The 70,020-nt window shown below is 31.7% G+C and overlaps 9 protein-coding genes, 1 long non-coding RNA gene and 1 pseudogene across 40 annotated transcripts in view; 2 read left to right on the forward strand and 9 right to left on the reverse strand.

Moving 5' to 3' along the window:
• The first annotated feature begins 5,084 nt into the window (after positions 1–5,084).
• On the forward strand, positions 5,085–9,054 carry LOC25499518 (protein WVD2-like 4). 2 transcript variants are annotated; one of them, XM_024769381.2, is made up of 9 exons: positions 5,085–5,438; positions 5,886–6,093; positions 6,385–6,720; positions 6,828–6,886; positions 7,465–7,542; positions 7,638–7,716; positions 7,797–7,868; positions 8,109–8,216; positions 8,573–9,054. In XM_024769381.2, exons 2-9 carry the CDS (start codon positions 5,890–5,892, stop codon positions 8,900–8,902), a joined length of 1,266 nt encoding a protein of 421 aa, XP_024625149.1. In that variant the 5' UTR covers positions 5,085–5,438; positions 5,886–5,889; the 3' UTR covers positions 8,903–9,054. The 2 variants fall into 2 exon arrangements, with proteins under 2 accessions (XP_024625149.1, XP_013450255.1); XM_013594801.3 differs by having other exon boundaries at positions 5,086–5,438; positions 5,844–6,093.
• Positions 8,502–8,908, reverse strand: LOC112416224 (uncharacterized). The gene is made up of 2 exons (XR_003006513.2): positions 8,775–8,908; positions 8,502–8,639 (listed from the first exon to the last, which is right to left on the reverse strand). It is a non-coding gene; the product is annotated as an uncharacterized lncRNA (long non-coding RNA).
• A 2,732-nt stretch (positions 9,055–11,786) lies between the features above and the next one.
• LOC25499519 (fasciclin-like arabinogalactan protein 16) lies at positions 11,787–14,858 on the reverse strand. The gene is made up of 3 exons (XM_024769380.2): positions 13,256–14,858; positions 12,159–12,302; positions 11,787–12,062 (listed from the first exon to the last, which is right to left on the reverse strand). Exons 1-2 carry the CDS (start codon positions 14,541–14,543, stop codon positions 12,244–12,246), a joined length of 1,347 nt encoding a protein of 448 aa, XP_024625148.1. The 5' UTR covers positions 14,544–14,858; the 3' UTR covers positions 11,787–12,062; positions 12,159–12,243.
• A 4,240-nt stretch (positions 14,859–19,098) lies between these two features.
• Positions 19,099–22,201, reverse strand: LOC25499520 (E3 ubiquitin-protein ligase RHF2A). The gene is made up of 9 exons (XM_013594803.3): positions 22,033–22,201; positions 21,868–21,938; positions 20,935–21,069; positions 20,791–20,837; positions 20,606–20,668; positions 20,395–20,503; positions 20,002–20,300; positions 19,614–19,721; positions 19,099–19,527 (listed from the first exon to the last, which is right to left on the reverse strand). The coding sequence occupies exons 2-9, from the start codon at positions 21,916–21,918 to the stop codon at positions 19,425–19,427; spliced, it is 915 nt and encodes a 304-aa protein (XP_013450257.2). The 5' UTR covers positions 21,919–21,938; positions 22,033–22,201; the 3' UTR covers positions 19,099–19,424.
• Positions 22,202–22,979: 778 nt separating this feature from the next.
• LOC25499521 (ribosomal protein S19, mitochondrial) lies at positions 22,980–23,833 on the forward strand. Its single transcript, XM_013594804.3, has 2 exons — positions 22,980–23,142; positions 23,229–23,833. The coding sequence occupies exon 2, from the start codon at positions 23,234–23,236 to the stop codon at positions 23,615–23,617; it is 384 nt and encodes a 127-aa protein (XP_013450258.1). The 5' UTR covers positions 22,980–23,142; positions 23,229–23,233; the 3' UTR covers positions 23,618–23,833.
• Positions 23,834–26,174: 2,341 nt separating this feature from the next.
• LOC25499522 ((+)-neomenthol dehydrogenase-like) lies at positions 26,175–27,946 on the reverse strand (annotated as a pseudogene).
• Positions 27,947–41,383: 13,437 nt separating this feature from the next.
• Positions 41,384–41,935, reverse strand: LOC25499523 (uncharacterized). Its single transcript, XM_013594806.2, has one exon. The coding sequence runs from the start codon at positions 41,933–41,935 to the stop codon at positions 41,384–41,386; it is 552 nt and encodes a 183-aa protein (XP_013450260.1).
• Positions 41,936–46,284: 4,349 nt separating this feature from the next.
• LOC25499524 (bifunctional aspartate aminotransferase and glutamate/aspartate-prephenate aminotransferase) lies at positions 46,285–49,579 on the reverse strand. Its single transcript, XM_013594807.3, has 9 exons — positions 48,946–49,579; positions 48,279–48,372; positions 48,087–48,190; positions 47,741–47,989; positions 47,532–47,645; positions 47,298–47,381; positions 46,909–47,079; positions 46,684–46,797; positions 46,285–46,574 (listed from the first exon to the last, which is right to left on the reverse strand). The coding sequence occupies exons 1-9, from the start codon at positions 49,294–49,296 to the stop codon at positions 46,434–46,436; spliced, it is 1,422 nt and encodes a 473-aa protein (XP_013450261.1). The 5' UTR covers positions 49,297–49,579; the 3' UTR covers positions 46,285–46,433.
• A 1,589-nt stretch (positions 49,580–51,168) lies between these two features.
• Positions 51,169–52,110, reverse strand: LOC25499525 (uncharacterized). Its single transcript, XM_013594808.3, has 2 exons — positions 51,716–52,110; positions 51,169–51,629 (listed from the first exon to the last, which is right to left on the reverse strand). Exons 1-2 carry the CDS (start codon positions 51,936–51,938, stop codon positions 51,358–51,360), a joined length of 495 nt encoding a protein of 164 aa, XP_013450262.2. The 5' UTR covers positions 51,939–52,110; the 3' UTR covers positions 51,169–51,357.
• Positions 52,111–55,022: 2,912 nt separating this feature from the next.
• LOC25499528 (cell division cycle 20.2, cofactor of APC complex) lies at positions 55,023–61,968 on the reverse strand. Of its 28 annotated transcripts, XR_005642996.1 has the most exons (15): positions 61,620–61,968; positions 60,898–61,176; positions 60,504–60,773; positions 59,406–60,195; positions 59,043–59,126; positions 58,579–58,871; positions 58,242–58,487; positions 58,004–58,076; positions 57,761–57,831; positions 56,841–56,903; positions 56,594–56,649; positions 56,404–56,507; positions 56,188–56,318; positions 55,722–55,898; positions 55,265–55,495 (listed from the first exon to the last, which is right to left on the reverse strand). XR_005642996.1 is itself a non-coding variant. In XM_013594811.3 (4 exons), exons 1-4 carry the CDS (start codon positions 61,713–61,715, stop codon positions 59,467–59,469), a joined length of 1,374 nt encoding a protein of 457 aa, XP_013450265.1. In that variant the 5' UTR covers positions 61,716–61,968; the 3' UTR covers positions 59,175–59,466. The 28 variants fall into 28 exon arrangements, 1 of the variants encoding a protein (XP_013450265.1); XR_005642985.1 differs by lacking the exon at positions 57,761–57,831 and adding an exon at positions 55,023–55,181 and having other exon boundaries at positions 55,380–55,495; positions 56,594–56,903; XR_005642994.1 differs by lacking the exon at positions 57,761–57,831 and having other exon boundaries at positions 56,874–56,903.
• A 520-nt stretch (positions 61,969–62,488) lies between these two features.
• LOC25499529 (ABC transporter G family member 22) overlaps positions 62,489–70,020 on the reverse strand; it is an 8,336-nt gene continuing 804 nt past the window's right edge. Inside the window, exons 2-12 of one of the 3 annotated variants that reach the window (XM_013594813.3) lie at positions 67,244–67,314; positions 67,048–67,100; positions 66,831–66,879; positions 66,444–66,679; positions 66,201–66,356; positions 65,937–66,120; positions 65,151–65,459; positions 64,561–64,848; positions 64,094–64,378; positions 63,887–63,994; positions 62,489–63,132 (exon numbers count right to left, since the gene is read on the reverse strand). In XM_013594813.3, coding sequence (XP_013450267.1) covers positions 62,917–63,132; positions 63,887–63,994; positions 64,094–64,378; positions 64,561–64,848; positions 65,151–65,459; positions 65,937–66,120; positions 66,201–66,356; positions 66,444–66,643 — 1,746 coding nt within the window. In that variant the 5' untranslated portion in view covers positions 66,644–66,679; positions 66,831–66,879; positions 67,048–67,100; positions 67,244–67,314 and the 3' untranslated portion in view covers positions 62,489–62,916. The remainder of the gene's footprint in view (positions 63,133–63,886; positions 63,995–64,093; positions 64,379–64,560; positions 64,849–65,150; positions 65,460–65,936; positions 66,121–66,200; positions 66,357–66,443; positions 66,680–66,830; positions 66,880–67,047; positions 67,101–67,243; positions 67,315–70,020) is intronic. The other 2 variants (XM_024769420.2, XM_013594812.3) reach the window with 2 other exon arrangements.

Consider the following 70,020-nt stretch of genomic DNA (forward strand, 5'->3'; position numbering starts at 1 on the left):
CACAAGTGTTAAAATCTGCGCATCTTAATATGCACTGTGGAACTTAACTCACGCTGAAATTAATACTTGTGTGAGTTAACTCAGGCTAGAAATTAACACTTATGGGAGTTAACCCACGCTTTATTACTTAAATAGCGCATGGATAAATTGATAATTTCAGTTACGCAAGTGTTTTGTACTGGACGAAGAGCATGTGCCGTTCCTTGTTTTCTTTCCAATGTAGGTTAGTGTAAGAGGTGTTGGTATTTGCGGAAGTTGGTGAATCTTAGTTAGACTGCACTTGTTGTGTGTTCTTTTATTTATCAAATATATTATTCTTTGTTTGGATTTGTTGTTTTCTTCTTTTTTAAGTGTTCTTTGGATTTGATAATTGTTATTTTCAATGATATCAAACACTATTATATACAAAAAATTATTTTTCAAATTTTCTATGTTAACTAATGTATTTAATCTTTTTTTTTTTTTTTTTGGCCGGGGTTCGAACCCCTAAACCACATATTTTATACATTGTCCTTATCAACTGAGTTAGGCTCGCAAAGATAACTATTGTATTTAATCTATAATATATATTAGATGTATCAACTATTCAATAAAATCAAAAAGTTTATTTTTTATCAAGTATTTCTTAAGATGAATAAGTGGAATGACCAAGGTTTGAACTTCAACCCCGGCATATATAGGGTGTGTTTGGTAAAAAAAAAGCTATAAGCTAGCTGATAGCTGAAAAGCTAGCCTATAACTGATAGCTGAAAAGCTAGCTTATAGCTGAAAAGTTAGCTGATTAAAATTAAAAGTGTTTCGTAAAATTAGTTGTTGAAGTGGCTATAAATATAAAATGACATAAAAGGACATGCTTGTTTAATTTTTTTAATATCATATATATAATTTTTATTTCTTAACGCATTTATTTTTAAATATATTTCAAATTATTTTCATCTCCAAAATAATAAATGTATTTATGAATTCAATCGAATTTTTTTGTTTAACAATTTTTATTTTATTTTTATGAATTTTATTTAACTAAACTTGCTTCACTATTTATTATAATTTTTATATAAAATTATATATTATATGAATTATGAGCAAAGTAAAAAAAAAAAAAAAAAAAAAAAAAAGTGGACAAGAAAATTTAAAAAGCCGTACATGGTAAACGTGGTTAGTTTAAGAAGATAGTGGGTAATTTTTTTTATTATAATAAAATAAAATAAAATTAAGAAAAGGTTAAAATGGGAAGAAAGTATAAAAAGCTACAAGCTATAAGCTAAAAAGCTATTTGGATTAGCTTCTTAAAAAACGCTATAAGCTAATGAGAAAAGCTTTTTACCAAACACATCTCATTTTATCAAAACAAACTTATAAGCCAGTCCAACAAACTATAAGCTAGCTTTTTTCGGTTACCAAACACAGCCATAATGCATTGTCGTTACCAACTAAGCTAAGTTAAAAGGGACAAGAGAATATTTTTATATTTAATTAGGGTTAAAAAAGTTTTATTTCTTTTTTGAAGAAGGGTTGTTAAAGTTTTTTTTTAAATAATAATATTATTATTTTTTATTTTGTCAAAAAATACTCCCTATGTCCCAAATTGTATGACGTTTTGGGCATTTCACACATATTAAGAAATGTAATTAATATTGTGTGGGAAAGAGATATTATAAGTTGTTTTACAAAATTGTCCTCAATAAATGATATGGGAAAGATAAATGAAGGAATTGAAAGAAGAGAGAGTAATAAATAATTAAGGATATAATAGGAAAAGTAACATTAATTTTTCATTGGTATTGTAAAGCGACATACAATTTTGGACAAATATTTTTTCTGAAGCGACATACAATTTGCGACGGAGGGAGCAATAATTAGTAGCCTACAAATACAACAGGAGCAAATGAGGAAATAAGATGGGACCCAAAACGAAACGTAGAAAGCAATTTGGACCCTGTGATGTATCATTTCATGATCAGAGGGAGGGGATGATTCGTTCGTGGGATCATGGGACGCCGCACGTTATGACAGCTCACAAGCGGTTAGTACCTTTCATGGTTGTCTTGTCTTAACGTGCCACCAATCATGTTGCTTGTTCCTGCCACGTCATCCTAAACCAGACACCAGTATCATTCCCATGTTCTTAAACAGTGTTCTTTCTTGACCCATCCCATTTCCTCTATTTACTTTCCTACCCTTCTTCCCACATCACTAAAATTCAAGTATATTTTTCACATGAACCAACCCAAGGGCCAAGAGAGTGATTTCTTGTCCCACATATAATTAGATGTTGTACGTCCAGCCAAACAATAATTCATGAGATGTGGACAAACTCTTCTTTACTCAAAAAAAAATTACATTAGAATTATTATTTAAACACGATAAAAACTACATGGAGTTTAGTATGGGAAAGGAAACTTCTTTTCATGATGGGAAAGTTAAAGCAGCATCATAGATATATTATTTGTTTATTTGGGTTAATATTGTTTTTTGTCTTTATAAATATAAAAACTTTTCGTTTTAGTCCCTCTAAAATTTTCCTTCAACTTTTAGTCCCTATAAAATTTTCAATCACACTTTTGATTCCTATTTTTAAGTTAATTTTAGTATTTTTTAATGAAATTATATAGAAATGTGTAGAATATTGTAAAAATCTTTCCCAAAAGAAATTAGAATTTTTTAACAAAAACATAAATTTAATATAAATTTTTAACCATAAAATATATATAAATTCATGTTCAGTTAAAAAATTCTAAATTTTTTTGGGAGAGTTTCTTATAATATTATGAATTTTTCTGCAAAATTTTATTCAAAAATATGAATTCTACATATGAGTTTACTTTAAAGGAGGGACCAAAAGTGAAGATGAAAAATTTTAGAGGGACTAAAAGTTGAAGGAAAATTTTAGAGGGACTAAAACGAAAAGTTTGTATATTTATAGGGATCAAAAACATATTTAACCCTGTTTATTTTAACGGTCGGTTGAGATTTGTTACCTGTTAACTTTTTGACTGGTCTATCAAACAAAAAGTGTGATCCCACCTCATAATTAAATAACATTTTCTCATTTATTTGAAGTAGTGAGTTTTTTTTTGCAAAAAAGTTATGGACTTTTTACGCCCCCTCTCTGATTGAGAAATAATGAAAACCATGTTTACAATTTGCTTTCTGAAAAATGCATTGTTGTTGTATAACAACTGCACACTTCCAGTTTTCTCTTCATCATCAAAGCAACTTGTCCCATATCTTAATTGTAATTGAATAGTAGTGCAAACTTAATGTTTGAGTTGAGTGGATGGGTTGAGTTTGACAAGAAAATAAAGGGAGCAGATAGATCTGAAAAGCTAATTCAATGTGTTTTCATGAGAGAGGAAAATATTATATGAATGACAATTTTTTTCACAACTTGCTTACCGTCATCAATTTTTGTTCATAGGGGAGGAGCTTTGTCTTCATTTTTTTTTTTTGTGTGCAGGTAGAACTACAATTTAGAACATAAAAAGAAACTTTGTTCTTGACTTCATCTGGAGTTAATATGATCATCAAAGAAAGGTTGTGGTTGCTATGATTTTTCAGATTTGAACATCTTAAGAAAGGTTGTGGTTACTATGATTTTTCAAATTTGGACGTTTTCTTGTTATGGTTATCAAAATCTGAGCTTTAGAAAGAAAAATTGACGAAGATGAAGATTCCATTGAAGAACACATGAAGATGAATATCTAAAGTTTTAATAAAAAAAATAATTTAAGCTAATATGTTAACTTGGGGTTTCAATGAAAGAATTCCAATTAAAAATTATGTTATATCAAGTTGTCAATTTAATATTTTAATCTGGGTTTTAATGATATGTTTGTAATCTTTAAGAAGAAGAATTCACGTTTTAATGCTTAGGTCGTTGTTAGAAAATGGAGAGGTGCAGCAGTAATGTTAAACAACATTAAAAAACTAAACTTAGTTGTTTATTATTTTTGGACATAATAAGTTAAAATCGACGGCTGTCCTCAAAAAAGAGACTTTTTCATGGAGGAAAACAAGTCTCCTTTTCCAGATTAAATGGCACTTAAAAACTATGGCATGGTATATAACATCCTATATTTTTTTTTTTTTTTTTTAAGAAAATATTATTATTTTTTTGAAGAAGAACATCCTATATTTATAACATCTATTTTATTTCTTTTGCAAAATTAAATTTAGATAAATTGTACTCTGAAGCTCATCACGCGGGCTATAGAACTTAAAAATAGCTTACTACATAGATTGTCATATCGACAATGAAAGTTGGATCCACGATTTTGTAGATGAGTTAACTTTTTATCAAGTTAATTAACTTTCATTTATAATACATCTATCCTTTACTCTCACTGTATATCTTATTTACCATATACAAATTTAAAATAAAATAAAACAAAGGGGCACACTTTTGATGTTGAAACATCACTACTTCAAAAACATTGTCTTAAATTTACGGTTTTTTGGGTCCTTTTGGTACAACCTTAGGAATAGGAAGCTTACCTTCTTCTATTACTAAGGTAAATAACTTATATAAAAGCAAATATTGGTATAGAGGACTCTTCTAGAAGTTACTAGAATTTTACTCGTGTGTATGATAAAAAGAGCAATGTTATATAGAGCGAAAGAGAAAATCATGAACGCGTCACAAATAAAGATTAGTAATGCATTGTTTGGAGGAATACACTAAAGTGAATAAATAATGATGCAATCAAATGTCCGCTCATAACATATTTGATTGCGATTAATTTGTGACAAATAGCATTTTATATTATGACAATTTGATTGTACAAATCCTTTGATGGATATTAATTAGTCACCCCGTTTAATAACAAAAGAATATTTTGTACATATAGGATGATTTGGAAATTTCCTCTAAAAAGAAATGATTTGTACATATAACATGAGCATATAGGGATCAATGGATTAATTACCTAATTAAATGCATCTAAATAAATGTTTCTTGGAACATATATAAGCATAAAGACAGAGATTTTTTTAGCAGTCAACCAAACATGATAAGATAAAAAAAGAAAGATTACCAAATGAAGAAATAGGACAAATGTCACCTCTTGTTTCCCACTTTTGATTCACTTATGTACCATGTAATTTCACTTTTTTAACATGAAAAAGAAAAAGAAAAGTTTGCTTGTTGGTGACAGTTACAGATTTTAGAGAGTGGTGGAAAAATCATTGCAACAGTTACTATTTATCTTTCTATCTATCCCTCAAACCTCTCTCTTTCTCTTTTCTCGTATGTTTCCCAAGTAAAACTTGATGTCACCATCACCAACTACACCTTATTTGCTTCAACTATCACAATCCACCACTTAATAATTATAAGCCATATTCTACTCACTTTTCTGCACTACCAATTTTCACCATAATTCAATCTTTGAACTCATTTAGATCTTCCATATTAGTACTCAAGACAATAAGTTTTTTAGGTAAGCATTATGCATATTTTATATATCATTTCTAGTATCTGTGAGTTTTGAATTTCTACATTTATGTTTGGTTTACAGATGCCGTTTGTATTTCTTATATTGTGTGCTTTTTTTACTGTATAGTGCTTAATTTAGTGAATTATGTGTTTAGAAAACTTAGATCAAGTGAATCTTATTTATGTTCATGTCAAGCTTTTGAAGAGTGTGCCTATTCTATAGTAATTTGATTAATTTGTAAAGTTGATATGTAAAAGACTAAAAGAAAAGCTAGCATACATTTCAACAAAGTGTACTCAACCTTTGGCCAAAAATATTGATGAAATGTGCCAATTATATTTGGTTTTCTGTTTATGATAGTTGCTAAAGTATCCAAGAAACTGAGAGAAATATATCTATTTTATACAGGTGAATATTCTTAAATTTGAATTTACTTGTATATTGTTAAAGCAAAATGGAATCTGAAAATGAGGTTGCTTTGGAGGAAGAGAAACGTGTTATTGAGGTGATAACTGAGGAGAATATAAACAAAGAATATGCAAACATTTGTGATGCAGAAATTCAAAATGAGAATGCAGCATCTGAGGTTGAAATTAGCCACATTTTTACTAGTGACACTGTTGAAGTTGATGCCTCTAAAAATACAAAACTTGCTAAGGTACCATACATAATTTATCCAAATTGTCTGTTTAACCTTAAATATATCTATACAATTGTGAAGTGTAATAAATGATTATTTACATTTTACAAAAGTATTGTTGTCAAATAGTGGTGCTATAGCAGAAATTGAATAGATTGTTATTATATACGAAATTTAGTGCATAGTATTATCAAATAGCGGCTATAATGGACCTAGAGCATTGTAGCGTAACAGAATTTAAACAAACCACTATTTTCTGCGATTGACAAATGATAGAAAACTTGTTCTGACTAAATTTAACATGGTTAGGGAACAAAGAATAGAGAAAATGTTGCTTCCAAGAACAACAAATTTGTTAAAGATAAATCCAATTTGAAGGGCACAACTTCAATATCTAGAAAACAAAGGTCAATCCTTTCTCAGAGCTTTTCTTTCCCAGCCAAATCAGCACGTAAAGATTCTATGCATAAAAGCATTGATGGTTGTCTTGTTAACACAAAAGTTAAACATGTTCGAGCTTCCACTCTTCATCATTCAAGTAAGTCCACAAACTCTGAAGGGAAATCAAATGAGGCGAAAACAAACGCTGAGGGTTGTAATAAGAGGAGTGCTTTGATATCCATGCCTGGTTTGAAACACTCTGTGGTAGTGATTCTTTTTCCTTATATCCTTTCTTTGTTGTATCTTCTTTGCCTCTTACATTGTTTTTCTATGTTCATGAATCATAATACTATTTCCATTCAATGTGCTAGTTTGGAAGGTCTACTTCAGCTGTTGGAGTCACCAAGAGCTGCACATTTGAGGCACCATTGTAAGTCTCAACCTATGTAGCACCGACATTTCAAATAAAAGGAGCATTCTGTATCTGACACGTGTCAGTCTTTGATATCAACACTAACACATGTGGTTACATTTTCTTAAAATATTATTATCGTCTTCGTGTCAATATATTGTCTGATGCTCTTAAAATATTACTACCGTCTTCGTGTCAATGCATTGTCTGATGCATATGTCTTTGCCAATGTTTCGCAAAGGGCAACTCCCAACCTCCAAATATCTACTCAGTCCTTTTTTACAGTTCACTTGAGTCTTGAGATTTATTGTGCAAGTTATCAACAGTATAAACCACGGCTGCGGTGACAATTGTGTCATGATACTTGATATCGTGAATAATCGCAGTCAAATGTGTCTGATGCAGCCTCAATTGCAGTCGTGATTCGTGAAGACATCATAAACCTTGATATTGTGATTCGTATAGCAGTTGTGGACCTTTTTTATCGATAGTTTTCAGTTTAATATGAAGTGTGAACATTCAGTTGTTTTACATTAGATTGTTCTGCGTTTTTCTGTTCAATGAAATCCTACTTATGTTTTTTTACATTATTGCAGACATGTTGATCAGATATCAAACTCATCCAAAACTGCAAAACCAAGTAAAGAGGATGATGATTCTCACTCCACAACTTCGTATGATTCATATCCCTGTTACTTCGACTTATGCTTATTTTCCATATTTTTTTCTTTGGCTAAAATGTTGATGAATTTTTTTTATATGTTATCAGAAGTGCTACTCTTCGTCAGAGAAACATATGTTCTGGATTTTCATCCAGATTGGAAGAAAGAGCTGAAAAGAGGAAGGAGGTTATCTCTGTAACCTTACACTCTATTGATGTTACTAGCAAATTTTAGATACTAATCCTTTTTTGTCCCCTTTTTCACAGTTTTTCTCAAAGGTGGAGGAAAAAGTTCTTGCCAAGGAAGCAGAAAAAACCAACCAACAAGCCAAATCAAAGGTATATATTATCACCAAATTATTGAATTATGTTCCATGTTGTGCTTTGAGTTTTTATATGCTTTTTTTTAGTTATGAACCACTGACACGGACACACAAACACGGTAGTAACACTGACACATCATCACTAGTAATAATTGAATGTAACTGCACGTTGGTGTCGGACCCTAACATATATCGGACACGATCTGAATTCTTGATACAAAGGTTTTTAGCTTATTCTCTATATTTTTGTTCTCAGGAAAACCAAGAGAAAGAGATCAAGCAATTGAGGAAGAGCTTGACTTTCAAAGCCGCTCCAATGCCAAGTTTCTATAAGGAACCACCTCCAAAAGTTGAGCTAAAGAAGGTAACTAATTCATCACATGTCCTCTTAGCCGGTGCTGACTTTAAATTGATGTCATAAAATGCTTGTCTGCATTCATTATTTAAGCTTCTCATCTTTATGTCAACATAACTATTGGAGTAAATTGTCATTTTAGTTATCAAATGTGAGCCACTATGTCTTATTCAATTTGGTTCATAAATTGTCATTTTAGTTATCGCAGGTGTCTTTCGTTAGTTTGGTCTTTGAATGTATCTATTATTATTCAATTTGGTTCATAAATTACAAACAGAAAACACACTAGGAATGTTTATAATTTCAATGTAATAATATTTTTCTTCCTTACATATATATGGTAATGCATTTCACCTATCAATTAGATACCAACAACCCGCCCAAGATCTCCAAAGCTTGGAAGGCACAGAGAATCTGCTATGAAAAACAATTCTGAAGAAAATTCAACCAAGGAAAAAATCATAAAAGGTCATAAAGATGTGAATTCAAAGAAACCAATCAAGAAAATCCAAACCAAGGTGAAGTCTCAAGAAAATGTAACCAAAGGAAGCAATGAAGAATGCCTACATCCACATGTAAACAATTCTGACATGGAGCAACAATCAGAGACAGATCATCCTGCAAATGATCATGTACCTCCTTTTAGTTCTACTACAGTTGAATTTGCATCATGTGAGGTTACTGTTGGAGTTTAGAATCATATCATAACTATGTTAGAGTAGGGATCTATGTTATTAAATAAGTATTTAGTAGCTATTATTGTTGTTGTGAATATAGAATTTGGTTTCATCATAAACGTGTATTGCAAGTAAGATTTTTATTATTATTATTATTATTATTATTATTATTGAGTTGCCCTTTTGTGATATCCGTTTAAAATGCCTTTATAATTCATTTATTATTTAATAAACCATTTGTGTATTACTATTTGACATCTGATTGCCCTTTCTACACTGCATTTAGAATGGTCCCCTTTGAAGTTTATGGTAAGGTAACTAAATACATCTTGTTATGGTCCTTTAGAGCCAACATTCAAGCATTTATTCCCCAAATCATTGAGCTACCAACGGTTTAAAAATTTTTTTTTTCTTTGTTTTCCTAATCAAAATGAAGGCTTCATAAATCCTTTTGAACGTATTGGACAAATGCCCTCAAGTTTTGGTCATTTCCTTTTCGTATGGTTCTAATTCCTTGACACTCTCCTTTCTCTCATTTTGGCCCCAACAGTCATCCTTATGAATTTGACCTACTGTTTTTCACTAAAAAGACTCATCTTGTAAGAAGACTTTGGAAAACATATATTTGAGATAATACCTCTTCGAGCAAGAAAATGTGGTATTGGGTCACATTTGACATACAAGATCAAAGCTAGTTTGATGGATCGGTTGATCATTACAAAGCTCGTCTTGTGGCTAACTGATTCTTTCAACATTATAGTATGGATTATGAAGAAACATCTACTCATGACCAAGATAAGATGACCTCTATCCACACTCTTATTGTTGTTGCATATGTTCGTCAATGGCACATTTCTCGTAATCATGGGAGAAGTCAAAGGGGAAAAATGTCTTTCTAAATAACCAGCGAAGATGTCCGTCAATAGTATTCTCCTAATATAGACACCTTTTTAAATGATAATCTTCCGAGAAAAGTTTATATGGTACCTCCACCAAAGTTTCCTCATAATAAAGGGGAAGTGTGTAAGTTGAAGAAAGCCTTCCATAGTCTGAAACAAGTACATGAGCTTGGTTTGAGAAGTTCTTCACCGTCATTTCATTTATCGATTTTTGTTCTAGTGATCATGATTTTGCTTTGTTTCTTAGGACCACTTCCCATGATCTTGTTCATTTTTACATGTTTGTTAAAAGTAACGATGTTAACAGAATTGATGAGTTCTTTCAAAAAAAAAAAAAAAAAAAAAACAGGATTGATGAGTTGAAACTTGAAAGTAGAGTTGGCTAAATAGACATAACTTGTCCAACTTTCCAAATATATTTTGGAAATTTCTCCAAAACTCTAGCCTTATTTGCTCTTTATCTTCACTCTTCTTCTATATGTGAACAGGTAAATCGTGTTACTATACTTGCTATTTGTATTAAGCCAATTTGATATACAAATCCAATTTAGTAAAAAAGTCAAAACTACTTAGAAAGGAAATTACTCTGCTGGTAAAACAATTTATAACTGCAAATGGTATTAGTGCAAAAAGCTAGTATTGTGGCAATTATAGATAATTTAACTAAGGAAGTCGGTGGTACACAGAAGTGTTGCAGCTCACACACATGTTGTCTTTTAGTATCTTCATTGTTACTTTCTCTTTACAATCAATTGCTAGGGTGGGGACTGGGCAGATCGATGTTTAAAAAATCATTCAAAACAAAACTGCCGGTTGATGTCTCCATATTTAAGTGGAAATTTAGAGTTTTTCAAGTTTTTACCATTGAGACAATGACTTTAATCCATATTGATTCAACAAAAGTAAGAGAAAATTAATATAAGTTTTTCCATTTTTTGAGAGCAATAATAATACCACAAGTTTTTACTTAGAAAAAGAAACACTTTGTTAGAGTTTAGAAATTTTGACGGATTTTTCTAGAGGTCGACCTATTTGAAATTTAGCTCTTCAACCTTGATGACCTAGAGACTGACACGTAAATACAAATGTTTAAAGCATTCGTTATGGAGACACTTTCCGCTTTACAAGACACTCTCTTTACATATCAGAAGTAGAAATATTTCCTTGTCTGATTTTCTCTAATTATGTAGGATTGGCATTAGCACTTATTTCTTGTTGAGTTCAACGAATTTTCCTATGAGAAAATAATGCAAAGAAAGAATATAAGGGTGAGTGGGAATGATTTGTTAGGTAATCAAGGAATAATCCCACTGTTGGGGCCAAGACAGCTTTGATAGCAATGTGTTTCCACAAAAGCACAACAAACAGGACATTACACAAGACTATAGGCTTTTATTGAGCATTATTATTATATAATCACCGACACCTTGGAAGGCCCCTCTCTATATGCAATACAATTAGCTACTCTGTCTTCTTCCACAAATAATTAATTAATCCCACAACTACTTCCTCTTCTCCCTGCCAAAATGTATCTACCACCATTAATTTAGCTATCCATGAAATAACCCCTCAACAACAGGTTTACGCAGAAAGGAAAATAACCTGTAAATCAAATTAACCAAGCTTAAGTCAACTTAGCTTCTTTTTGTTATTTATAAACCTTCCGCTGGGAGGTCCATTGCTATTTTCAAATTAATTAATTATTCTGCTCAGTGGTCCATTTTCATTAAGTTTTATGAAAAATATTAACTATAAACTCTGTTAATATTCCTTTTTTAAATTTATTATTATTATTATAAAATAAACTATTAAGCTGACCAAGTTTTATTTTTTTTTGGTCAATTATGCTGACCAAGTTATAAAGAACAAAACATGTCATTTAATAGAATTAGCACAATGAAATGCTTAAAAAAAATTCCAAAGAATATAGTGTTGTTTTAAAATCCTTCTGCTCAAATGTCCATATCATAGTTGGTTTTAAAAATTAGATTTGCCGACGAAAATGAGTTGGAACTTGAAGGCATTATAATAACTTTTTGATTCACATACAAACAGGGAAAAAAATAATGCAACCGAGAGAGGAGAGTGTCGTATTTGAAGGTTATTTATGCATACAGAGACAGTGAATCAACATAAAATAAAAATTTAATAAAAAAATGATATGTAATTACAGTATGAAACAAAATGACAGAAAATTTGTTATCTTCTGTGTGAGTTCCCCACCGAAATCTTGCAACTCAATCGCTCCCTTTTTGTATTGAAAATGATTTACTCTACAACTGCATAATGCATGTAAATAAATTATCATCAGAACAAATAAAATGGAATAACACAAACAATGGTTATGGAATAGTATTATTAGTGTGTAAACTTACCATTCATCAAGTTTATATAACTTCACTCTTTTTTTATTATAATTTCTTTTTTTCTATTTTTAAGCGATTAGTTGAGAAAGCGATTTCATGAGCAGACTCTTCCAAAGGATCCAACCATGCTACAAGCAAGTTGCAGCAATTTCCCTGCCACATGCATTTAGGTTAAATGAAAATGGTTAGTCAACTAATACCACGGCAATTCTATTGCATATTTCACATGTATACAACAACAAAAAAACATGTTAAATAATCAAGGGTTGTTGAAACTTCCAAACAAATCAATTACTAATTAAATTGTAAAAAGTAGTAATCAACATTAGTAGTTGACTATATATAAGTACAGTGTAAATAAATTATATGAAAATTAAAATAATGGGTTGTCTCAGATCCAGACAAACCGTTTCAGCACCGAGGTTAGGGTGGGTGGGGGATTATAAGAATGTGGTTCACAGCTTAGCACACTGAATACTTTCTATGTATATATTTATTTATTTATTATTTTTTTAATTAAATTAAATCAATCACATGTACTACTACTAGTTTGATACTTGAGGGCAAAGAACATTAGGACAAATTCTGTTCAGACAAAAAATGAAATAAAATTCATTAAACAAAAAACAAACCCTTCTCTATAGTACTAGTATTTGGCAAGCTCAAAACAAATAGCTAATTTTATAAATTAGAGAGTAATTAGATTAAAGTGGTTAATCAACAAATTCAACTTGAGTTTGGAACAATTTTTTGGTCATACTTAAATACTTTTCGAACAAATTATGAGAGTTCTTTCCTTAGGAGGATTAAAAAATTAGATTTTTAATGTATTATAAACTAATTGTTCAACCCGCCCAAAATAAGATAAAATATGCCCAAACAAGAATAAAGCCAACCCATAGAAAGAAAGAAAAAAATCAACAAAAGATAAAAAAATAAAAATAAAAATAAAAACCACACATACTAATCAAAAAACCCACTTTGTAAAAGGTTAATCAAAACAATAATAACTCATTATTAACCTCATCTATTCCTGTTGTGATAAAGTGTAAAACTTATCAATTAACAAAATAATTATTAAGAAAGCAATGAGAAAAATTCAATACCTCTCCTTGGTTTAGAAGCAACTTTAACAAGTGGAGTTTTAACACGGCGAATAGGTGTTGATGATTCATCTTCATTCTCTTCCTCCGGTGGCAAAAGAACACCGTCAATACCTTGAACGGAAATTCTACCGTCGGTGTAAATATCAGGATCAAACAAATAAGCAGAAGAATCACCGTGACCAAATTTAACAGAACCGTCAGATTCCTGAGCAACAACCTTATGGGGCAAACGCAACGTATCATAACTAATTTTCCCAAATCTTCTAACGGCGTTATACATACTCTCCTCAGTTTGATACTCAGGAATTATATGATAGTATATAATCTGTTCCGGTGCACCTGGTTCCGATAATTGATCAGTCGTTAATTTCGCCATTGCTTCATCGTTTGGTGCCAAAACTGTTAAAACATATCCTTCAGAAACTAAACGACCCATTTCCGTTGCTAACGACGTTAGGTTAACCAGAATATCCGCCATTTCATTGTAACCACCGTAATGGAGAAGAGTTTGGATGAAATCCTTTACTTGACGTTCGCCGTTGAAATGATGACGTGGACCACCTGGACCTGGTGCTGGGGCTGGAGCTAGTGATGGTCCTGGTGCTAATGCGTCGTAGATTGGTAAAACCGGTGGAGCTCCGGCGGGGACTGGTGCGGGTTTCTTTAAGCGGTTTGTACGTGGATCTACCTCCGGTGCTCCTTCTGGAAGAATTGCGGAGATGTCACGGAGGTTTCTTCTCCGGTTGAAATCTTCTTGTACGGAGCGTGGGATTATGAGACGTTGGATGCCGTGGATGACGCCGTCTGGACGGATAACGTCGTCTGGTTTGAGGATCTCAGCGGAATCGACGGTTTTAGCGCCGGTGGGGTTTGTGGTGAGATGGAGACGGTGGTTGGAGAGAGTGTGGTGGTGGAGGTGAGTTGGTGGCCAATGATGTGAAGCGATTCTTGAAGGAAGAATGTGAGACATTAAAAGAGTTTGGAGTGACCTGAGATTACGTGGTTCCAAAAGGAATCTCTTGAATTCAGGGTCAAGGTCACGTTCTAGAGCTTGATTTCTGGGTGCGAAGATGGTGATGTTGTGATTACCGACGGCTTCTTCTAGTTTTTGAAGGAGAAGTGCCTTTTCAACGAGCTCGGCAAGTTCCGTGTAGTGGGAATCGAGAAGTGCAACGAGGATGGAGTTGGAGTTGATTTGTACGGTGGTGGTGGGGGGTAATGCGGAGTGGAGGGGAAGGAGGAAGAGAAGGAAGAGGGTGATGAAATTGGAGACACCATAGAAAACCATGGTGCTCGTGAATAGAGAAAGAAACAATGTTAAGTGTGTTTTGGTGGTAAAATGAATGGGTTGAGAGTGTGAGAAGGTGGGAAGAGAAGGAGGGTAAAGTGTGAAGTAGTAGTAGCTGTAGGGTAGCGTGTGTTGTGGGGTATGATGGTTGTTGAGTCTTCTCACTCTCTCTCTCTCTCTCTCTCTCTGGTTTAATTTCTTCAATATTGAGTTGAGATTGTGAGAGGTATGATAGATGATGAGTTAGCTTTGCTTAATGGCTTGGAGTTGGGGGTGGAGAAGGAAGGAGGAACGATTGTGAAAGGAAAAGAAAATATGGTATTCTCTGACAGCCTGTATCGTGGGACCACACGGGTACAGCTTACAGCTGTGCTGTTATTATGTATACTCTCACACACCCTTTGTTTCCAAGCCAAGCCAAGCCACGTTACCATTATACAAACAAACTCTTAAACCAATAATTCTGCGCTTTTTCTAAAGTTGCCAAAATAACCTTCCCCTAAATTGCTAAGAGTATAGAATTTTAGGCTGTTAGTAAGATTGAAGTAAAAAATTGAGAAATGGAATAAATTATATCTTGTTATTACATTTTTTAAATTAAAAATACTCTTTTATCAAGTGATATTGTTTTTTCTATTTTTTTTCTTATATTTCTCAACCAAAAGGGTTCTTTTCTTACTCATGTGTCAAAATTAAAAAGACTAAAATACTCATGTCTTTAGTATGTAACATATCGAAATTAATATGTCAATCTATCAAACAAACAATGTCGCATTAAAATAACAAACACAACAATATCACATTCAAATGATAAAGTCAAATAAGATATAAAAAAAACCACCTATTTAGATTATTTTTTAAAAAAACATGTAAATAGGTGATTTTGTACATTAAAATTACTCAAACTCCTTTTTAGGTGCTTGTTTTCTTTTGAGTCTGTTTTAGGTGGTGTTGTGTTTTTGTGGGTTTATCTCAATGGATGTTTTTAGGTGGTTGTGGTGTACCGTCTGTATGCAGCACTATTTGTATCTTATTTCGTCCATACCTTGCGTCTACGGGGATGACGTTTAATAATATTTGCGATTAAAAAAAAAACTCATATTTAGATGAATGAGAAAGATGGAATTGAAAGGTTAGAGAGAAGGTAAAGTTTTTTAATCTAAAAATTACATGTGAAATTGTTAAATTATGATCAATTTCTACAAGCACAATTGTTTCAATTGAAAACTTCAAACATACGAAATTCAATTTAAAGAATTCGACATTATTTTTTGAAAAATGATATTTGAATATCCATTTTATGACAATTTTTGTGATAACTTTCTTTATCATACTCACATTATTTTTACTTTATCTCTCTATTGTTTTGGTTTTCGTGCAAATACCTACTTTTTCTTTGAAAATTATGGTTGTCACATGAGTTATCAATTTATCAATTAAATATCTCTCTTATTTTTTCTTCCATCAAGAGTGAACCCAAAGATGCATAGTGGACAAAAAAATCGGAGGCCTAGTTTGATTGTTTATTATTTTTTGGTGAGTAGGCAAAGTTTAGTTGTAATGACAAATGAGTATGTTATGATGATTATGAATGTTCCATTCATCCTAAAATAGAGAAGGTGGCATGTTAATTTATTCATCTACACCGAATAGAGCTCTTTATTTTTGTTTGTACAACCCGTATAGAGGTCTCTTAAAAAGACTAAAAGCAAAGTTTTGATAAAAATAATGAAAAAGGAGCCGAGCCGAAACGTGAATATTGTGTGTGTGTGTTGTGTTAAAGATGGTATCTGGCAAAGTGTCGGTGTCGGAGATAATGAATGGAAAGGAAGATACGCAGAATTGGGTTTCATTTATACATTTTTATTTACGCTCCATTTGTTTCAATTTCAACCGTGACCCGTGATGTTCAACAAAGGATCTGCGTTTTTTTACTTTTCATCTGTGTTTTTACTCTTTGTTTTTTCATCTTCTTCCTTCGTGTTTACAAAGATGGAGACTTCCCTTCTCACGGTGGTTCTTCAGTCAATTGTTGTCACCTTCACTTCTCACTCACACCATTTCTTTTCTTTTCCCTTCAATTACACTTTAGCTTTCTCTTCTAGCTTTTCTTGCCTTAAACGGCCCTTCTTTCCCTCATTTAAAACATTTATTTAATTTAATATGTTAAGCAAAACAAATTATAATAAAAGTGAAATTGATGTTTATAGAATAATGGGAATGCAAACAAGTTACTTGTTAATTAAATAACTTAAATATGACAAGCTCTCTCTCTTCCCCTTCTCTCTTGATGCCGTCGCCAAAATCTAGTTTCTGCATCTTCATCCACTAAGAGGAGTGATTTAGGGTCAATTTTTGATCTAAAATCATCCCTCTAACTTGTTTTTTTTTTTCTATTTCCCTTTTATTGAAATAAGTGATTTTCACATCTATTTCGTTTTTGCTTTTGTGATTTCGCCGTCTTAGTGCGACGTTGTTTTGTTCGTCGTCTTTGTGCGACGTTGTTTGTCTTTCTTGTTTTGTTCGGTTCAGATTGTCAAATCAGCATCGATCCAGTGCATATCAAATCAATGACTTTTGAGTCATCAACGTTGCAGATCCGGAGACAAAGGTATTCCGGAGACATAAATATAGTCATATGTGTAGGCTTTAATACTTTGTCGTTTTATGCTATTAACATGGATGATGTGAGTTTGTTCACAGATTCATCTTTTTCGTTTTTAGCGAATTTTCATTGTATAGATGAACTATATCAATTTGATTTTGAATGAATAAATATCATCTATTTTTGTCAAAAAAAAAATAAATAACTTAAATGATTTATGATGTAATTTAACCTAAAAATAATGTAATCAACACTTTAAAACTTAAAAAATAAACTTTCGCTACCTCAAATTTATTTTTTATTTATTTTTAATTTTGTCTTTTAAGAGCACTTTTTTACATGACTCATGAAGTCAAAAATTTGATATATTTTACTAAAATTTTGAATAAAAATGCTCGAAGTTCATTGTTCGAAGAACCCATGAAAGAAAATCTATCTTGTAAATATAACTTTTTATCTTAAAACTTCAATGCCTACACATCATTATTATTATTATTATTATTATTATTATTATTTATAGTACTCTCCCCATCCTTTTCAAAGTATTTCTTATTATTTTCTAAACTTTTTCATTCCTTCATCTTCTAAATTTCTCCATTCAATTCACTATTCATCTTCTAAATTTCTCCATTCAATTCACTAAAATGAATACGTTTTTTTAATTCAGAATCTTTTAATTCAGAATCTTGTGTACCAATAGAATAATAAAACATAAATTTGTTTCAGATCTTTATTGCTTATTTTTTTATGACAAAAAATTTGGGTGAGTTGGTCTTGAGGTTCTCCTAAAATTAGGGCAAGGCTTAATGAACGTTTAATCAACTGTTTATCAATTGAGTCAACCTTTGTTAATTATTTGAATATTTATGAACAACATTAAAATAATTAAATTTATCATTTATCTAACGACTATGGGGCAGGCCACTTCATGGAATGAAAAAGGCCTAAGAAATAAAATAGAGTAAGCTATTTACTAACCGCACTTCCTTAAATTGTTAAAAGTTCTCGAGTAAACCAGATTGTGTTATCTCTCTTTTGAGCATGTTGGAGCCTAAATCTAGCCTGATGAAAATACACCTCATTCATATGTAATCTTGTATGTATAAACTATAACTTGAGATTAAGACGGTGGTATCCATGAAGTTTCGTTGGATATGTACACACCATCCAATTATTCAATGATATATCCTATTTTTGTATTAATTTATTGTATGGAAAAACAAAGTAATTGAATTCATTTTTCATCTTATTGCTTCTGTTAATCATATTTCTATTGGTCTTTCTTCTCTAACGTTTCGAAGGAGCAAAATTATAAGGACAAATTACGAGCATTTAGGTTTAATTGAATCTCAAAACCTTTTCTTTCATGTAGATATTTTGATGTGATAGTACATGAACACTAAATGCATGATATGTAATCGTCGAAGCTATTATTTAAAGATTTAAGCACAACTATTTTTTAGTCTAATTTTCATGATACCGAGTATTTGAGAAGAGACAAAGGAATGTCGTTAAGTGAGCTATTTCATGCATACAACATCCTCTGAGTATCACTATTGTAGCAATAAATTTAGTTTGTTTCTAAAGCTTGACATGGTTAAAATCATAATGATACTTCATAGACTAACACTTTGGCATGCTCAATCTTCAATTGATGCTCCTAATTTATTGGACACATTACATGAAACCCCAGTCGAACGTCGACACCAAATGAATTCACACATTATAAACTTAATTACAAGAACTTGTATGTTTGATCTTTTAAAAAATATGAAGAGATTTGTTTTTGCTTGTTGTACCAATTTAACTTAAAAAGAAAGTTTAAAAATCCAAACCTTCCTTTCTCCTCGATAGCATGAAGTGAATAAAAGTGAATTCAAAAGGCAATGCCATGATTTATATTATTCATGATTCATGAATCATGATACTTTAAATGATGGATTCGTAAGATGAAGAAATATAAAGAAACACTGAATTAGAGACCAAGATCCAAAGATTTTTTAAGGTTCACACAAAGATCAGAGCTTGCTTTCAAATATGAGATCATAAAATATGTTACAATAAAAACGCTCAATTTGAATGTCAATAGTAGAAGAAACTGATGGAGTATTGTTGTCGCGAGATGTGTCTTCACACCGGCTTTAACACAATTTTCGTTGATTGCTTCTATCGTGGAACCATCGTCCAAATGATTTGGAAAATAAGTATCTACAACTCAAATGTTTTCATAGTTTTAATGAATTCCATTGATTGCGATACACTAGCAATTATAGGGTTCACCTTTTTCTTGAATTTGAACCAAATTCTGACATGGTCGAACTTCGAGAGAACAACCTCTCCTTCCAACCCCTTGTACCATTTGAAATTGACTCTTTATATCTAAGTCATGAGATAAGTTATTACACAAACTGATTTGATAAAATACATAGATCAAGCACATATATAGTATATAATAAGAAACATACCTCATTGACACTGCATTGAGTTTGGACCGCAAAGTATCTGAAAATGAATGGAATTCTGATGACCTTTCTCTATTTTGGTTTATTGGAGAAGAATTAGCAACACAGTCTCTAGAATATGCATGAAATCAAATATGAAGTACATATCAGTAATCCACACAATCAATAATGATTCATAAGAAAATATAACGAGTAAATTATATTATCTACTGTTAGAACAATAACTCAAGAATATAGGTAGAATAAACAATTTATTTAACTTGAGTTCATGAATAATCAACTTTTTTTTTTTATAATGTCTTCATTAGACTTGAATTGTTTTAGATGTGGTTCTAGCACAGAGGAGGATAATTTTTGCGAATAGAAATATAGGTTCATAAATCATAACCACCTATCATTGGAGTAAGTTTCTTGGTCATTTGTTTCCGTGACGGTTGATCGAGAAGTTGAGGAACCTTCAGTTTGACGTTTTAGTATTTGTTGTAATGGTTCATCTTCACTAGATGTTATTGGAGTAGATTGACTGCTCATATGAATTGCATTTAGATTGTCTTCTCTTTCATGACCAGATGGTCGAATTTGTTGTCCTTCCCTTCGACCAACATGATGTGTTCTTCCGATTGATGCAACAATCGCTAAATTTTGAAGCAATCTCTCTTCTAAAGAAGAACCATTGACGCCCATGTGTAGCTGTCGAACGAAAAATTGACAACATAAACTAGTTGTTATGACATGCTTAAAACGTAAGAAACACAAATGAATACTCGAGAATGTGATAACTTACATGTTGAAATCCAAAACCTCCAAGAGTCGGGCTATGAAAGATATCAATATTCCTTGATGGAGTAACCCTCCACTTTCTCTCTTGCTCTACTGCCTCAAACAATTCTTGACTATTGTAAAATGCAAAAGTTTAATAACATGATAAACTAATTAAAGAACTAAAGCATAGATAATGTATATAATTCATGTTAAGAGTAAAATTCATGACCAACCCAGTAGGATCTTTCAAGCTAATAGGTTGCCAACACATAGGACATTGGGAGCTTCTTTGACCCCTACAAATAAGAGCAAATACCAATTGCTTAAGCATATTTGTTCATTTTGAAATATTTTTATGAAAATTTAGACTTTAAGATGTAATTAGATATATGGAAATTTAGTGGATAATAAAAAGTACCATTCCAGGACGCATTGCAGGTGAAACTCGTGCCGGCAAGCAGTAGCCTACAACACAAGAGAAAGAAAATAAGTAACCAAATGTTCTTCTCACTTCTTCAAATAACTTTTACATATATCTATGAAACACAAAAGAGAACATTACAGTTGAAGGATCATTATCACAAAACTCTTCAAGGCATATGCAGCAAGCATCATCACAAGACTCTTGAATGCCGCCTTCAACAAAAGCCGCAGCCGATGTCATATGATTTTCAGCATTGGTTTCCATCTTTGAGGTCTTTGACATATTAGTCCACCAACACCAGAGTTAAACATAATATATTGTGTACGAAAGTGGAACTTTCGAATGCAAAACATTGTAAAAAGCACACAATAGAAATTATTCATTCATAATCATTGACAAAAATCCAGGTTCATAAGAAAATATAAAATACTTCTCAATTTTACCCAAAATTAGCCAGTGAACTAGGAGAGAAAAGATAACAAGTCAATGTTCTTCCTCACCAAAGATGAAGTTTTAAAAAATAGTAGCAAAAAGCTCATCTATAATGATTAAGTTACAAAGAAAAAAAAAGCTCACTATGATTAAGATCATCATGGATAACAAATGAAATTCAAAAAACTATACAATCTTTTCATCTATATCCCATGTTGTGAATTAATCATGGAATGCATCCACGTTTTGAGTAAATATCTTCAAATCTTTAAATATAACTAATTATCATAATGTAATATTTGATTATTTGTTAACAATTGTCTGGAAAACAATAGATAAGATGGAAATCTAAATGGCAAGGCCAACAAATAGTCTTTATTTGCACTATATTTCCCACATATATATATATATATAACTACAACAATTTAGAGAAAGAGGATTGTTTATGAACACAATGTCATGATAACCAGCCCCGGGTAAAACTGAAATATAAAAAAAATCTTTGATCTTTTGAAGTCATAATTTAACTTATATTATTTCATTCATCAAAAGAGAAGAAATAAAAGATGGAATCAAATCAAATATAAGATGAAGTTATAATATGATGCGGAAAAATGATCAAAATTCAATGAAACATACCTTCGTTGAGGAAAAATATAGAAAGGGTAAGGAATGAAGGGGCACAATCATCAATCAGCAAAAGAATGAGGCTGGAATACAAAGAATATAAAAAACAATATTATTAAGAAATGATGATAATGAAAAAAATGTATAAAGAAAGGAATTGATGATTATCTTCATTACCTTGATAAATCCTCCTTCCTCCCTTCCTTATCTCCACAACGTTAGAGCAACAAACATAAAAAACCAAAAACAAACTTTTTGTTCCCTTTCCTTTTAATCTATATATATAGATTGTATTCTGTTGGAAGTTGTTATTGATGTGTTGTAACATTTTATTTTGGTACAATGAGGTAAAAAAAGAAAGCAAAAGAAACAAAAATCATTTCTGCTATATATTCTTGAAAACAAAACAAAATACTTCTCATAAAAAAAATCAAATTATGCACAATCGGGTATACTTTTTTTTTTTTTACACATCATCCATACAAAACATGTTAAATAAGAAATTTTGGTCCTTAAAAAAAACAGAGATTTTGTAAAAAAAAAAAAAATGTTAAATAAGAAATTAAAGAGATATTTTATTAATTGACCTAAAAAAGTAACATAAATGAGTGGTTTGATTGATGCATATGTATGTAAAAATAAAAATAAAATGGTTTTTTCTAAATTACCTTTGAATAATGGTGGGTAATTTACCCACCAACCAATGAAAATGAGCAATTTATTTGTGGGGTCAAGATAGTTCATGAATATGTGCTTATGTGGCTAATGTGTATTGGTTGGGGTAAATTACCCATCATTCTTTCATGGGTAGTCTAGTTGTCACCAAATAAAATACACCATCGGCAAAGCGAAAAATTTAACGACTGTAATTTTAGTCACGATTGAACTGTTGTTAACCTTTATTTTTTGGATTTTTACCAATTTAGACCCTGTAATATGAGTAAAACAAGTAATTCGGATTTTATGATTCAAACATTTCTTTTACATGTTTTGAACCTCTTTTGTGTCAAAAAATCAATTTTAAATTAATTCTATCAAAATCAATTATCTCCACCTCAATTAGATTTTCGTAGGACGCACAAGAAGTATGGTAGGTGCTATAAGAAATAAAAAACAGAGATTCTAATTCTAAACCCAATCTATATCCTTTTGAAGAGGCCCATAATTTACTTTACCGTGAAAACAAAACAAGTTGGATCGGAGTCGCACTCAAAAACTCAACTAACTCCCGGAAATCGCCGTCGGAGTTTCCCAGTCGCCGCCACTAACGGTGACAAATTCATCCAGGTTTTCTTTATCTTTCTTCTTCATCACCTTGTTTTGGTTCTCATTTTCAATTTCGTAATTTGATTGAAAATTTTGCATTTCAATAGGAACAATGAGAGCTACAAACTTTCTTAGGGTTTTGAACAAACAGTTTCTCGGAATCGCCGGCGACACTGCAAATGCTGTCACTAACAAGCTGAAATCACCTTCTCCTCCTGCGCCGGCACGTAAACCGGCTTTTATAGATGCATTTCTATACAAGATGAAGAAGAATCCAGAACTTCTGAAGAACAAACAAATTTGGTCAAGAAGATCTACTATTTTGCCGGAATTTGTTGATTCTCATGTCAGGATTTACAATGGAAAAACCTTCATTCGTTGTAAAATCACTGAGGGAAAAGTGGGTCATAAGTTTGGTGAGTTTGCTTTAACTAGGAAACGTAAAGCTAAAGATCAACCTAATGCTAAAGTTAAGCAACTCAAGAAAAAGAAGTGATTTGTTTTAGGAAATTGATTCTATGTGTAGTTTATAATTTATACTTACGTGGTTAAAGATGATGGCTTTTTTCTTTTAAAAGTGATGCATTTAGCTTACAATAAATTGATGTTGAATCAAGTGGGTTTATTGAATAGTTTATCTATTCATTTTTGCTGTTCTTATTGAACTACTGATTAGTTATTGATCAATTTATGGTTATTTGTTTATGATGAATGTCATGCTACTGCACAGGTATGTCATTTATAATTTATTATCTTTTGTTTGTTAATTTGGATGTGTTTCTCTGCTTAATTTAAATCAGGATAGGGAAAGGTGAGAGGATTTATTACTATCAATCATGAATTTGTATTCACTTGATTTTATGTATTCTTTCTTTTAAGATTGTACCCTACTTGATAAAATTAACATGTGATTAATGTATTTGTAGTTCAGTTAAGTAGTTATATGAAACAGGGTGGTTGTTCTTCTGGAGCATGCTCTCAATCTTAATTGTTCATAGGTTACCATACTTAGCATCTGAAGGAAAGATTTATAGTAAATTTTGGACAACTTTCATACTTATAGTTATAACTTCGTATTTGGCGATGCTTTTTCAAATAATATCTGATTGACTACAAAATAGATCATTTGGGTTGTTTATTTATGATTAATGTCTATTCTACATTGAGAAAAAGGGGATGTTCACCCTTGGAACATGGATTCTCTGTGTTCAAATGATCTTAGGAAGATTTTGAGTTTTGACCATTGTTGACAATCCATTGGTCTGAAACGGATGTGTTAATTTGTAGTGTAAGTCATCCTATGTCTTGAATGAACGGTGGTGAAGGTTCAAATAGATAAATGATGGGAGATTGTACGGTGATATTTTCTTTGTGCTGAGAATCTAGTAAGTGTAGCCGAGATGAGGATGTTGTGCTGGATGAGCGGTAAGATTAGATGGGATATGATTAGGAATGACACCATTGGGGAGAGAGTAGGGGTAACACCTATAGTATAAAAATTGGTAGAAAATAGGCTTAGATGGTTTGGGCATGTAGAGAGAAGACCCGTAGATGCCGTCGTAAGAAGAGTTGATCAGATGGAGGAGAGTCAGGTCAAAAGAGGTAGAGGAAGACCTAGGAAAATTATAAGAGAAACCATTAGAAAGAATTTAGAGGTCAATAAGTTGGATCCAAATATGATTTATGATAGAACACTATGATGTAATTTCATCCATGTAGCCGACCCCACTTAGTGGGATAAGGCTTGGTTGTTGTTGTTGTTGTCAGCATACTCTGGTGAAAGCCCAAGCCAATTACAAAGTATAAAAAAGAATTTTCAACTGCCAACTGATCTAGACTCTTCCTAGTTTGATAATTATGGGTGTTTTTTCTTACTCCCCCACATATGAATGTAAGAAAAAACATTACCCCCTTTTGCTTGCACATGCCCTATAGTGTAGTAGACCTTGATCTTTTCATTCACTGTTTTCCACTTCAAGTCTACTATCATTCTCTTGTTTTGGGTATAATGGAGCCAAGGAGGTATGTCTTGAACAGGTTCATTCCATTTTTGGATACAGTTGTTTTGGTGCCACTTGAGTTCTATTGATGCTACAAATTAATGTATTGTTGTTCTGCTTTGTAGTTTTGTGCTCCTAAGAATCGAAACCTGCAACATACCACAATGTAAATCATTTGCTTTCAGAAAGAAACCCATTTTTCACTTTTAGAGCCACACCACCATTACGTGATTTCCCAAAGCATAATCTACAACATAATGGGGGTGGATTTGGCATGATAACGTTCATAGGGGGCGTCATATCTTGATGTAACAGTATAAGGCTTAGAAATATGGGAAATGTTAACTAGTGCCTCCGGGGCACTGATTAAGGGATTTAAATGGTAACTTTTTATTAAAGTTTGTGTAATAAAGTGCATTGGAAATTGTAAATTTTGACATTTCTAAAGAATAATTACTTAATTTAGAATGCTTAAAGAGTGCACGGGGGAGTCCATCTTTGCTTCATTTAGCAATACATTTAGGGTAATGGACGCAAGACACGTGGCACAAAAACATCCAAAGGCTTAGATTAAACATAATAAATAAAAAACCAGAAAACAGTGATCCACTGTATATTCACGCTCCCTCTCCTCTTCACAGCTCTCCCTCTTCCTCTCATCCCTCCATTAACCTCTACCCCGTCGTCGTCCATCACACGTATGTTCTTTCTTCGTCTTCACATAATCACTGTTGCCACTCTTCTTCCGGCGACCGTTCTAAAGCGGCGGCAAAGCGAAGCAACGTCGGCGGGAGATTGTTACTGTCACCGATCTTGGTAATATGCGCAGAATGAAACTCCACGAGAAAGAAGAAGAAATTGATGAAGTTAGGATATGATTTTTTTTTTAATTTTGATGATTTAATCGTACATATTATGTTTTGATTACATAATAATTTCATTCTTGATCACACAATAATTCAATTCAATTTCCACAATAATTCCATTTTTGATTACACAATAATTCCATTCTTGATCACACAATAATTCAATTCAATTCAATGCGTATGTTGATTTTTTATTCAGTAAACAAGTGTTTTTTCCAAACCTTTTAATCTCAACCGTTGGTTTCATTTTTGCCATGTGTCACACATCTAAGAAGTGAACAGGGGTAAATGGAGTATAGATGGACTCCCTCGGGGGCAGTCGTTAACAAGACCTTAGAAATAATATGATGAAGTTGAAGATCTTTTAGGTATGAAATTTGTTTGCCAATTAGAATTATCTTTGTTCATAATCATATAAGCATAAGCACTAGCTCTCAAGGATGAGAGGAACAATATACTTGGGTGCCTAACAAATGCATTTTATGCCATGAGCAAAGGCTGACTGGTAAATTTTACAGTTGAAGTAGTTATAACTTAATTCTTCATATCTGGAGAAAAAGAGACCAGAAGGACTACCATCAGGTAACAATGCCAACCTCACAATCGGTTCAGCACCTTCATATGATGTTAGAGTACCAGTATTACTGTTTATATCTGTTTTGACATAGCCAGGACAAATAGCATTGATGCAGATTGATGGATACTTTGGCAAACATTCTTGTGTAGGCACTTATAGCAGCTTTTGAGACAGAATATGCACTCACAATAAGAGGCCACCCTTTGGTTTCTAATGAGCCCTCTTTAAAATCATTGAAAAATCCATTCACAACTTTGTCAATCTTCTCTTCGGTAAGATTCTCAACATCGCTTACTACTTCTTTAGGCCATCCATTTGGAAAGTACTACAAACAAAAATGCATGGATTAAAGCATGATCTTCAATCACCAAATGTATCAAAATGAAATAAGCAAATAGCCAAATAGCATATACTTCAAATCAAGTTAATGAAATATTAAATATCTTTTTTTTTTCAAGAGTTTCCAAATAAACTACAAAAGAAGGTAGGAAAAGTTCCACAATGAGTAAAAATAGGTGACTTGAGAAATAGAATAGGCCACTAATAATTTTCTTTTTGTCTTAACCCTACGATTTAAGGGAAGAGTATTTTGGTAATTTTATGTTTGCTTAAGAGGTAGGTAAAGTTTGACCAATGATTGTTTTAACTCGGATTCTTTCAAACGATTCATCCGGATTTAGAATTTATTAACCAGTACTTGAGTTCAATCATTTAGTTAAATATCTCGCTACACATTTGTTTTCTTTGTTATCATAGTTTAGTGACAAAAATTGAGAAGGATCTACATTTCAAGTCACCGGGTTTAGTTATTTAATAGTGTGTTTAGTATCACATATATACCTTTAGCCTTCCCACGGTTGAGGAAACATTGACAATTCTTGGTGAGCTGGAAAATTGGAGAAGAGGAAAAAGTGTTTTGATTAATCCCTTGGGTCCATAGTAGTTTGTTTTAAGAATTGCTTCTGTTAATTCCTCATTCTCAGTTAGAAGCCCAGCATTATTCACCTATACCAAATACAAACATTTCATTATAATTAGGTTTGTTCTGGAAAGAAAAGAGTAATGAACTATAAAAAGGCATACACAGCAAAGAAGAATGTGAGTGTTAGTTAATGAAACCATACCAAGATATCAAGTTTTCCAAAATGAATTTTGATGAAATTTGCAAGAGATGATATGCTTTTAGGGTCAACCACATCAAGGTGATGGAAAATCACTTTGTCACTGTGAGACATGGCAAGGTCAAACTCTTGTTTGAGTTTATCAAAAGCTTGAAGACCCCTACACTCATCTCTTGCTGTTACAATCACTGTAATTCCTATAGAAGCCAATTGATTGCATATCTCAAATCCAATTCCTTTGTTTGCTCCTGTCACCACCGCATACCTATATATATATGTGTGTGTGTTCATGTGGAGTCATATTGAATGCACGTTGTCAGTCACATATAGACTGTCCGATCAAAATCTTTAATGAAATTAGATTTGATCTTGATTGACTGATTGTGTGCGATCTCACTTCACACATCAATAGTCACAAAACCCAAATAAAAAATATTTGGACACACAAATAAAAAAATTTAAAAGAAAAGTAATTTAGTCACATCATTTAAGATTATTTAATTTTTTTTTTTTTAAATTTTGTGTAACTAAGTGAGTGTGTCCAAATATAATTTATTTGGGTTTGTGACTATGTATTTCTCCAATATTTGATTAGAAGTTGCAATGTAAAGAAGGATATGCACATCATGAAAATGAAGAAACAAGTGCCTTTTTTTTTCTTTCAAAAAAAAAAAGGATTGAGTTCTCTCTATGGCTTTTATAGATGACTTGCTATTGATGATTGCACTGATATATTAATATTATTATTTTCTCCAAAAAGATTGGACTATATGACTAGATAAAAATAGTTAACATAAAGCTAAGTACATGTGGAAATAACTAGGAAGGGAGGATGTTCTAGGAATTAAGCACCAAGACAAGATAATTAAAATAGTATCCGAATGTCATCATAGATGAAACAAATTAATTTGTACATTGATTTAAATATTATGAAAGAATATGCACTGATAATACACTTTATTCCCTGTATACATCACTGCTCATGTAATATCACGCCTTCAATTACTATGTTGTTTTAGATCTTGCATCATTGCAAGTGTCGTGTGTTATGAAGTCCGGATTAGGATATGGGTGCAAATACGATATGATACAGGTATGCGAATACGCAGACTTTTTAAAATTTAAGATATAATACGGTTAAGATACGTTAACAAAAATTTTATACTAAAACTTATATGTATGTAAAATATCTGAAGAAAATAAACATTGATTAAAAGAACTTAACTCAAATTTTATCTAATGTTAATTAAATGAATCACTCACCTCTCTCGTTACCTTCATTCACAAGATGTATAATTTTAAGTGGTTCATCGAGAAACAATTTTAGTGATGCATATCTAAAATTGAATCATATATATCTCTACTGGATGTTTACAAGATTGTCTCACTTTTTTACTCTTCACCTTTTTATAGGATACATATCTGTGAAGTATCTTATAAGTATTATGTGTATCTACAGAGTATCGTATAAGTATCCGTTAAAATATTTTTTTTAAATTTAAATAATTAATTCGGATACTTCGTAGGTGCGTATCCGCGAGTATCCGTAGAGTATCTGATACGTATTCAATACGGATACATCTCTATTTTGAAGTATTCGAACTTCAAAGGTCATGTGTGTTAATTTGAAAGAAGTCCTATGAAACTTCATGTGCGACAGGTTATTGACTATGAATTGTCATATCAAATATCAAAATATAAAATAAAAATGGGAAAAGTTAACTACTGTCCTCGGTGGTACTGGTTAAAGAATTATGAAAGAAATATTTTTTTGAAAATTGTATATTTTACTTTTTGAAACTTATAAAAGTGTTGGTTTTAATGCTAACGTTGATTTTCCTTTTCATTTTTAACTGCTTAACTAGTGCTCCGGCGACACCGGTTAGCATGACCCAATAAAAATAACTACATATGGAGTTTTTGAAAGAGTTTTATATTGCTCTGAATTTAACTTAGTTGGTAAGGTTGTATAATATATGTAGGATTGAAGTTTTAAATCATAGACACTTCATTTATTTTTTACTGTTAAACTACTTGATAAAAAAAGAATTTTATATTTCGTAACAAGTCCTACTATATATCATCAATATTATGTTATAATATTAATTATAGAATTTAACCATATGCAATGACATCTCTAAAAAAAATATACAAAAATGCAATGACATTTTTTTTTAAAGGACCATATGCAATGACATTGTAAGTTAGTCAATTATAATTACTTCATCATTAAAAAATTATTTTTATTACATCTAATTTTAAACCAACGATGCATCAACAATATTCTCTGTTTTTTTTTTTTAAGGAACAATATTCTCTGTTTTGTTGAGTTTTACTTATGTGTTGAAATAAATTGCGTCATTTTTTATTTCTTGAACAAAGTTTAAAACTAATACATCGATTTTTTATTTGAGGCCTAATTTTCTCTATGATCTTTTTATTCGAAGATCTAATTTTTCAACCATTCGCATAATGTCCTTCATTTTTTTTGGCGCAAAGGTCCCTTCATTTTAAAATTACCAAACTTTGGATCCTTCATCATATTTTTTTACTTAAAATTTAGGCAAGTATTGTTCCCCAAAGAATCAAACTTAATTTCTTTCGAACGATTCGTCATTTGGTGAAACTTATTAATAACTTGAGTTCAATCACTTAATTGTCCCTTTACTTAATTTAAGGTAATGAGTTTGTGTTTTATCTTCTTTTCGCATCATCTTTATCTTTTTGATCAATTTGCATGTGTATATTTAAATCTATATTTTTATTTTAATATGAGCTCTTAATGTTCAAATATATGATCATCCGCTCATGTTTTCATATGAGTTTTAGATTTGATGTTTGAAAGTTCATATTCAAACGGATCAAACGGCCAAAAATAACCGAAAAAAGATATAAATGACACAATCGTTATTATAAATTAAGTTAAAGAACGACAAGTGTAAATTTGCCTAAAATAAATAAGCGGGTGTCTAAGAGATTGGTGGTTCGCCACCAACATGCATTTAAGGGGCTTTTAACAATAAAAATTCAAAAATTGTGAAGAATTGTTTCGTTGTCAGCACGTGTTCAACTTTCATAGTAAATTTTTCACCGCTCAAACAAGCTTATACCAAGTTATTTAATCATAATTTAAGTGTGAAAATCAATTATATACTTAAAAAATACAATTCCAACTCTTCTAATAATTGAACTAAACATACACAAAGAGTAGAATATTGTTATGAGATTGTAATAAATAAATCTAAGTAAACGTAAATGGGAGGTTTTATTATGAATCACAAATTCACATGATATAACTTGCCAAGTTAATAAAAGTGAGTCAAGAAGCACCAAGTAAAGCAAGAAAGGAAAGTAAAATGGTACAAAAAGTACTATTCAAAAGCAGAAATGGTACACATGTCAGAGACACAGGTTTAAATTAAGGCCCTACCTCATTAAGTCACAGGTAGACAAATGCTACGACGTGGACGTTTTGCACGCTCGGGCCACACTAATTGGCCGGTGGTTCTTCAGATCTAGAACACCTGAACCCCCTGAACCAACTCATGGAGGGTACCTTGTATTATTGCATGCTGGCTTTTAGCATAAGGTATAGGTATACTTTGTAATGTCTCACTTCAACCACACACATGTAATCACATCCAATACCAATAAAATTTGAGTAAACAAGTCTATCTATTTCCTTGTAAGCTATTTTCAAATTAATCATTCGCTCTATTAATATTTTAAATTAATTTTATCCTTATTAAAAGTTTTTCAATTTAGTTTCTTGTCATAAAGTAAAAACATAAAGACAGATATTTAATTGAGAAATTTTTAACAAAGACAATAATTAATTTAAAATATTAAAAGAGTCGGATATTAATTTGAAAATACAAAGAAAAAGATCAATTTGATGGTTTATTTGATAAAATTTTATACTTGTTCACAATTATGTCCATTTTCCTCTTACTTCTTTTTATTTAAATTTAAAATCGCAAATTCAAAAACTTTAAAATTAAAGTATCTTATTGTTTGTCCTCGTGAGCTTAGCTCAACTAGTATGGACAATGCATAATATATGTAAGTTCGAGGTTTAAATCTTGGCCACCACCTTAAAAAAAAATATCTCATTGTTTGCAACAATGTTTTTATTTAATAGGAATGATTAAACTGTATGAACCTAGAACAATGAATGATTTATTCTAGTATGAGGCATGATATATACATCTGAATCTTGTTTAGTTTTAATTATGCAACAAAATTTACGGTTCACGCAATCACAAAATACTACATAAAAGACTGCAATGCCAACAAAAATGTAATTTAAAGGCTAAAAAAGAAAAAAGAAAATATAGTAAAAAATCAATCTGCCTTTAAAAAATTAGATATTTTTTTAGGAGTAAATAATTAGATCATGTTTTACACCAATAGTACAAATCCATTTTTAGAATGTTTTTCTTACACCCGAAACTCCTCTTTGTCGCTTTCATCTGTTTTTTTTTTCCTTCCTGAATATTTTTAAATGCAAGAGTCATTCGTTGGTTTTTTTCAAGAGTTATGCTAACTTAAAACACTGTTAAAGAAATCAAATATATTAGGTTTATATTGAAAACTACTCCATAACTTTTAAACTTTTAAAAAGTTCAACTCATCACTTCTTTCTAATTTTTACTTATTAATCCTATTTTTTTCTTAACCGATGCCCAAATGATACATTTTTTTAATGGTAGCAATTGTTAAAGAACTAGTCTTAATGCTAATATTAATAACTTTAATAAGTACTAACGCTATGTTTTTTTTACCAAACTAATGCTATAGTTGTTCTACTAAAAAGTAGTAAAAAAATATAAATATGAATGACATATTTAGCTCCTTTTTTTTTTTATAATGGCAAAGGAAATCTATATATAAAGAAGAATAAACAAGTCTACAAATTTCTGTTTGTTTCCTTGCTGCCTCCTTTTTTACTTTGTAACCAAAAAGACAAGTCTACAAATAACATACAAAGAAACACAAGGCACTAGTAGTATCAAAATAGGTTTTTTTTAGATTACCTTTAAAGAATGGTGAGTAATTTACCCACCAACCAATGAAAATGAGCAATTTGTTGGTGGGGTCAAGATAGTTCATGGATACCACTTAAAAATATACTTATGTGGCCAATGTATATTAGTTGGGGTAAATTACCCACCATTCTTCCATGGATACCCTAGTTCTCACCATCAAAATATAAGAAAAGGAAAGAACTAGACTCCCACTACCACGAGAAAATCAGAAAAAGAACCCCAAAAGATCCACACCCAAAAACAACAAACAAGACCAACACCTACAAAATCACAAAATAACACAAATCACAACACAAACCAATCCCTAGAAACATCACAAACAGAAGCTATGCAACCCTGATGACACAAACGGAAGGCAAACCACACAAGCCCATCATGACCCACAAAACCATATCGGTTCAAGCACATGATAGGCGGTATCTCCCACTCATAATATGAGCAAAGCTGCTAGGATTTTGACGTGTAACATTTGGGTAACATTGTGGTTGGTGACATTAGTGATATTGGTCAATCACAATGTCACATATGACATTCTTCTTTTTCTTTCACAATTTTTTTGTTGTTTTGTACTTTGTAACATTGTGGTTGGTAATGTCACCAATATCACCAACCACAATATCGCCCAAATATTATCCGACTTTGACCAAGAAACCACTTCCACTAAAGCAACTTCACTCTATCCACTATAGACTCGACAGATAGAGATCTCTCAACAATACATCTATAATAATTTTATATTTTTGAGTTTACGGTGAATAGCTTATTAGTCTATACGATCAAAATAAACATTATTGATAACAATTTTTTCTCACAAGTTTAAAACTTTTTTTTACCTATTTCTAGTGTTTTTTGATAACCTACTTCAAGCGGTGGTTGAGTTAATAGTTTAGCTTATATTTTTTTCTTAATTTTACCCTTGTTATTTTAATTTAAAAATTTAAAAATTCATTAAAATTATGTTTTTATGTTATTTCTTATTTATTAGTTGATTCAATTTTAATTTCATCCAACACTATAAATTCAATCATTAGTTTATCCGCTATTTTCTTTAACTTCATTCTCTATATCAATTAATTTATCAGCTATGCAGTATTCGCTACTTTTTATCAAACATTGTGTTGTTTAAATTACATCTTTGGATCTACTGCATCATCATAATTGCGAATTCAATTATAAAATCGCGAAGTCCTATCTTTACACATCAAAACTTATTTAAGCCTATTAAAATAATTAATATAGTGCATTTTTTGGTATTTAATTTTTTTTCCTGATGTTTTATTTTAATTCGATTAAATACTTTTTTTATAGGTATTTATAGATATCATATTAATTAGTTTGTTAAATAAAAAAATATTACAAATACCATATTTAAATTAACTAAAATACAACAATAACATAAGTGGGCATATAAATCCACATAAAATGGTTCTATTTGAGTAAAGTATTATTAATACCTACAATAATTTTTACTCATCACCATCGCTATCCAAAACATTAAAAAAAAACGTGGAAAGAGAAATAAATAAAAGTGGGGTGTTAGAAAATGAAAGGAAGATTGTACCAAAAAAAAAGAGGAGAAGATGCTCGTGATCTATCTATGTCTTCCAAAAATGGTCACCCAGTGAAGCAGACAATTTGTTCACACAAGCTAGAATGTCTATTTCAATCTCTTTCTCTGTAACTTACGGACCATATGCATCAAAATTAAATACGCGACCCTTCAATGAAGGAAAAAGGCACAGGTGTGTGTGTGTGTTACAGTTTGTAAAATAGAAACCACAAGTCTCATAACAGTATAGTATTTATTTGGTTCATATTTCTCACAGGAAATTAGAAATTATTAGATCATACAAAAAACAAAATGTATATTCTGCCAAAGAGAATAAGGAGTTTTTTTATTCACACCTTATATATTTTTGGTTACACCTAATTTTTTTAAAAAGTTTTTGATAATACCAAAATTATCCTTTTATATAAAAAAATTTAAAATCTTGATTTCATTCATTGTCGGTCTAAAATTTCACTCTCTTTCACCCACCAACGATCAAACAATCCTGATGTTCAATTAATCTCTTTGAAAGATTAAAGAGTGAATCAAAACATCTTTCATTCATACTCGATTGCATATAAATAAGTGAATTTTTTCTTCTTTTTCGATAACGTTAGTTTCAATTTTCTTCTTCTTGTTCAACTGCACTGTACGACAGTTTCAGTTTTATATTGTTGATGTTAACTTAAATTCAGTTTAAGTAGGTTCATGTAAACTTAGTTTACATAATCTACTTAAACTTAGTTTACATAACCTACTTAATTAAACTGAGTTTAAGTATGTACACTTAAACTCAGTTTACATGACATACTTAAACTAAGTTTACATGTACATACTTAAACTGATATTACGTATAATCATTGAACAAGGTTGAACTTTTAGATGTATACTTAAACTCAGTTTACATGAGTTACTTAAACTAAGTTTACATGATCTACTTAAACTGAGTTTAAGTATGTACACTTAAACTTAGTTTACATGACCTACTTAAAATAAGTTTACATGTACATACTTAAACTGAGATTACGTACTTTTAAATGTACACTTAAACTCGGTTTACATGACCTACTTAAACTGAGTTTAAGTATGTACATTTTAATAGATCGCAAGTTGTTTAAGTATGTATCATCATAATTCATATTTTATCCTAATAATGTAATCACATAAAAACTTTTTTTAATAGATCGCAAGTTGTTTTGATTTTTATCCGGGTATCACTTATTCGTTTCAATCATATATACAGGCATTCATGTTTCCTGTCAATATTGCTCATAAAAAGTGTTAATAAGTTATTAGATTGTGATTCATATTTGATGGTTGTCTCTTTTTTTCTCATATTTTAAAAAATGCAATTCATGTGCTGATATAACGACCTCTTGTGGATTTTCCTCTCAAACTTTTACTTAGCGGAATTATATCTCAACTTTTATTGGTCCCATTTTTTATCAGTATATTGTTTGTTAAAGTGAGTATATAGGATAATATGCAATTAAAAAAAACTTGTAACTCATCAATTTAATAATTTAAGTTTGGCGTTAATATAGTATTGAGTGAGAGAATGGTAAATAGATATGGAATACGAAGAAAGAAAATGGCAGTTGAAAGATCAATGAAGAAAACAAATGTTTGACGTAGATTTTTTTATAATAACAATCATTGAAATATTTTTATTGATTCGGCAGCTTCATTAATACATAAATGAGTTCCAAATAAAAATTAAGGTCTAAGATTCAAGATAGAAGTTCAAGGGGTTAAACCTTTTATAAGATAGAAGATAGATTAATGATATCTTCTATTTCTAGAAGATAGAAAATATACATTTTTTTTTTCAAATGATAGAAAACTCTTGCCTAAGAATCTCTAAACTTTTGTTTTCAATGAGAAGTTTCGTTTTTAGAAGTGTCACTTAGGCACAATGCTTGTTTATTGATAACTCAAGTTTAGAAAATAGAAAATAGATAGATATATAGATAGATAGAAGATGGATATAAATAATAGATAGATAAATGATAAATGATATAGTTTGACACTTTTTTCCTTCTTTTATCCAGATTATTTGAACTATGCATATGATTGGCTTTATGATTCAAAAACTTAACTTATAATCAAATGTGGTTCAAAATTATTTTTTTTGACAAAATACATGATTTACACTTGAAAATTCCAAAAATAAGAAAACTATAATTACTAATATAATTAAAATGAGAAATGGAAAAAGATGAAAAAATCAATTATCTCAATTATCTGTGGAAATATAAAAAGAAAAACTCAAGAAAATTTTCAAAATTACATTCAGTTTTACTCTTGAGTAGTTTTGTAGTTGATACTATGGCATTTTGTTTTGGTCGTTGTTATGACCAAGCTATTTTTTCTGGTAGATCATAACTTCTTTTTTTTTTTTTTTTATCTCTTTACATGTTATTCAAATACATATATCTTGTGCTTGGATTTGAGTTTTTCCAATACATCTTTGCCGATTTAAAAAAATATCCAATTCCTCTTGTCGAAGGCACAATATATAGATAAATAAATCCACATGAAACATATTATATCAGTCTAATATAAGTTCTTATCACTCAATTCAGTTCAGAAGAAGTAGAAAATTACATTACATGATCATTATATTATTTTGCTACAAATCTAAATATATTCTACTTTGACTTCATTTTTATTTCTTGAATTGCCTTCATATGCATTGAGTTGGAAGTCTTAGAGTCATATAAAAAAAATATTACAATCAAATATTTAAAAGAATTAAGAAATAACATCCTATCTTATATAAAAGAAAAATCGAGCAATGCAAATGAAGAGGAGGTGTAGAAATAAGATACATGTCCATAGGGTTATTTTGGCACAAATCTTACATTCTACTTTGATTGCCTTCTGTTGTGAATTCCGATCTCAAATCGTGTCACACCAATACGAAATATGATGTGTGGAGCAAAGGAGAGTGGTAACCACCAACAAAGTGTGTGTGCAAGCAATAATCAACAAAAACAGCTAGATCTAATCTAGGAATCAAAGTGAAAAGCATAAAACACAAGCACAAGATAAAAGGAGAGGGAAGAGGAAAACAAAGACACCAAGAGATTGTTCACCCAGTTCGATCCAAACTTGACCTACTATGGAGGAGAGATTGTACTCTCCAATTCACTATCAATGAGTTCTTACAAAAGAGATACAAAAAGAGTTACAAGAAATTAGATTTGACAAGTTCACAATGAACAACCCTAATTTCTACCCTTTTCCCAATCTCACCAAGACACTCGATGATTTTCTCTCTTCAAGGTGTTTCCCATGTTTCCCAAGCCAAGAGAAGCTCTAATCAAAGACTCTAAACCCTAGAGTTTCTCCCTTTGATTTCCCAAGTTTCTCTCTCTTCCAACCCTTCTTCAAATCTGCACAGGAACACTTAAATACTAGCCCTCCACTGATAAAATCGTGTCACGATTGGTGCATCTGTCCCAAGGTACGACCAGTCCTTATCATGGAAACTTAACGAGCAAGTTTGCAAATCGTGTCACGATTTCCCACGATCGTGTCACGATTTGGCACCCTGCAAACCAGCTCACGGCATCACGAAATCGTGTCACGATGCCAAATTCGTGTCACGATTTCCCTGTTCTTCCAGACCACAAATTTGAAGCTAAATCTCAACACCTTCATTAGTATTGAGTTCGAGTTCTTAGAGCCATAGAATTTAAATTAGCCATAACAACGTAACAATAAAAAAATTGGCATTAAAATTGAAAGCATGCAATTAAAAGAGTTAATAATAGAGTGGTCTCTTCCTTCAAAAAAAATAAAGTGGTCTCTTAGTCTAACAATATTTTTCCCGATTTTTAGCATGAGTGGTCAGTACAAAAAAACACATATGAGTAGTGGGAGGAGCTTTAAAAATGAATATGGTAAAAGGAGTTACACAATTTTCGTGTAAATTTTTCTAGACTTCAATGATTCAAACAATTTTTACTTGAATAAATAGTCCTTTCACAACTAATTTGTTTACAATTGTTTTTAATGACATCTTATTTTTACCTTAATTTGTATCCTCTACTTTGAAGAGAGATATTTTAAGGGATAGACAAAACTCACCTCTTAAGCACCCCTTCAAATCTTCCTTACTTTATGAATATGAGCAATCGTTGTTTTGCTTCCTAACACGAAGAAATTTAATAAGTCTATTAGTAGATCAAGAAAAATGCTCAACTTACCTAAAAAAATTATTAAAAAAAATGGATGAAAATAAAAAACATAAAAATAATAAAAGTTTTATCACACAATGGTAGGAGTAAAATATTACGTACCTATCAAAGACAAATGAATAGAAAGAAAAAGAAATAAAGATAAATTAACATTCAGTGGTAGAATGTTAGAGTGAATAATGATGGAAAACAAAAATTTCAACATAACCACAACTACTATTGCAAATAAGAGTTGTTCTTTCTTCCAACAAAATTCTCCTATCTCCAAAGCCTGCACATACTATATGAAGAAAAAAAAGAAGGAATTCCATTGTAGAAAATGAAAGAAGGAAATATGAAAATGGAAGGGACAGAAAGAGACGTGGTTAGCAATCAAAGGGAAAATGAAATGGCCTGTATAGCACTCTTAGTTTTTTATATGCAAATAAAAATGATTAGAATATCTTGACAAAAATAAAAAAGATTAGAATATCAAGAAGTAAAAAATGTAACCGATCATCCCAAACATAAAATATAACCGATGGATTTTTTTTAATAGGTCCATGAAGTATTAATCATGCAACATGCATAAAGAAGTCAAATCAATGGAGAGTTAATTCGTAACCTATATGGGAAATGAAAATGAAAAATGGAATGTAAAACAAGCATGTATTAGAGCAAGCGTCAATCTTAGAGTGTAAGTCAAAAAAATTGGGAGCTTTGTTATAAAAATACATCAACAAAGTGTAGTTTAGAATACATATATATATATATATATATAGAGATAGAGATGAGTGCATCAAATAGAAAACTTTCTTAAGATTTGAATCATATGACCTTTTTTTTGAACAATTTGAATCATATGACCTTAATTAGACAATTACAAGATTTTGACTGCACCCACCTCCGAATGCACCTAATTCAAATTCGTCTGAAACATGCATTCATTAACTTTAAAGATAACTTTGTTAAAGTTACATTAGACTTTCCTTCGTAAACTCGCGGGAAATTTTTAAGAGTCTATTTAGTCTCAATTTTTACATTTGTTTGTTAATTTGATTTTGTTCATGTCGCATGTTTGCTTAATAGTTAAATTAATATTTTAAATTATTCTTGTTCAAAAAAATATTTTAAATTATTAACTTTTTTTTTTGAAAGATATTTTAAATTATTAATGAATCTATTATATTATATTATATAAGATCATCCACAATGCAACACTCCATTTGGGGTGCTTAAACGGATCTCGACTGTACACATCATTCTTTTTATAATTAATACTGAATAAACATTCAATCTCTCCAACTCAGCACCTCAAAATAATTATGAATTGGGTCTCAACAATAACTCTAGATCATTAAATTTTAACAATAATTTATATACTCATTCATAATTATATAATTTTAAAATATTGAAGTAATTTTATTATAAATTATAAAAAAAAGAGATAATTTTTTTAATACTTCAAGAAACTATTATTTGCAATTATAATATAATTTATTTTTTAATATTAAAATAATATAATATTTGAATATAGAGAAAATAAAATTAATTGTACTTATGGGACCCATGAGCAATAGAAGAGGGTAAGAGAGGGTACCTATAAAAACAATCATTTTGATAAACACCATATTTATTGGTGTCATAATAGGGGTGTCTATATAACATTGTGTTAAATAGGGGAAGTACTTTAAAAGTCATATAAGTAAAATTTACAAGAAATTTTGTTTAGGCAAAAGCGAGTTTAATTTTTTTTTTTTGAAGGATAAGCGAATTTACTTAAATTTTCGATTTTAACATCCTTCACAATTAGGCATGGCAATGGGACGAGGTGGGGACGGGTTTTACCTTCCCCGTTCCCATACCCGATTCTCATATACTTACCTGTTACCCTACCCATACTCAACGGGATGACAAATTGAATCTCATCCCCGTCCCCGACAGGTTCGGGTATCCCCACTCCATCCCCATCCCCATATCGAATAATTTTTTTTAATAAAAAATAGAAGTTTTTTTGCATCCCCAAGAGCAACGTTGTAATACATTATCCAACAATATGCTCACTTTAAAATTTGTTAGACGGAATGATTTAGTTGATCTTTTAAATATCAATGGTAGTTTTTATTAATATGACAATTATCAAACAAAATAACATACAAAATAACATGACATATCAACATAAAATAATTTTTTACATTTGGGACGAGTATAGGTATGGGTTCAGGGTGGGTGCCTATATACCCGTTACCCGTCTCATACCCATGTTTTGAAATCGGGGAAAACCCATACTTATACCCAAACCCAGTCAAAACGGGGAAAACCCATCAAATTGGGTTTGGTTCAGACGGGTAACCGCGGATATGAATTTTATTGCCATGCCTATTCACAATGAACTCTTACTCTAATTATACAAAAAAGGCTACGTAAATCAATCAAACAACGTAATAATATTTTATTATATATCTAATCGTTAAAACGGAACGGACAGCAAATTAAAATTGGAACCTAGGTCTGGTTTGGGGGTAGATAAGTTAAAGACAGTTTATTAGTCAATAAAACTGCATTTTTATTGCCTTATACCACAAAATGGCAGTGAATTGAACAAACAGAGTCGTAGAAAATTAAAAGAAAATGTCACATCTCTTGTAAATACACACACACACACACAGCAATCGAATTGGAGAAGCTAACACATTGAAAACCAAAAAAAATAAAAAAACAAGTCATGGTCATGGATGCACAGCCCTCTCAACAGTAACGTAACAATCCAAAAAACAAAAACAATAGTAATAAAAACAAGTTGCATTGCATTGGCAAATTTCTACTAAAAACAAAGAAACAGCAATCAATTCAGGTTCTGTAGCATACTGTTGACTTGACTCTTTTGTCCTTTGTTTCAGTACTATTCATTTCACTTTCAATGTGACGATGATTGAATCAATTCATGAATTTGTGGAGATTGAGATTCAGATTGAGATTGAGATTGAGATGATTCTCTTCTTGAAAAACTTCTCCAAAACCCAGCACTATAAAATCTCTCCCACATCTCTTTCTCAAGAGCAATAGCATCATCATCTTCAGATGAATATTCAAGTCTTTTTATATCTGAAGAACCGTCGTTTACACACATTGGAGAAACACGAATTACACCGTTAACGTAGTTTATATCACAACAACCACAATAACAGTTGCGTCGTTTAGGTTGCAACAAACCATCTTTGATAACCCTTCTACGCCGTCGTTTTCGGAGCATTTTCCGGCAAAGACCCGCCGGAATTTTGTAAACTGCTAAGAGAAGAAAATGTGCTAAACCACATGGACAACAACAGCACACCGCTACACACTCCGCCGCCGTGCCTCCGACGACTTCTCCAACTGCACAACCCTTCTTTGATGACTGGATTTCAAGTAAAGGTTGTCGCCGCCGGGTAATTGACGCCGTTTGCCGGAGAACTATCTTGTTTGACATTTCCTTGGGTTTTCTTGAGAAACGTTGAAAATGGACAAGTTTCCTTGGGTTGAGGAAAAATGATGAAATGGATGATGGGGTGTGGATCTTTAAAAAAAAAAAATGAAGGATCCACACCCTTGTTTGATGAATGTTAGAGCAAAAACTTGAGTTCTTCAATCATGGCAAAGAAAGAAAGATGAAAAATAATGGTGTGTTGAGGTTGAAAAAGTGTTATAAAGAAGGAAGAAAAAAAAGGGTTTGAGGTGGTGAAAACTAATTTTAGGAATTAGGGTGTGGCGTCCTACAAATGTGGGACAACAGAGTAAGCTAAAGAGATGTGGAAGGAAATTTGGTTTTTGATATTTTTATGTATTTTTTGTTGAGTTGGGAAAATTGGTGTGATGTGAAGGGCATTACTCAATTTTTATTTTTATTCTCTTACTTACGTAATTAGCCAAAGCCTAATCATTCATTCATTCATTTAGATTTTTTTAACTAGAAAATCACTACGTGGGGGAACTCAAATGAAAGAGGGGAAAGAAACAGAAAAGATTAAAGAATGGGTTATGTACAAGTGGACTTTGAGATAACCTATCAACAAATAAAACAATGAGTCAAAGAAATGAACAAATATAACGTCCTTATCTTTTGCAATTCCACGTCTACCACGCGTCCCGGTTTGGTCCCCGAATTAATTAATTTTTTAGAGAAACTTGTTCATCTTTAAATATCATTTACGTCTTTAAAAAAAATATATATCATTTACATAACCAAAAATATCATATAAAAATAGAAATATAGCATCGAAAAATAATGAAAAGTCAAAAATACTACTTTTATCTTCATTAATAATTGCCCTAACGGCCATAGCCAGCAACATAACGATGTTTACACACGAAAAAAAATCAACTCTTTCTAGTAATCTCTCCTCTATATTATGTATTGAGTGTGACTTGAGTTTGAATGACCAAAATGAACATATCCTCTTTTTGACAAGTTGGAGAACAGATGGATGGGGAGAGACTTATGGTGGGCTAACAAAAATGAAATATATTTAGCAAGACTATTTTAATAAATTTGATATGATATATTTGATTATTTTATTCTCTTCATTAATCTGTGTGCAAAAACATTAAACCAAATCCATTAAAAATGGATGGAACATTTTTTCTCCTTCCCGTATATAATGCTATTTCAAGCGAAACAAAAGCTCACGAAGGCCTCGCGAATTGATTGCTACCACCAGATCTCACTTGGTGCAAATCATGAACCGTTGGATAAAAGGAAGGGAGATACTGCAGTTACCAGGATAAGGCTCGTGATATTTTCACTTTGTAATTTGCCGCTCGAAGTAGCTTTTTTATTTTTTATTTTTTATTATAACATGATGAATGTAACTCGTTGAAAATAGAAACTTTACCGATGGAGTCGAGCCTTTCTTAACATTCTGAATTCTACAAGTGAAAAGTCCTATAATTTCAAAACATAAAATCAATTTTTTTATTTTTTTTTTATTTTAAGTAATGATCATTTTAGTCCCTAAATATGTAATAAATAGTCACAATAATTCGTCGATATATCAAAATTTTAAAATAGTATTTGATCCTACACTATGTCAGTCTAAATAGTCATTAAAATGTTCCATTAATATTATAATATTATTCATTTAATATACTTACTTAATATATTAAATGACTATTATTTATAATTACTCGTCAAATATTCAAACACCAAAATGATTATTAGCCTATCTTTTTTCGTTGCTTGAATCCTGGATGAAATTTCGAGTTGTGGTTGTTTATATCGTGGCTCTCCACAAGTACGATTACGTGGATTTTACTTCGATTACTGAATTATTTAAATAACCAAGCGAAAAATATGCATAATATATAGACTATATCCAATGTGGGAACCCTTAAACAATAGTCAATAATTCTCTTCTGAACATTATAAGTGTAACTGAAAATAATACAAGCTTTGAGTTTTCATCAATGGATTTTCTTTCTCTTCAATCCATCACCAAGTTTCTTAGTCACCGATACCTTTCATTTTAATTTGAAATTTTTAAAATAAAAATTTATTTTAGGTTTTTTAGCTAAAAATCTATTTGGACTTGTCGCATTAGTACCATGAAAGACACGTCAACATCATAACTTTCACAAGAATATATAGATTCATATGACTTAATTACATGTTTGGTCTCTTATGTTTATTTCAAGTTTTAAGTTAATTCATTATGTTTTAAAAGTTTCAAGTTGATTCTTATATTTTAAATGTTTCAAGTTGGTCCAAAACGTTAATCACATCTATATAAGTTAGCAACTTCCATCACTTAATCGTTTAAATATCTGAGTTGAAAATATGGGTTCTGGAATTTGACTTATTTACAAAATCAGTTTAAAAACATTTTTTACTTTTATTTGTTTTATTAAACTCAATATCACGTGGTGGAATAAACTAACTTATTTTAAGATAGATAATGTTTTGGATCAACTTGAAACTTTTAAAACATAAAAGATCATCTTAAAACTTAAAATAAACATAAGAGATCAAACATACAATTAAACCAATTGATATCAATGATATATCGTTTTCATTTTTTATAGGAAAAATTTATATATATAGTTGAGTTCATTTTGGTTTAGAACAAGAATATGAAGTTCGATCCAAATTATTTTTACTAACAAAGATATAAAATATCTAATAAAAATTAGTGATTGTGCAAATTTTAAATCAGTTCGCATGTTTTTTTTATTCTAATCAATTTGTAGTTTTTATATGGATTGATATGAATACTAATACAATAACTGTGTTTAGTAAAAAAAAAAAAAAAAAAACGTGTTTAGTAAAAAAAATGGATGAGAAAACAAAATATCAAATCTTTGATATATATTAAACAGGCAGACAAGTATATGGGTATGTAGCTAAGATTGTAGCATGCGAGAGGTAGAAGGATTGATGCTCCGCATTTCCCTAAAAAGATTGAAATATTGAAAAAATTGTCAAAGTGCATAACACTTGAAAATAATTTTATTGACTAAAACTGATAACGATATATTTTTAATGGCAACTACTCATTAACAAAAGGTGGATAGAGGTATCCATGGTGATTAATACCAATCAAAATAATTTATTTATCTTTTACTATCCATCTTTTATTGATGGATAAATAAGAATTTACCTATATTTTTTACGCAAAAGTTGATAACAATATTTGAAGATACATTCCCCTCCTTTACTTTTTGGAGAAAAAAATGAAACGAAATGTCCATTTATGCGCATGAATTTATATTTATCACACTACCACTTACATTTATATGTTTCGTTTTAGGCCGAGATGATCACTAGATTGAAGTTTTAACCAAGTCAAAAATATATTACTTTAACGTTTTAACCAAGTCAAAAATATATTACTTTAACGTTTTTTTTGTGTTTTGAAATGAATTTCGAATTCCATTTGTATATATGCAAACACACATAAATTCAAGTTACTTCAATGTAAAAAAAATAAAAAAAATCAATTGTCTAGACGTCATATAAGTATATGAGACTTTCGAGATACACGAAAACTCCATTCAATTCTTGATGGAAACAGAGTTTTTGTAAATTCTCCCCGAAATTGGAAGATCATTTTCCATTAGCTAAAATTTCATTCCCTAATTCAATCATACCCTTTTAAAAAACAATCATATTCAAAAGGGTAAAGTACATTCACCTCAATTGAGTTTTTTTTTTTATAAAAATAACACGAAAACTCTCTTTAGCTTTTGACTAGACATTAAACTCCTTTATTTATTTCTTCCACGGACACTCAATCCCCTTAAAGGATAACACCATTGATGATCTGATAACACTCATAACTAGACATTCATTAATATTAATATCTCCTATGTTCAAAGGTAGAGGTGCAATTATTTGGATAATCTATTGCTGATCATTTTATGATACTTTGCAGCATTCTACTGCTATTGATTTGCTTTTGCATGGTGTTTTAGTCGGAACCATTTTTAAGGCCCTTTGATGTTTGTTAAGAAATTTAAACCCAAGGTTGAAAAGTCATTATTAAAAGAGAAATATATACTACGTCATATATTTACTCTATATAAACTAGAAATATGATTGAATTCTAGTAAAGATAGCTTTGTTAAAAAAAAAATGGCTTCAATCATAAACCAATTATCTTCATTTTAATAGTTATTTTATTTTGCTTTTTAAAATCAATTTCACAAACCATAGAATCAATTCTACTGGAAACATTTCTTTTCAACTAATTTCCTCTACCTTTTTTTTTTTTTTTTGGTTAACTTGGTCTGCATAGCAGCTAGATTTAATACTGTTAATAACTTTGGTTAACCGAGTGTGTTTGATTGAGTATTTTCATCGAGTTCTAATAAAGTGTCACTCAGTAAAACTGGTCTTCAGTGGTTTTTCTATGCCATAACCAATTATTTTTACAATAAACTTTACACATAACAAACCCAAAAATAAAATACACACATGACAACAAGACTAACAACTAAACAAGTCCAGCTGAGGTAAGATTGATAAGTGCTTGCTTAATTCTCTCTACAGCTGCCTGTAGGGTAGGAAGTGATGCTGCATAAGAGATGCGAATGCAAGTATCGTCTCCAGATGCACTCCCTGGCACTAGTGCGACCTGCAGACAAAACACAATGTTACAGCTACGTAGCATCGACAATTCAAATTGAAGAACATTCTGCTTATAAAATATCGCAATAATCTTGAATGTCGTTATATGAGCATACCTGGCCTTTATGCAACAAATATTGACAGAGAGACTCAGAATCCTCAATTTTGCCAAAACCTTCAGCTTCTCTTCCATAATAGGAGCTGATATCAATGAATAAATAAAATGCTCCCTACAAGCGGAAATAAAGCATAAATTTATGAACAGAATAGCGAACGGAAGAGAGCAAAACATGGAGAATAATTATTAAAGGAATAGGCAAATAAACTAGACGGATTCACACCTGTGGTTCGGATATTTCAACACCATCGATTTCCCTAAAACTTTTAACCAAGTAATTCCTTCGTTCTCTAAATGCTTTCACCATGGTAGAAACAACCTCTCCACCAGCATAGCCTAGTCCTAATGCAGCAACTGCAGCTTTCTGAGATATACTACTGGCCCCCGAAGTAAACTAAATTCAATAAGATATGTCAGCTACTAAAAACTGCACATAATATAATATCAAAAATAACCAAATGTATGCACCGAAGTTTCTTAAAGTTCACTCTCAAATAACGAATATGGTTAAACTTAAAGGGCTAAGAACCTTTTGCATGCCTTGTAGCAAGAGGAAATCAAGATAAGATGAAGCTTAGAATACGGCTTAACAGATGTTGCAAGTCAGCATACCTGACTTTGAATCTTTCCACATGCTGAAATAAAATGTTTCGGGCCTGCAATATAACCAAGCCGCCAACCAGTCATTGCAAAGGGCTGCAGTAAAAAAATTAGAAGCCTTAGGATCATCCAAGTTTATTTCATAATTTATAACCATACTAGGAGATGCAACATAACATTGATTAACAGATAAGAATCACTTGATATTTATCTATAACAGAAAGAGAAAATGACATATGGACTAACCTTAGAAAATCCATTCACGGTTAGAGTTTTACCCCACATCCCCGGTAAAGATGCAAAGCTAGTGTGTGTTGCTGGTGCATAAATTATGTGTTCATAAATTTCATCAGAGATAACCTGCACAAAACAACTTTTAAGATTTTAAGTGGAACTACATTTAAAGATGAACACATTGAAGCCCTTGTGATCCCATCAAAGAAGTATAGCTTTACCAAAAGCCTTGGGTGCTTTGCTACAATATGGGCTATCTCTTCAAGTAATTTCTTTGGATAGACAGATCCTGTCGGGTTAGACGGCGAACAAAGAATAAGCACTCTTGACCTTTCAGTAATTATGGATTCAAGAAGTTTGGGATCTAAAAGGAAATTATCAGATATCGACGTTGGAAGGATAACGGGTGTTGCATCAGCCATCCTTGCCATTTCTGGGTAACTAACATAGAATGGAGCTGGAATAATGACCTGAAATATTGGTATCATAGATCAAAGATGTCATAATTAGAAAAAGAGAAAATAAAATATATATAATAAGTATAATGAAGTTAACCCCTTTACTCACCTCATCTCCTGGGGAGCAAACTGCAAGCATTGCTTGAGCAATACTCTGCTTGGCTCCATTACTAACAATAACCTGATCAGGAGTATAAGCAATTTCATTCTCCTCTGTAAAATCAATCAATTTTGGCATATTGTCAAAATCAACATCTCATTAATCGGTCGAAATGAAACCATATAATAGAATCAAACTAACCTTTTAGTTTATGACAAATTGCTTGGCGCAATTCTAAAGTTCCCGCATTAGGGGTGTACCTTGTTTGTCCTTCATGTATTGCATTAATCCCAGCCTATATTACCATACAAGGTATAACACTTGGTCCATGCTCCAATAAACAACTTAACGAAACACTTATTAACAAAAGCATATTTCATATAAGTGCTCGTGTATAAACGATTATGATAAAACAAATGGTTCAAAAAAAAAAAAAAAAAAAAAGATAACATGAAGTCAAATCGTTTTAGTATAAGCAATAAGGTGTTTTCACAATAAGCTATGCTCTAGAGTTAATGGACATAAGCTAAAAACAACTCAAAGACTCATCTTGTTTCCATAAGCTAAGCAGACTTAAAAGTGGTTATGCTAGTAAATAAGTCAATCCAAACAAAACTTATATCATCATTTTAGAAGAAAAAAAAACTTATGAAGCCGAGTACATAGTACGGGTGCGATACGACACGAATAAGTGATACGAGAAAGGTTTGAAATTTAAGTTACAACGATACAACCTAAATAAGTTAAGAAAATTTTAATATAAAAATTGTATACATGTAAAATACTAGCAAAGAAGATTCATTGATGATTGTTAAAAAAAAAAGACAGAATTTGAGGAATTGAAAATGAGAATGTAAAGGGGAAAGACCTGAGCTATGACAGCAGGTGAATCAAAATCAGGCTCACCAGCCGCCAAGAGAATAACTGGAACGCCAGCTTGAACAAGAGCGGTTGCTTGATCGGTTATAGCCACAGTCCTTGAAGGTTTCACAGCATTGACACGTGGACTCAATGAAATATCAACTTCTAAATCATCATTATCAGAAACGGTTTTTGACTTCACAGTTATTCTTCCTCTTCTGTTCTGGTCCACCCCAACAACATATTTTACGGTCTTGTGAGGGAAGGTGGAAAGGTTTGAGCAGAAAGAGACGTGGAGAGATTGGTGAGGGAAAGAGATTCCACACGTGGTGTTGTTATATAACATGTTGGTGGCCATGTTAGAAAGATTTTGAAGGTAATTTGAATATGAACCTGGACTGCAGAGACTTGTGATTATGAAGACAAGAAGGAAAAGAAAAAACTCAATGCAAGGAAGAGGAAACCTTGCATGCACCCTTTTATTGACTCAAACTCTTGCAACTTAATCGGAAGTCATGGTTCAAATCTAACACCAATCAAATATTTTGTGAGTGAGCTTTGTTACACATTGCAATTCTAACCGTTCGATGGATTAGTCTATTCAATTGTGGTGAAGATACACAGTCCACACCAAAAAAATAAAAAATAAACGACAATACTCACTTAATATATATCGTTGGATGAATCCAACGTAAAATAGGAGAAATTGAATCCCTAGTTAATACTTAATTGCTTTGTAAGGTAACAACGATTTGGGAGGAAAGGAACCTTAAAGTAAAAACACTTCATTGCTTATAGATGTTGCTCAATGATTTCATCTTCTTAGAAGATCTCAATTTTATAAGGATCGAAAACATGGTTAACTTCAATTATAAATGTTAGGGTTAAATTAATGTTTATCAAACAAGTACTAGTCAAGTATTTATAAAAATTATAAACACATTGTTATTTGTCTTTTTTACCGTATACGATAATTGCATATGTGAAGGGAGAAAAAAGCCCAATGCAAAGAAGTTATTGGGAATTTGTATGAGAAGAAGAGTCAGAGGGGGAGAGTGTTTGGTGGATGGAGAAGTGGGTGGAAAAGTTGGTGAAATCTAAATCTTGGCTGCTTTAGATTAATTCAATTCAACTTTTTTTAAATAAATAAAAGGCTAAAGTGTATTTTTCGTCTTTTAAGTTTTAAAATGTTGCGATTTTAACCCCTTATTAAAAAATGAAAATTTTACTCCTTCATTTTACAAAACGTTACAAAGCTGCTGAGAAGACGCCACGTGTCTCAAAACAGGGTGTCAAAATTGAAACTTTTTGTAAAGATAAAGGGTCAGAAGAGTTTATTTTCCTAAAGATAGAGGGTTAAAAGAGCATATTTTCATGAAGTTAGAGAGTCAAAAGAGCGTATTTCCCTAAAAATAGAGGGCAAAGATTTCATTTTTTTAATAGGAGGCCAAAATCGCAACATTTTAAAACTTAGTGGACGAAAAGTGCACTTCAGCCTAAATAAAACTATGTCGTAGCTATTTCGTTGGTTTTTGTGTTAACCCTTAGGTTCTTAAGAGAAGATCTTCAAATAATTTAAAGTTTAAACTCAAGGTAAATAAAGTATGACTAAAAATTGTTTCACGTTGAAATTGAATCCTGGTTGTTGATTATGAAATGGAAAATTTGGATAAAAAATCGGATGTTTAAAACTATGATCTTAACGAGTTGTTACTTTTATTTTTGAAGGAATGATATATTGTTTTTTTTTTACTAAAGCATACTTATCTAAAAAATTGTATGAAAGATACAATTTAGCATCAACTCCAACTCATAAGGCTAATTCATGGATTTCTGCATTAACTTGCCTCCTAGAAAACTCATTGAATATGAATAATTTTTGTTTGTTTTTGGTTTTGAAGGAATGAATAATTTTTGTTTGTTTATGTTTTTGAAGGAATAATTGATTTTGTTTAGATAGTTAAAGTATAATCATATATAAAATGAAAATATACACACTCCATATGGATCAAATTCTTCTGGAAACCATTTAATTTCGAATAATATCCCACACTTTAATATGTTTTTGGTTAAGTTGTGTGATTTCTAAAGCCGGGAGATTTATTAGTGTTGATAATTTAGTTAAGTGTGTGTTTGTTTAAGAGTAAAAAAACAACAACATTGTCCTTCTCCTTTAAGAGTAAACACAAACATATTACAGATAACATACCCAAAAATAAAATACACACATTACAACAAACAAACTCACAACATACTAAACAAGTGCATTAGAGGTAAGAAGGATAAGTGATTTCTTAACTCTCTTTACAACTCCTTATGGGAAGTACAAAAATAATTTTTACTACGTTATTTGCAATATACAACAAATCTTGAAAACATATTCACATGAACCATAGTCTCTATTTTTTAAAAAAAGAAATCAAAAACGAAATTTCCCACGAGGAGTCTTATTCTGATATTTCATAATACCCCTATATAAAACTGCCCTATTAGGAGGCATAGTTTCCTCTAATTTGGGCCCACACCCACATTTCTCAGCATTCTTCCTGACCAAAATTTGTTCAGCCTTCACCCTTTGTGCCTTTGTCGCATTTCTATGATTATTATTGTTACTCTTGTTCTTCTCCATTAGAGGTTCCGTCACTTGTTTTGAAAACCGCACCTTTTTCTTTGCTTGATGTTTATCATTCCCTTGCAAAAACAAATTAAAACACTATGTCATATAACTATAAGAAATTCATAATTCAAGTGAACAAATAATAGAATGAAAATAATACCGTGTAACTTTTTTTGGCCGTGTGGATATATTTCAAACTCAAATTTCTTCATGAAATTAGATAGTATACGTTTATGAACTTGATGTGCCAATAAAACCATGCTTCCGGATACAGCAAAAACAGCCATCACCCCAAATCTTATTGAATTCTCCATATTTTTCCAATTTGTTAAATGGGCTATCAGAATTTGAATTGTGTTATATGGATATATGAATGTAAACATTACGTGTCATCCAAGAAAAAAACATGGGAATGGGTAGGTGAGATTTGGAAGACTTAAAGAGAGGAAGAATCATTTTGCATATGCAAGAAAATGATATGATGAAAGAATAAGACGGAAAAGAATGACCGAGTATCTAGTGATTGTTGGTAATTGGTGATTTATATGGGAAGAGGAAGGGACCATATTCACAACACAAGAATCTATTTGATTGTTTGTTATCTATTTTAATCATGAAAAATCTAATTGATGCCAAATCAGAAGGAAAAAACAAACCTTATATAGTTTTTGCTATTTTGAATCTATCCATAATTGGCTAAAATGGGTAAATTAAGACCATCCATAGATCATTTGTCTTTTACGCAATATTCATTTTGTTATCTTTTGTTATTCTTTTATCCTTTTAAATAATTAACCCCTTTATTTTTAATTAAATTGAAGTTGATGGGCATGATATTGCTATTGTCATCATGTGAAGAGATTAGGAGACATGCTTATGGAGTTTATGGATCATCTTGCGGTGAGTGACATTAAAAACTTTGGCCAGACTCTACCCTCAAAGCAATAATTATCAATCAAATTGATTCTACCAAATATAAAGTTTATATTTTCCTTGGGAATTATCGATCAAATCGACTCATAATCGATCAATTAGTGTAACTTTTTAAGATGCCACCACCGAAGGTAGTAAAAATAACAGAGGTCTTGCTAACAAGTGTGTGCGCTCGGGACACTTGTGCTTCTCTAAGGGTCTCACCCCATTCACTACCCCGTGATTTCTTTACTCACCAATACTTGATACTATCATGTGCAACACCATAACCAACCACAATAATAGCATGTTGGTTATGTTTCACGTTTGTGATTGTATTCCGTGTGAACAAAGGTGACATGAAAACCACCTTTGAAATGAAGAAGCTTTGCTAGTTTCAGCATTGGGTTTATGTGAGCTTGTGCTGGAAATGGGGAACATTCTTTGAGTTTGTCTTCCCCAACACTAGGTATTTTATAGGTGAAATGGGACATAAACTGACGCATATTTATTTGCAACAACTTTGATGAGTTCTTTTTCACTATTAACAGGAACTTTCTAATGCCCTTTGATTTTGCTACATGTTTTGATTGTCTACTTCTTTGTAAGGGAACTTGCTTTGTAACAGAGAGGAGTACAACAACATTGTCTTTTTTTTCTCTCTACATTAAGTAGAACATTGTTTAGTAAAAATTAAAAAATCATGAGTCATTAGATAATTAAAACTTCCAAAAGTATGAAAGTATAAATTTTGTCATTTCCCCAATCCAACAACTTCACCTTATCGTTTAACAAATACAAGAATTGCAAATATGAAACAATCTTATGGAAATGAAATGAAATAAAGATTGCATGTGTGTTTATTCAAAAACAATCAATCTGTAGAAAACAACAATAAAAAAAAATTCTTCTGAATGCACACAGCTAAATTCTTCTTAACAACAATATATATTTGTGTGTGTTCGCGCATGCGTACGTATCAAATATTCTTCTAAATATTTTGGAACACAATCCGAAATATTTTGGTTCGCAATCTAAAATATTATGGTATTTGATCTGAAATATTTTAGTACTCAATCTAAAATATTTTGATACTTGATTTGAAATATTTTAGCACTCAATCAAATATATTTTGGTACTCAATATGATACATTTGGTATTAGATATAATATGTGAGTTACTTGTTCTCAAAGTTTCTTATAGAATAGAATAGTTGTGGATTTTCTCTTTAAATACATAGCTCACATATTTCATTCCATATACCAAAAAAGGTTTTTGAGTTATCAATACTTTTTCTTCTCTTCCCCCTTTGGTTTGTGTTAACATGATGTTCTTTTATTCCTATTTCTGTCCCTTCGAAATCAAGAGTGTCGAAATAATGTCCATTCGGAATTAAGAATGATTTTAAGAGCATAGTTCATTCAACAATTTATATTCCTTTGGAATAAAGCGTACTTTTATGATCATAATCCCTTTTGAGATAGAATAAAGAGTATTTTTAAGATCATAATCCCTTTTGAGATGCAATGTCCCTTCGAAATTAAGAATGACCTTAAGAGTGTATTCTCCTTTGATGTTTTTAAGAAGGTAGAGGTTAGAAAGACGGTAACACGATGTTTGAGTGGTCGTAATACCTTAGTAGAGTGATCATAGTACCATAATTGATTGATTTCAATATTAGTTTGAGTGTCATATTGGAGGTGTATTTAAGAACGGATCCTATAGTACAATAGGACTCTCATACAAATAAAGATGGATTGTTTAATCTTAAAGGCGGCATTAGGAATCTAACGTTTTTGTTTGGATCAATTTTTGGTATAAAAAAACATGTCCGAACCAATGAAATCTTCATCAACTCGGTTTATTTTACAAAAAAGAAACCAAACCAAACTATTCGGTTTGGATCGGTTCGGTTGAAAATACAATTAAAAAAAAAAAAAAATCATATTTTCACAATATACCTTAAGGGTAGTTTACAACTCTTGTTTTCTCATTGCTTCGTTTGTTTACATAAGTAGATAATTGTTTAGTAAAAAATAATGAGTCATCAGTCTCTAGAAAATAAAACAAGTAAAAATATGAAAGCATGAAATTTGTCGTTTCGCCAATCCAAGAACTTCACCGTATCATTCAACAGGTGCGTTTATTCAAAACCAATCTGTAAGTTTTAGGACCAGAAGAGTCATGTGCAATTTACAGTACATTTATGACAATCCCTATTAGAACGAGCTGACAAGAATGAATAATGGAAGAACATGAGAGGGAATTTGTGTTTAGTAGCAAAAACAACAGTGTCAGTTCAAGCGACTTTAATTCTACCCGGTGGCCTTTGTCCGGGGGTCAAGCTGTCTTAGCACTTTCTACTCTCCAGTGATTTTTGGCAGCTCATTCTTTTGAACAACATTTATTTCAAATTAAATGTTCATTTTACAATTATGAACATTTTCAAAACAATTGAACTATTTCCCTGCGTACAATTTAGTATAATTTATTATCAAATATTTCATATGCTTACAAATAAATTCACAGTAGTTTTAATAAATTTTATAGAAATGAAAGCGGATTACGGTATTTCATCGACATTTCAAGAAAACGGACTATAATATGGATGGAACTACTGATCAAAGAGCAACTGTGTAAAGTAGCATTCCCAAAAATAACAACATTGACTCCGCCTATTCGAAATGAACAAACAAAGGGCGCAAAGTACCAACCTTCAAATCATATAAAAGAAATTCAAATTAGCTAATTGTTCATTTAATGCATATAATGACATTGTTGTTGCTATTTGAAAACATAGACAAAATTGGACAGAATATATTTCAAACGTATAAGAAATTTAACAGCTAAAAAAAAATCAAGGATGAAAAAGTTTGGGCAATCAAACGTTGCAGTAGTTGCAAGTTCGCAACCTTTATCAAATGGGTTGTGAATGACCAAGGAGAAATGTGTTTGGCCTCACAAGCATACTTGATGCTTAATGCGAAGAGGTGCTACCACTTCTGGAATTACTTTTGCGTCTTCGGTCCTGAAACATCATACACTTCATTTGAGAAATAGATCAACTTGCAGGTGTTAAAATGAAAAAAGTTGCCTTGTAGTAATAATTAGAATATATATTTCAATTACAATTTCTTCAGACGAGAATTTTAAAGTAAGGTGCAATGAACCAGATGGAATTTCATTTAAAAAAAATCAATTGCTGTGAAATGTTAGAAACAGACGATTTTATCAAAAAGAATGAGAAGCCAAACCTCTCTAGGTATCTTATATTTTTCCAATTCAAGCATGGATCACATGATTCATTTTTGGTCTTTTTTCAGAATTTGGATCAACGCATCTCAAAGCAGTCAAATGAGCTCGTTTTAAGGGAAGGAACTTGTTGATGGTCTCAATGTTTGAGTCCACCACCTCTTTGGTGTACCTATTACCTACCATTAACTTACTCAGTCGACCAAGTTTACCCACAAAAATGCAAGATATGTATCAGCAAATAACCCAAATGATAAGTCATGAGAGTCTGCACAATCCAAAATATAACAGACAAGAGTGCTATGGAAATAACTATAGTTGCAAATTACTTACTTCAGGGGAATTTTTAATGTATCCTATTCTCCACATTCAAAATGCAAGATATCTACTAACAATAACAATATGCATAACAACATGTGCATCAAAGTCTTCAATAATCTCTTTACAAGTAGGTTACTAATGACACACCTCGGCTGCTGAGCGGTTATAATCCACAGGATCTCTTCTAGTAATTGCTCTGCGGAGCAATACACCAAAAGCTATAAACATCACTATTCTTGTTTAGTAAGCTCGAATTGGCATTTTCAGGAGCCACATATCTGAAAAACACAACAATCATTAAAAGGAGAACACAATTTGCCATGTTATGGTGAAATGATAGCAATTGACAATTGTATAAAATACCATTAACGATTAGATTAAATTAAATTAATCTAAGAGAATAAACTATTCCAATTCTCATTTTGCAGCAAAAAATACAACAAAAATTGGTCATTGATTTATTGCTCCTGGCCAATTGAAGAAAGAACAACATAAGAAAATTTCATTAAAATAATGAAACAAACAAGTCCTAAATCTGTAGCATAGAGCTTACTCAAAAGCACCCATCACTCGAGTTGTAATGTGACTTTTTCCGGCACCAAGACTTGGCTAGTTCAATGTCAGAAATTTTTGCATTGTCATCATCAATTAGAACATTAGTTGACTTAATATCTTGATGGACACATTTTGGCTCAATTTCCTCGAGCGAAAAAACCAGCATGCAATATAATCATGAATCAAGAACAAAAGTTTTTAATTTCTACCAAAACAAATCAGGGACATGAACTAAATGATCGTACTCTTTAATTAGTTGTTCCAAGAAGAATTTTAACCTGAGCATCCCATGTAGCCATAGCTGCAAACTGAAATTAACGGGGAATTTTAAGGATCAAGAATCAAGATTATACTAACCAATACTCAGTAGTGTGCAAATTTACCTAGAAATAGACAACATTTGCAGCAATCAATATATTTGTTAAGATACAACAAATTTCAACATAGTGGTTGCAAAAGCTCTCAAGCTATGTCAACTCAATGAAATGGCCAAAAACAAGATGAAATTATGTTGAAATTAGACACAAAGTCACAGAATCAAGAGCACGTGCACTAAGAGACACAAAAATGTAGGTGAGGATTACCTCTTTGCTGATTCCAAACACACAGACACGCACATTTTATGAGGGATATATTGACTCCAGGAGCAACTTTTTGAGTTACTCCAAATAACTACCCTCCATTTTATTTTAATTTGATGTCCTGATTAATTGTTAATTCATGTCACATTCTGCTCTATTATTTCCTTGTCGTCGGTGATAGGTCTTCTTCCTCCCACACCATATTTAAAGAACAAGGTTTTTTTCTTACAAAAATAAAATGCATGAAGCAATTCAATTCAGTAGTAATTTCAGTTGTATCGAAAAGTTATTTTCAGATCTTCCACAATCACCTCACCTCTTCAACCAACATTTTGGTACAATAAATAAAACCTGAGAATTCTATACTACTGAATTACAGAATGAAATTACTGAATTCTAAAAGAAATGCTAAACAATTGCAGAGAAAAGTCATTGGATTTTATGGATCAAAATTCTTATTTCAATTTCGTCAAAGTTTAAAGCTTTTGGCAAAACCATTTAGAATGTAGAATTCAATGACATAAAATAGCACCATGTGAAACGAAGAATTAAAGGCTGTGGTAGTGCAATTTGTTCATGTTTACCGATAATTGAAGAAGACCTAACACTGTATTTTTTTTCCAAGCACTGCAACAAGGGAATGAGAGTACACACGCTGGATGAATCAATAAGGACCATTAGATTAAAATAAAATGGAGGGTAGTGATTTGGAGTGACTCAAAAGACTCTATCTATCTATCTAGCCAAATTTTTGTGAAATTCAAATTGAAATGGTCATTAACTATTTAAGAATTGAGGGGTAACCTATTATAGCTTAAGGATCTTACATAGTGGAGCTTTGTCCTATTCCCGAGGCTCCAGAAGGATGAAGCTAGTCAGTTTATTTCCATGCAAGTACCTCTATACATTTCATAAATTCTACATATAAGAATCTAGGATTTTTTTTTCCATTTTCAAATAAATAAATCCTGAATAAAAGCTTAGATCAGTGAACGGTGAAAAGCTTTAGAACTGGATAAAATAAATAAATCCTGCAATACAATTAAATACATTTCCAATACTCACTGATTATTTAGTAGCTTCTAAATATTCTCCTTCACCAATAATACTGTCTTTTGAAAACTCGTTTATTGCAATTTTTAGATCCCTCAATGTAAACCAAGCGTTCCCATCCAAGGTAAGAGAACCGATGAAGACCGGACAAAGGCGATGGTGAAGTTAAAGAAAGCTTGTGTGCATACCCGGTTGACTGCTATACTCCCCATCCTTTGTTTGACATTAAACTTGTCGTAAAGACTCCTTGACATTAAGCTAGCACCAAAACCAAGATGAAATCAGACACAAAGTCACAAACAATCAAGAGCACATGCACAAGAGACACAAAAGTGTAGGTGGGGAAAACCTATTTGTTGAAAACTGATCAATTCTAATCTCTTTGATATCTTCCAAAATGGATAACTTGTGGCTCAAGAGAATCATGTCATTGACTTCTTGGATTTCTAAACCAAAAGAATATGTCTTCTTTGACAATCTCCAGCTCATATCAGATGCCAGTTAACTGCCGTAGTGGGAACATGCTTAACCGCTAGTAAAGCAAGTTCCCTTTTCCCAATAGGATCAACTTGTCAAATTTGTGAAAGAGTCCACTAGATGGCTGATGGATTGTTGACTTGTTGTCCCCGTAGTTTTACTCACCTGACATGACAGAAGAATAAAAAAGTCACAACTTTTACCCAAACAAATAACTGTCATCACTCCTTACTGCTTGTGAGAAGTCCCTGAACGTCCATTCATTGCTAATTGTGATTCCTTTTACAGTAAAAAGACACAGTAAACGAACATTATCATGAATGCATCACAACTAACCTAAAGACAGATAAATGTGAAGACTTCAAAAGCAGAGAATCTAAATCCATGCACTTGACTCATACAACAAGCCGACTTGCGAACCTGGGGCCCTTCCCAAAACAATAAAAACAGTAAGATAAAAAATCAATGTGAAAATAAAAAATCCTATCATGTCCATTAATTTTGAAGTTATGTGTGTATACATTTGCTTTCTATAAAAATAGGTCTGTATAAATGTGTATCTTTCCCGTAAAAAAGAATAGGACTGAATCTATATACACCTACAAAAACTAGAACGGGGGATACCATAAAAAAATTAAACTAACAATCTTTTTTTAGTACAAAACTAAGAGTATAGGACTATCTTCAAGATATTGCAACCTCAAAAAAAATACTAAGATGTTGCGGCTCAGGTTTGCATGAGTAACACAAGTCATCATCTTCAACGAATACGGGTGAAATTAGCAAAGGGCTCATTATATGTCTTTGGCGCTGCGGCTTTGCATGCTTCTGCTGGGCTCCCAAAGACATTCCAAAATCTAAGAGTTTCATCTGCAGCCGCAGATGCCACTGTACACCCATCTGGACTCTGCGCCATATACAGCACCCTCGAAGTGTGACCATTGAGATCTGCCATTTTCACCATAGAAGGATACTTCCAAAGGGTAAGCTGGTTCTCGGTGAAACCATGTGAGCTAAGTAGCTCACGCTCGTTCTGGTTCCATAGCAGAGCACATACTTGCGATCCAGTGTCAACAGAATTCAATCTCGCACCAGTGTGTGTGTTCCACAGCTTAATGCAATGATCACCTCCACCTCCACCAGAAGCCAGTAGATTACCCTGAAAGGGACACCAAGCCAGTGCCTTCACAGCAGCTATGTGTTCCTCAAACCTGTGAAGCCATCGGGTAGGTGAATTTGAAGAAACCACGGATCTATCCCATATGTGAACAACATTATCGTTTCCACCACTTGCCAATTGTTGTCCTGAGGGTGACCACTTGAGCCCACAAACCTCCTGGTTGTGTCCCATGTATGTTTCAACGATGTGAGATCTCACTCTAACATCATTGTTTACAACTTTACCATCCATTCCTCCTGTTGTCAGAATATGGTTGTTCCAAGCCAATGAACCCACTCTTGCTCTGTGTCCACCCTTCATTGCCCTTAGCTTCAGTCACCAAAATAAAACCATACAAAACATGAGAATTGAGGAAATTTTCAAGTTTGAATTATGAAACAATACAGAGAATGGTTAAAAAAATTAGGACAATATTTGTATACTTTTCTTATGGTACTGTTTGTACTGTTCTCCTATGCTCTAATATAGTAGGACATACTATTAAGCGTAATTTAAAAGACGACGAGTACATTATTCCCCATGTGCATGCCAGAGTGAATTTGCATCTTTCGTATGATAAATAAACAACACATACAGCACCATAAACAACAAGGCCTGAACATTATTATGATATTTACCTGTTTACAAGCAGTGGTATCCCAGAGCTGGACATGGGAGTTGTTCAACCCAATGGCTAAATGGCGACCATCGGGGGCCCAGCTAACGCTTGTGACAGGACCATCATCATCATCTACAGTGACAAGCTCTGAAGTGGAGGAATCTGAAGCATTCCAAAGATAAACGGTATTTTCAAGGGCAATACTGACAACATTGCTGCTACCCCAGTCTAGCAAATTCAAGTAAAAGTCATCTAAGATATCAGGTGCGTCCAAGGTCCTCTCAGAAGTCTGCAAAAAAATCATTTTCACAAACACATTCAAAACATGAAAATCAAAATTGAAAGAATGGAAAGAATTAAATCATTGATTACATGATGATTACATAAACAAACAAGAACTTGAAAGAAATAACCTGAGGAATGCATCGTTTAGGCTTAGCGGATTTGGATAGAGGTGGAGGGGACAGAAGTTCCTTAGGGAAGAGCTCGACTGGTGTTGGAGGCTTGTTCTTGAAGGCCAAGATTCTGGTTCTGTCATGCATGTTGCATGCTTCAGCGAGTCGCTTCTGGTAGGCTGAACGAGATGGTGACATCAACGCTGGATTCTCTTTTCCTTTTCTACAACCCTCCATCATCATGTAGTGAGCGTAATCAAAATCCATCGCTGATCGGTTTGGTATGAACCTATCCAACTGTTTCAAAAAAACAAAACCCTGAATTGAGCAATTCTGAATCCATATAATAAAATCAAACGGAAAATAATTATGAGAAAACCCAAAATTAAGCAATTAAAGAAAACCCTAAAATTTGTACCAAAAAAAAACCTAAAAGTCAGAGATGTTTAAAAAAAATCCTGAATTGAGAAATTCTGAATCGGTAAAATTAAATCAAAGGGAAAACCCTAAAATGAGAAATGTTTTCAAGAAAACCCTAAAGTAATAAATTCTGAATAGATAAGGTAAAAATCGAACGGAAAAGAAATTGTGAAACACTAAAACCCTAAATTGAGATATTAGAGAAAACCCTAAATTGTTGACAAAAAAAAAAACATAAATTGAGAGTATCTGAATCGATAAAATAAAATGAGAAAGCCTAAATTTAAGAAAGCCCTACAGATGAGAAATTAGGGGCTTACGTTATCCTGAGAAGAATTATTTCGGTGGAGAAAGCGTTCTGGGAAAGGCGTTCTGATTTTGGTCTTTGAAGAAGAACTCCACGAACCCGAATCCATTGTTGAAGATGATCAAAGAAATCACCTACAAAAGATTAATCAAATTTCAGAGAATTAAACGGTAAAAGAACGAAAATCGAATGCAGAAAACAGTGGTGATGATAATAAGGGAGATGAATTGAAGCGTGTTGCGAATTGTGATGATTGATTTGCGCAGAAGAATGTTCAGAGTGATCGGAAGCTTGAAGAAGAAGATTTTGATTGATCAGAAGAATGTTATGAGAGAGAGAGAGAGAGTGAGTGCGTAAAATAAAAGTAAAACTGTAATGGTTGTGTTTATATGGAAGTAGCCGTTGGGGTTTTGTTTAACGGAAACCCTATTCACGCTGTAACGTTCTTTTTTACCCATTTTTCATTTTTCACTCTACGAAATGAAAATAGAATTTCATGAAAATAACCTACAACAAAATTTATTTGTAATCTTTTTAAATTGTCATAATTTTGTTTTAATATGTATAAATGACCAAAAAATTAAATAAGTAATTATTACTTGAGTAGACGAAGCAATTCTAGTAAAAAGGGTTCCTTTACTTTGACAGCCTTTTTAACATCGTGTTTGGTTGAAGGAAAATGAAAGAATTAAATAATTTTTAATATTTCATGTTTAATTTTAATTTTTGAAAGAGATGGACATGAAATAAATCCTTGCTTTTGTTCAGTATTGGTGGATTTGGAGTAGAGAATAGCAGATAATTTTATAAAACTATAACTACATTGACAAAGTTATATTAAATTTAATTGATATGCTACGTCACAAACAACTATTGGATTACTGAAAATATTTGACTTTTAAAATCTATTTAAAAAGTTGTACAAAAGATAATTTGTAATTGGTTTACATTGTAAAAAAATTGATCTCAACCGTGCATGAAAGTTATTCTTGTTTTGCATACCTTCCCAAACAAGTCACCTAACTAAATCCGTTCTTTCCCTTTCCATACCTTCCTCCTTTGAACCCCATTCGGACATACTAGCTTTCCAAAAGAAGAAAAATAAGAATCTATTCTCTAGATTCTCATAACTGATAACATTGAACGTGCTTTTGTTATTAGAACGTGCCAAATGAAATACACAAATATATACAAAAATTAGATGTAGCCAAACAAAGCTTTGGCACTTCATTTGGAAGTCCTCCTTATATATATAATAATATATATGAGCCGTCATTCAATATCACCCTTCTTCACAATTTGTATCCCAGCTAAGGTTGAATTTTCATCCACCGCAGAGAAAAATATGCCAATAAACGGTAACCAAAAACCATGGCTATTAGAGCAACAACCTCATTCATACCACTGTCAATTCTCATCCCATTGATGCTAGGTGTAATGTGTTCATATTGTACCTTGAGCAAAAGTTTGTATGTATGGTAGTTGAAAGATAGGTATCGAATCCAAGATATGAATATTGGGACTTTCTGTCAAATTTAGTAGAATAGAATGTGTCAATTACTTCATTAATAGAGCAATATCAAAGTAGTATATATTATTTGATATTTTCAACCTTTAACTAGTCCAGTAAATAAATCAACCAATGAATAGGAAAAGTGTTTATTGAAATTTTAAGCATTGATCCAAATAAAAAATATTTTTGAAATTTTAAAATCTCATTCAAAATAGTCTACCTATTAACTTCTATCGTTAGAAACTACTACGACGTGACACATAAACTGAACATGTTATATTGCACGATAATAAGATATTAATGCCAATTCATAAGATATGAACTTGCATAAGAAATTTAGAACATTACATGAACAAAGTTTTCATTAATTAAAAATTTACAGTTGTGAGTGTACTAATTACTGACAAATTAATCCCTTAAAGACAATTCATAATCAAATTATCCTTTGTTGTGGTGGACGTGGGAACAACATGGAGGAACCACATATTCAATCAATGTGTCATGCCATAGTCTCTTAACGATATAAGTTAATGGAAGGTCGATATTGACAAACATTTTACAATTTGTAAAAATCGTGAGCTATTTTGATCGACGCTAACAATTTCGAGAATCAAGTACCGTAATAGTAGCAGTATTGCTTATAAAAAAAAAAAATGAAATTGAATGGGAAAATGTCAAGATTCCATAAAACTTGATTTTGCATTTCAAGAAAAAGTGGTTAAGGCGTGTTCAAAAAAAGAAAAAGTGGTTAAGTTAAAAAATTTTACCTTTACAAAGAAACCCCCAGCCAACATAAAAGTCATGACAGTTACTGAAGCCAAAGTTGTTGCCCTTTTCAAGTCCATTAGTGTAGCTCCAATAGCAAGTCCAAGTCCCTATAGTCAGAAGTAAATTAATAACAAGTTAGCACTAATTAAACACTATTTTGGTTTATGTTATTTATACATTTACATTAACTAGAGTGCATAGCATACCTGAGCTGCAACAATGCAGAGAAAAACTGTAAGAATACTAAGGAAAAAGGACCCTGCACTGAGTCTCAGACCAGCCATGAAATAAACAACTAGGAGGAAAAGCACCGGTAATACAAGGTCTAGTGGAAGATCACTTGTAGTTCTAGCCACAAAGTATGCACTTAATCTGTACATATCTGATGCTCTTTCCTTATTCAACATGGCTCTCTCTTGAGGAAATGTGAATATTGCTGTGAACACAGGAAAAAATCCCCAAAACACCGCAATAAAGAAAAGCAATCCTGCCTACAATCAAAAAAGGTCAAGAATCAAGATTGTAACTTCCAACAAGGTCTTTTTTTTTTTTAATACAAGGTAAGTTTACTTAGGAGACAAGTAAAGTCTGATCAATGAATATTTTATTTAAATATCAAATTTGGATACTATCGAAATAATTCGATCTTAGCTGAAATGCATTAACCACTTACCTGATCTTGAAGACCCTTTGGGTTGCTAGCATCTGATTGCCACCATAGTAATCCAAGGATGACAGCAGTGGAAAGAACTTGTGTGATTCTCAACCAGCTAAAATAGTCATGTCTCCGTTCTTTGAATCCTCTGGAAAACAATATTAAAAATTGTTCAATCCAACTTGCTCCCCATTGTCTTTTACGTGAACGAACCTTAGACTTCACTTCTTCATCAAGTGGAATTGGAACCATTAGCTTTTTCTTCTCTGTTTCTGCTACTCGAGTCTCATATGCCTCCACTAGATACTGAGAAATATGGTAGAGTGCAATAAAGAAACAAATAAATTGTAAGAATGATCGTGTAACTATAGGATAGTAACAAACTTTAACTAACCTACAATTAATACAAACCATAGTCGGTGGCGCTAAATGGATAAGCTCTAATACCATATTAGAATTTTGAGTTGGGCTTAACTCGACCCATACAAACCAGTTTGTAAGGCGGTTTGTAAGGATGAGTTAGGCTCAATCTAAAAGCATAATATCAAAGTGTCTTTTCTAACCAAATGATAACAAAACTGATGTTCAGAAGTTGAGAATTTATTTACCTCTTGTATAACTGCAGCTGATGGTTTCCCATTAAAAGTTTCAGTTTCAGCATTTCCCATATGCACTTTATCATTTAACTCTGATGGTACAGAAATATCAATCATGTTTCCATTTGCAAGGTCTAATAAAAACTCTGCTGGGTTCATGGTAATGAGAGGATTGCACCCTATAAGTTTGAAGTAGTCCATTGCTTCTGATGCTTTTCCAAAGTAAAGTAAGTTCCCTTTTCCCAAAAGGATCAACTTATCAAACTTGTGAAAAAGTCTGCTTGATGGTTGATGGATTGTTGTTATTATAGTTTTACCAGCCTGACATAATAAGACTAAAAAGTGAGCGATGGCGAAAATATCTAGCAACCTTTGCTAATTTCATTACTTCCATATTTTAACTGCCAAATGTAATCATCAGGATCTGGCAATGTGGTTGGTGCACAGTGTATATAACTTATAAGTGTTGCTAATTCTGAAAAACAGCGTTCGATTCTTACTCATAAAAAAAACTGTTGAATGTGGCCTAATGTTTTTTTATTTGATTTTGAGTTTTCCTTAGAAGCCTTCATATTATTTGTATGATCAAATTAGGATGATTTTGAATGGATAGAAATGGGGAACTCCATTATGTTGGTTTGAATCATATGAGGTAATCAGAAGATAACCAGAAATAGTTCAAGATACAACAGAAAGTCGAGATGATTCAAGAGAAGTTGAAAGCTGCTCATAGTAGACGGAAGAGTTAAAACCTTTAATGAATGTAAATGTCTCAATGGAAAGAGTGAAAACAAATACCTCAGCTATATCATGTAGCATCTGGACTATTCTCAAGGCTGTTGTAGAATCCAAACCAGATGTTGGTTCATCAAGAAACAGAAGAGAAGGATTGATTATAATCTCATTTCCAATACAAACTCTCTTCCTCTCTCCACCAGATACTCCTCGGACAAAGGAACCTCCTATCATAGTGTCTTGGCACCTATTTCCATGCATGATTATAACTTTTATAAGCTCATAATAAAAATATTTGAGACTCTAATAGTGGAAACATTAATTTACCTCTCCAATCCTAGCTCATAGATAACATCTAAAGCTCTTTGTTCCTTCTGCTCTTTGGTTAATGTTTTTGGCAACCTTAAACGAGCTGCATATGTCAATGTTTCTTTCACAGTTAGGTGAGGAAACAGAACATCATCTTGTGTCACAAATCCAATCCTGCCAAATTCATTCTTCAATTGTAAGTATATACCCGTTCAACACACGGAGAGAAAATCATCGAAAAAATATACGGTCAGTGCCTACCTGCTTTTTAGGAACTTGGAATATGGTTGATCATTGTAAGTTATAGAGCCACCAATATTTGGTTGACTTAACCTAGCTCCAAGTAGATTTAACAAAGAAGTTTTACCACCTCCTGAGGGACCCATCAATGCTAAAACTTCCCCTGGATTTACACAACCAGTGATCCCTTTCAAGATATCTTTTTCAACATTTGTTGTCATGCCTTTAATCACTATCTTGTATGTCACATCCGTGAACTGCACAATTCCATAATAACAATGTTAACTCATCTAGTGTCATCCGTCACATAGTTAAAATAAATTAAGCACAAAAGCTCAATGCACTAAACCATTTTTTTTAATTTGAATATTCTATCTAATTAGCTATTAATACGTTCATAGTCCATACCCTTCTTTCTCAGCAAAACCATGTTATAGTAGTTTCAATGTGATGATCCCTGTTGTGTAGTAGGCATAAAAAAGCATGGATTAAAGCAAGTACAAATATTTTAATACCTAAAACTATACTATGCTATACTTATTTCTCTTTGGTTAACCGGAAAGAAGGGGTAGTCTTGTACAATGAGGCCGCGTGAAATTAAACGTTGTACAAGACTGAACCTGACCGTGTGCTATATTATATTGTAGCGATGATTGTTAAATGAAGCTTCGTCGATGCCTGCCCAAGTTAAATAAATAGCACTAAATCAAACTCATGCTAGCTCTATTAAAGGTTTGAACAGTAGTACTAGCACATAGTGGTGTAAGCATGGAATGAACTATATATAAGACACATTTTTTTTACACTATGAAATGTGTTACCTTTAGATATATTGGCAGAGTAGGTTCTGTTTGAAACTTTGGCTTATGAATTCTAGCTTCAATATCCTCAGCTGCAACATTTTATAGTAGCATTTTACAAGTAGTTTACACCAGTGCAATTTTAATGAAAATGTAAGTTCATGATGAGTATGTGGTAATAAAACAAAATAGCAAGACAAATGTACATATCTAAAAATGAAGCTTCACAGGGATTGTATTGTTTTGCACTGAATGGTTCCAATTAAAAAATAAAGGTACAATATTCACAAGTCAAGGCCCCTGCATCAGGAAATCGAGAAAATTCCTCAAAAATGGGTTTCTACAACTACAAATGAGCCATGTGCATGTCCCCTGCATCAGTTGTATAATATAGGAACAGGACTGAACCAAAAGGTTCTTCTATCTATATAAAACTAGTCAAAGGTTCAAAGATTTTTTTTAGGAAAAGGTTTAGAGTTTTTTTTAACCCTGCGGAGGATCATGTAATCCGTAGTTAAGAAATTATTGGTCAAGTATAATTGTGAATATATTACCTTTGCCACCGATTAAGCATTAATAATTTCATTTAATTTTTATTTTATACATGGGTTGCCTCAATTGAAAGTAAGCATAACACTTCTTTTTAGCTCAAATCAAACTTTTAGTGTCTAATTTTGCGAGAGATTAGTTTTTTATGCTAAACATAATTTTTATTTTTATTTTAAAGAAGTTAAATTAATACTTTAAAATTGGCATTGAACTTGATACCTTAAAGAAGAGTACATTTTTAGGTCACATTTAAAATGGATTTTATACATTAATCTAAATTAAATACATACATTAAGCAAACAAATGTTGAGTGATAAACTCTAGAATACAAAAGTTTTAGCATTAGTCACCTCAAGCAAATAAAAATAGTAGCTACCCATGATTCGCACGTGAGTGGGGAAATGCATGAAACGTGCATGAAGTGATGATTGCAATATTGTTTATTTAATTAGACCGACGTTTCCTAAATAGGTGTATGTATGTATGGGTTGATGTGGGGACCATAAGAATAGATATATCATACAACTGGTTGGTAAGGAAAAGCACACTGGGACAACAGTGTATCACAATCTCATTACAACTGTTTTGGTCCTTTCGGTTGTAGCTTGTAGGAACCACTGTGAGTCACTTGTTTACTCTGGACCGTTAATCACGGGTTTGTAGTTAGAGGTGGTTGGTTGGATTGGACCCGACTAGGATACCTCCATTTAACTACTAAAATGGAAACTTGTCAACTACTACATGTTATTAGAAATGGGGAAAAAAGTTGAATGTTTTATCCGTATTTGTTGAAGAGTTTAATGAGTAAGTTGTGTTAGTCAGTTAGTTAGTGCATAGGTTTTTTTACACATACATTTAATTGACAATCACTGTACTTTTATATTTATCCTTTAATTTAACAACACATCATTTAATACATGTATAAAATAATTATACATTAATAAAATATATTAAATTTTTTTTTTTTTTGAATTCCCGTATAATCTTATAGTAGAAATAAAAGTATGTTAATAAGTATACTAAAGACATTACTTAAAGAATTAATAAAAGAAAAATTTATGTTGCAAATATAAGTCAAATATTTGTGAAAGTAACTGCATATTTTTTTATGTAAAAGTTGCATCTTTTAATTTCTTAAATGATAAATCTAAGAGTATTTGTTAATACAAATTTAGATAATCAAATGCTCTAGAGACGTTTGACATCTTTGAGTGTGGTATTCTACTTTTCACTATTTACTAGTTAAACTCTTTAGAAGAAGAAGAAAAAATCAAACCTAGTGAGATAAGGTTTGGACTAAGAAATTAATGTTTAAATATCAATAAATATTTATATTCCATTTTCTAACACTTTTGCATCATGATCAGATAAAAAGTTACATATTTTTACTCTAAAAAGGGGTTGCATACAATATTTTGAAACAATTGCATGTTAATATTGAGTTTATTGAGCACTCACAACCGTGTAAAGTAGTTTTAGACTGTTATCTAATAAAATCAATCAATTTACCATGTCATGCAAATAAATGTGGAAGAGTTAGTTGGCCAGCTGGTTTTGTGGAAGAGAACCTTGAACAAAGGTTTGATTTCCAAAAACACTATTTTAGGAAGGGGCAAAGAACTTTAAACTAGAGTGGAGATTAATCTCATAGTTGATCCAAGTGATCAAAATTTGTGGGAAAAGCAAATATCAACGAAATTATGGTGGTTTCCTATCAATCAATAAATAAGAGCAAATTCACTAATTAATTAGCTTCACATTTTCCATACGTGTTATTAACGGACACCCAAAATATTAGAAATTATGCTAATTAAGTGTTCCAATTTTTGTGTTTCTTTTTGGGAACCATGTTATCAAATATTAAACTTTTATATTTATACATATTTTTAGCATAGAAAAACATATTTACATTTAGTTACATTTTTTTTTCAAAGGAGTACAACATTTTAATTATATGATTATTAATACAAGTTTAATTTTTGTATTTAGTACTTTATAATTATATTATCCAATATATTTATTGACTTAGTCAAGCATATACTAAATGATTTGCTTTCTCATAATCAATCACCTCACTTCATCAAAATATAAAATAAAAAATCACCTCAAGATAGTAGCTGATCTTGTTCCACATATATACGTAAGTATATGTTGTGGTTGCCATATTGCCACACAAAAAGAGTTCTCGTTGAGCATTATTTTGTTCTTAAACGCAACATGATCTTGAAATCTCAAATGTATCAAACTCG

Source organism: Medicago truncatula, chromosome 7 (assembly GCF_003473485.1).
Source record: "Medicago truncatula cultivar Jemalong A17 chromosome 7, MtrunA17r5.0-ANR, whole genome shotgun sequence".
Classification (NCBI taxonomy): domain Eukaryota; kingdom Viridiplantae; phylum Streptophyta; class Magnoliopsida; order Fabales; family Fabaceae; genus Medicago; species Medicago truncatula.

Coding starts and splice junctions, on each gene's coding strand:
- LOC25499523 (XM_013594806.2), bottom strand. CDS start 41,935: ATGTCAAACAAGATAGTTCTCCGGCAAACGGCGTCAATTACCCGGCGG.
- LOC25499525 (XM_013594808.3), bottom strand. CDS start 51,938: ATGTTTACATTCATATATCCATATAACACAATTCAAATTCTGATAGCC. Junction 51,630..51,715: donor CGGCCAAAAAAAGTTACACG/GTATTATTTTCA, acceptor TGTTTTTGCAAG/GGAATGATAAACATCAAGCA.
- LOC25499524 (XM_013594807.3), bottom strand. CDS start 49,296: ATGGCCACCAACATGTTATATAACAACACCACGTGTGGAATCTCTTTC. Junction 47,990..48,086: donor TTTGCTCCCCAGGAGATGAG/GTGAGTAAAGGG, acceptor CCAATATTTCAG/GTCATTATTCCAGCTCCATT. Junction 46,798..46,908: donor TTGAAATATCCGAACCACAG/GTGTGAATCCGT, acceptor TTCCGCTTGTAG/GGAGCATTTTATTTATTCAT.
- LOC25499520 (XM_013594803.3), bottom strand. CDS start 21,918: ATGATTGTGCCCCTTCATTCCTTACCCTTTCTATATTTTTCCTCAACG. Junction 20,838..20,934: donor GTGATAATGATCCTTCAACT/GTAATGTTCTCT, acceptor CTTGTGTTGTAG/GCTACTGCTTGCCGGCACGA. Junction 19,528..19,613: donor CTCAATGCAGTGTCAATGAG/GTATGTTTCTTA, acceptor CTCATGACTTAG/ATATAAAGAGTCAATTTCAA.
- LOC25499521 (XM_013594804.3), top strand. CDS start 23,234: ATGAGAGCTACAAACTTTCTTAGGGTTTTGAACAAACAGTTTCTCGGA.
- LOC25499518 (XM_024769381.2), top strand. CDS start 5,890: ATGGAATCTGAAAATGAGGTTGCTTTGGAGGAAGAGAAACGTGTTATT. Junction 6,721..6,827: donor CTGGTTTGAAACACTCTGTG/GTAGTGATTCTT, acceptor TCAATGTGCTAG/TTTGGAAGGTCTACTTCAGC. Junction 7,869..8,108: donor ACCAACAAGCCAAATCAAAG/GTATATATTATC, acceptor TTTTGTTCTCAG/GAAAACCAAGAGAAAGAGAT.
- LOC25499528 (XM_013594811.3), bottom strand. CDS start 61,715: ATGGATTCGGGTTCGTGGAGTTCTTCTTCAAAGACCAAAATCAGAACG. Junction 61,177..61,619: donor ATAATTCTTCTCAGGATAAC/GTAAGCCCCTAA, acceptor TTTTTGAAACAG/TTGGATAGGTTCATACCAAA. Junction 60,774..60,897: donor CTAAACGATGCATTCCTCAG/GTTATTTCTTTC, acceptor ATTTTTTTGCAG/ACTTCTGAGAGGACCTTGGA.
- LOC25499519 (XM_024769380.2), bottom strand. CDS start 14,543: ATGGTTTTCTATGGTGTCTCCAATTTCATCACCCTCTTCCTTCTCTTC. Junction 12,303..13,255: donor TGCTTCTAAACCAAGGAGAG/GTATTGAATTTT, acceptor TGCATGTGGCAG/GGAAATTGCTGCAACTTGCT.